The following is a 71,591-nucleotide window of genomic DNA, read 5'->3' on the forward strand; positions in this document are numbered from 1 at the left end:
TAAAAATTTCAGTTATGGTACTAAGCTGTATTTTTTATTTCCTAAAATAGAGTAGAAATTTGAGAATTGGGAGATGGTACCTCCCCACGAGGCCAGATACTGACAAGGTGGTCAGGTGACATGAGGTCTTTCATTATGTCATGAGTTTGCACAGATCACAGTGTTCAGATTGCATGGCTCCCCGTTCGTGTGCATTTCCTCTGGCATCTGTTGAAGCTTTCTGCCTATAGACTAGATGACCTCTTGAGACAATCTCCTCGCGTCTGTCATGCAGTCCTGCCGCACTGATGCTCTTTAAAGTTATGATCTGTTCTGCTTTTTGTGCACCCTTAAAAGGGACAGACACTTCCCAGAAAACTGTGAAGTGGAATAGCCTTCCACCACTAGGAACACAAACGAAATCCTAAAGCTCCGAAATACCTGCAAAAGGTGTGCTCAGAGATTAGAGAAGTGTTGAAAGTTTTTTCACTGGTTCAAACACTTCAAATTAGTTGTGAACAACCCTCGGCTAAAGAAAAGAAAAAAAAACACTACCCAAGAGTTGAGCATGTTTGGGCAGTTAGTATGTATCAAAATAAATTCTAGCAAACTAGGACACTCCTTGTTTGTGCTTGTTCTGTTGACTCGCAAGTGTTTTTCCTACAAGAATTAATGTAAAACAAAAGAGCGGGAGGTGGGTGGGTAGGGACGTGAGATACATAGACGGTTTGAACCCTCAGGCACAGTATATATGACCTAGAGGGTGGAGAGCGGCACTATCAACTGGAGACGTCTTTCAGGAAGCAATTTTTTTCTGCAGCTGGCTTATGGGGTTTGTGTGTGAAAGTTTTTGCTGCTTTCTTAAATGTTATCATGTTACAAACACAATTTCATTATTACCTTCTTTCTTCGATGGCCACTCCCGTCAATTTAATCAAGAGGAATGAAGAAGTGGGGTAATAACCCTAGAGCAGCACGGAGGGGGGGGGGGGGGGAGGGGGCGAGTGGGGGGAGGCATTGTTAATAAAAAACTCCAAAGATTGCTATTTATCTGGAAAATTAATGTAGTGTTTCATTACTATGGTAAAGCACATCAATTCAACCTCTTAAAAAAAAACCCAAAACAACAGAGTAAGGTGTAAAAGTGAATGCGAATATCGTCGACTCGTGAAATGCATCTTCTCCAGCATTCTCTCTGCTGGATTTGTCTGCTACTGCAATGTGGCGGCTCTGTGGTCGTGTGTTCTATTCCCAACTAGTCTTCTTTCCCAGGAAGCATCATCAATTTAGCGAAAGAACGAGCCTTTTACTTCCTGCTCTTCTCTTCATTGCGTTATGAGCAACCTTGTACCGTGCAGGCTTGGTCTTGTGTGCAGAACTGTGTATAGCTTCCTCCCCATCGAACAGCCTTGCATCCACCCCTGTGAGGGGTGATGAACACGACTCTTGAGCTTTCCTTGCTTTCCTGCAGTTTCCACTACAACGGCTCTGCCTTTGTAGCCCCCAGCAACGCTGCAGGTTTTGGGGTTGGCTTTTTTTCCCCCCAAAACTTACAGGACAGTGATGTAATTACATCACATAACCCTCGCTAACATGCTGTTTCTGCGGTCGTCAGTGCACGCAGAGGCTGCACCGCCCCGAGGTGCTTTACTTTTGGGCGCAAGGTTAAGAGCTGCAACCGCCCGAAGGAAAACTTTCGCTTGGATTACCACAAAATCCCTAATTTTAGCAACGATCGCTGCAAGCGAAACTTTGCTCGAGTAACGGCCGGACAAAACGCGATGAGGAAGCACCGGCAGCAGGATGTTGTGGCAACGAAACCGCACGGCCCTGCCCCGCCGGGCCCCGCTCCGCGCCGGCAGCGCGGCCGCGCCCGCGGGCACCGCTCGGCACCGCGGGGCGGGCGGGGAGTCGGAAGAAGGCGCGAAAATCCCGCGCATGCTCCATGCCCGGCTCCCTCCGCGCCTTGGAGCGGCGGGCGGGCGGGTTGGCTTGGCCGCTCCGCGTGTGCCCGTGCGAGGCGCGCCGCGCCCGTGACGTCAGCGCGCAGCGTCAGGGGGACGCACAAAAGTGTAAGTTTCAATTTTTTTTTTAATTTTATTTTAAAAAAAGAAAAAAAGAAGAGATGGGGGAAGAGTGGCGGGGTCGCGCGCGCAGGGTCCGTGGGAGGGTGCGGGGGAGGATCGCTGCGCTCGCTCGTCCCCGCTCGTTTACCCGCATCGCCCCCATTCCCGCGGGCAGCCCCTCGGCGGCAGCGGCGCTGGGCAGGTGTGCGGGGCCACGGCGTGCGGGGGCGGCCGGCCGGGAGCCCGGCGGGCTGGCTGCCGGCGGGGGCAGAGGCGCGCTGGGAAGTGACAGCCCGCCGAGGGAGACCCTCTTGCCCCGCCGCCTCTTCTCCCTGCACCCCCTCCCCAGGAGCGCGGGGGGGAAGGCGGTCCCTGCCGGTGCCCTCTCCTCCCTCCTTGCTTCCCTCCCCTGTTCCCGGGCTGCCGATGTCGATGTCCCGCCGCCTCCCCCCGCCCCTGCCCCCTCCCGCCAGGCCCGCGCAGCCGCCGCACATGTGCAGTCGGGCGCCTCCGCAGCGGCAGCAGCAGAAGCGGCGGCAGCAGCGCGGCGGGCGGGGGGTGCTCCCGCTCCGCGCTCCGGGTCCCTGTCTCGGGGCGGCGGCGGGGGATGGAGCCGGCTCTCTCTGCCTTCGGCCGCTCAGGTGCGGGCAGCCCGCGCCCGAGGATGGGAGCACCAGGGGTTGCGTGGGACGGCGGCGGGGGGCGCCGCCGGCGGCGGCGGGTCGGGCACGATGGGGATGGGGACGGCGCGGAGCCACAGTCCGCCCGCCGCCCCTTCCCCCCGCGGCCGCCGGCGGTGCCGCCGGGCGCGTCCCCCCTTGCCCGCGCCCCCGCCGCCGAGGCGATTAGCGCGGCCCCTCGCTGCCGGGGGGAGGCGGCGCGGGGCTCAGGGCTCTGCCCGGGCGGTGAGGCCCCGGGCGGGGGGCGCGGGCGGGCGCGGGGTGCCCGAGGCGCAGGGGCGGCCGCCGGTCCGTGCCGCCCGGTGCGGCCGCGGCCCGTCTGCCTGCGAGGAGGAGGAGAAAAGCGGGGCTGGAAGGCCCCGGGGGGAGCTGCCCCTGGGGCCTACTTGTGCCTGCTGCTGGAAATGGGGGTGGGGAGGAAGAGGCCGTGATCGCTGCCCGCGCCCAGCGCTCGGTGTTGGAAGGGGCGCAGCTGGACAGGGACCGGCCTCGCGTGGGATCGGGCACGGGCTGGGGGAAGGGCTCGCTCACCCCCGCCGTCGGGAAAGGAGTGCCCCCCACACGTGAGCGTGGGGCTCAGGGGACGAAAAGGTGATGATGGGAAACTTTTCCCTTTTTAAAAACGTGTTTTTTTTTTTTTCAAAAAAGAAGCCTAAATTGTATTTGGTAGTAGTCAATAATTTCAATTGTAAAAACTTTCCCTCCTTTCATTTTTTATAGCTGGTGCTGTCTTTGCTTTCTGCTTTCCAGAAAATAGCATTGTCCCTGTCTCCTGCAGCCATCAAGATTTTAAGACGACTGGTTTTTAGTCTTTGGTAACATGGCAAAAGATGTAAGTATATTTGTAGCACATAAAATGTGGAAGCATAGAATGTTTCTGTTAACAAAAGCAAATGGGGTCAGGCTTTATAATCGCTGGCATTAATGAATATGTGGAACTTTATCTATTCTGTGCATCAAGCCTAGGCTGTTTTCCTGTAGACAGTGTAAACCAGCTTCAGATCTGCTGCAATTTTTTCAGAGTGAATAATCTTGAGACTTCCCTATGCTAATAACAGCACTTGGGCCGTTGTCATTATGTGCATTCATACTGAACACTAAAACAGCTTGGGTTTGGATTGGATTGAAAAAAGCCCAGCACATGTTGTTCACATGGCAGGGCTGTCGTTGACTACTGTTGTCAACTAACGTTGCCTTTCTTGAGTTCAAGAAGGCATCGGGCATTTGAGGGAAGATGGTTCATTCTCCATATGTGTTCACTGTTTATCTTTGTCCACCAAAAGATGCTTGTTGGTGTCTGTAAAAAACAGGCTTTGGGAACTTTCACCATAGATTTCCATTACTGCTGTCGTTAAGGTTTGCAGCTTCGATTCTGTGGCCTGCCTCATGGAACACATTTGTTCTTCACCCCTTCCGGTACTTACTAAAAAAAAAATTCAGTTTATTCTGCTTTTAAGATGTCAGTCATTGTTCATACCTAATATAATAGGGCTTTCATGTTTTCTTATTGAAAATAAGAAAACAGACTAGTCTGTGTTCAAATTAGAACATATCTCCCCTTCAAAATAACCCAAAACCCCTAAAAAACAACAGCATGCAAGCTAAAGGCAAGTGATACAACTCACTGGTTAAACAGCAGGTTGCAGCCTAATGTGGAATATTGCAGCTTTCAAATAGCGGGGATTTCCTTGAAAGAGTGATTGGCTTAAAAAATAATCTTGTAGGGAATTTCAGTAGTTTAGCTGAAAAACATCTTAATGTGTGGAGAAGCAACCAGACATACGTAGTCACTCAAAGCTTGCCTGGAAGAGATAAGGGTGGCCAAGTACATTACAGATAGCAGAGTTCAGGGAATGATAGGCCATATAAGCGGGAAGAAAACGAAAGTGGAGTGTTAGACTAGGAGATGAAATTGAAACAGTTCAAAGTAATTGAGATACCAAAGTACGTTTGTTTAATATTATCTTTTGGGAGAGAGATCAACTAAGCAAAGAGTTGCTAGCACCTGGAAGTACAGATGAATGTCCTGCTAGATCTAAGTGAGAATGAGACATTTAAGAACAAACCTTGTTTTTGAAAGATCTAGTTTATTCTTGGAAAGAGAGTAGTTAAGGAAGAAAGGAAGGAATAACCTACCTCAGAGTATACTTAAGAAATGGGAGAAAGTGCTACAGCTACAAAAAAAAAGGCTTTCAGTATCTTTATTAAAGAAGTAATAAACTGAATTTGGAAAAATTAAAATCTAGGTCAGGTTTTAGGTAAAATTTTAAGTGTACATGAGCATTGAGCAGGGTAGCTAGAAAGGGTGTGAAATCTATACTGAATATTGTCTAACCTGTTCTTAAAAACATCTACATATACTTCAAACCTGCCTCAGGGAAGAAATATGAACTGCTTACCTTTTTGCAGACTGTACCCACCATTACATGACACCTAAAATGTGTAGTGAGTGTTGGGAAATTTAAAATTTCTAGGTCTGGCTGTGGGCCCTATGAATTGTGATTTAATGCTATAACATAGAGGTGTTAATTGGTATAACACTTATTTTAATTTTCAGAAGGGAAGAGATTTATTTCCATATTTTTGTTCAAAGTCCAAGTTCTTTTTCAAGCAGAAGAATGAAATTAAGCATGATACAGACAGTATCACTAAATTTCTGGGCACTGAGTCTCTGAAAACCTGTGTTGCTGTAAATTTAAACAATCTTATGTGAAAATATTGTTGTGATTAATGGCTTGTGGTTCTACCATGTCACCCATCAAGTGCTCTAACTGTCTGTGAGACGTAGTGGTGAAGAAGATGGCATAGTTGATGATTGCTCTTCCCTCTTCCTTCCCTTTTTCTCAGCAGAGCTGAGGTGGCTAAACTGTGGGAAGGGCTGTGCTGCTAAATCCTAAGTCTGGGCTTCAGGTGGCATTTCCATGGGCAGGCATGCTCAGAGTGCTCCAGCCTGGGAGTGCAGGCAAGGTGTGCATCCTGCTGGTGTCCTGCGCTGCCGGGGCCAGTGTGCCGTGATGACAGTGGAGCAGGGAGCCCTGCAGAAGGGGAAGGTGTGGAGACAGTGCACCATGACAGAACACGCTCCTGCTTTATGCTTCTTCCTGCCTGCTGCAGGAGAGCACTTTTCCTTTTATTGTTCCTGTCCAGTTCTTCTGATGCTTCTTTTTAAAAACCATAATTTGATAAAACCTGCTAGGAAAGTCAAATAGTTGTAAGAGTTTGCAGACTGAGACTTTACTTCATAATTGAACAAATGGGGGAATGTGATGGAGAGTACTGGCAAACCCACTGAAATGTTTTTATAAAGAATCAAAGAATTGCAAAAGTAGTGATCAGGTAAGCTAGCAAAATAATGTGTATGAACTATGTGGTCCAGGTCTAAATTCTGTGAATTATTACTTTAAAGTGTATCTCTCTAATGCTTTTCAGAGCATACAATCAAGAGAAAATAAGCAGCAAACATTGATTTGAATTTTTTTTTTCATTTATATTTTGGGGTTTTATGCAAAAATCTTTGATTTCCTCAGCAGTAGTCAGGAAGCTATGAGGTGGGGGGAAAAGGATTCATTCATACATAGCACCTTAATTAAGAGCCTGCAGGTGGAGTTTAAGTGCATAATCACAATCTTATAGCTGGATAACTTGAAAAATGGTAATGTAAAAAGAAACACTAGCTTGTGAAGGTTAAAGTATCCATGAGTATATTACTTTATGTTTTGGGTAGGGGATCTGAAGTGTAGTAAAGATAAAGGGCAAAAAGAAGCAGCATTTTCCAGTGTGATCTGGTAATGGCAATAAGCGCAGCCATTTTTGGGTTTATGAGCACTGATGGAGCTGAGAAGCAATTTAACAGAATCAGGCAGATGTGGTATATCACATTTGATTCAGGACATCTTAGTTCCTAGGTGTTAAGACTTTACTGTTTGTGCAATTTAAAGAAACAATGAAAAAATACATGTGGACAGGAGAAGAGCAATTGGCATGTCTCAAGGACTTGCATACCTTGAGAGTGGGATCGTTGCATTGCTTCTCAGAGTCTGGATGACAAATTGAGGTCAGTAGTTTTTGGTACAGTTTACACCTGCATTTGCACTGTGTGGGAAATTTCTTGGTCCTTGCATATGGACAGTCTCCAGAAACTTCATCTTAGCCAGAACTCCTCTTTCTGATTTAATCGGTGTTGGTCTGAGTTTTCCTCATCTCCTGTGAACTCTTCCGCTACTTACAAATTGGCACCTTCAAGGTAGGAGCTGAAGGAGCCAAATGTCCAGCCAAGGTCCTCAGTCTACTTGTTCTCCTTACTGGATTTGTGGGAGTAATAGTGTGGGGGGAAAGCAGTTCCCTGTGCAATGGTCACCTGTCCACCCTTGGCATGCCTACAACTAGCCAGGGTGCTGCATTGAATGAAGTTGAAGGAATTACTGTAGCAAGAAAGCAAATTTGATACATTAATTTTTTTTCCAGCTCCAGTGTAAGACTGAGCACTTCTTGCTGGCCACTTTTATGTTCAGTTATACATTGAGAATTATTTGTAAATTAAGATGATAAATACTTTTTGTTTTTTAATAGCATTGGTTAATGTACCTTGCACCATTAAATTACCAGCTTCTGTAGCATGGCTGAAGATCCAACTTGTGGTGACCATGTTTCTCCCCTCAGTTACTTCTGTCACTGTTGAACTGTTGAGGCCTCTCAAGGAGCATAAGGAAAGAGAAGCTTGTGGATCTTTTCTTCAAGACTCAGTGTTACATAGGAGAGAAGAAGCAGGAACAGTGGAGTTTATTTTCTGCTGAATTTCTGTACTGTTAATATAAGCACTTGCAGGAACTGGATCTGTTACTGAGGATAGTCCAATGTATGGTGTTATAGTGAATAACAAGAGAAAGGGGCTGTTCAAAAGGAATGAGTGGTTCCTTCTGATCTCCAAAATTACGCTTATCAGAATGGATGAATGATGTAAATGAAAAATCCTTATCTAGTTCTGTTGTTGTGATTGTTTCTGTCGTTCACCATTAGTGGATGGCCGCTTCAAGCCATTTAAAAAATAAATTGTGTACAGATATCTTGAAGTTGAAAAAAAAATTCAAAAACTTTTTAAATCGTCACATCACTGTAAGCCTTCAGAATTTCTCATAGACTAAAATACCTTTCTTGAGAGTTCTTGAGTTACTGTTTCATAGGTAACTAACAGTGGTGTTGGCTTTGGAACTGCTTGTTCTAAAATCAGATTTTTAAATTTATTCTTAAAAAATATGTTCTACTGTCATCTTCTGCTTGAATTATTTTATGAGGGATTTTTCTCTTGATCCCTAGTTTGCATATAAATTACTGTGTCTCTTTAGTTTTTTATGGTACTTTCATGAATCTTATTGAGCAGTAGATATGGCACATATATCCAGTTTTGCAAAGGAAGCCCCGTGAACATGTGGAAATATGAGGACACACCATAAAATGTGCCAAAAGTTCATCACTGATCTAACATTACTGTTTAAGAGATGTACAGACGTGGGAATTAACACTGGTGGTTTATTTTAGTTGAGTATTCAGAGTACATTCAGGTATGTAGTTTAATCTAGTGGATTTATTTCACAGTGTTACTAAATATTTTGCTCAAAGAATATTTTAAAAAACCCACAGCAAACTGGCTTCTTCACACAATTTTACTGGATAGGTTAGTAGGGCTGCTGTTTTTGTGTAAAGTCAAAATCTGTGGTTTTATATTAATTTTTTTGCCAGAACACCATAGAAGTTTTACTTCCATGTTCTTCCATGTGATGTTTCTTCATCAGTCTCGAGCAAGTCTAAAAAAGTTACGTTTGGGATGGATTAAAACAAGAACCCAATGGAAGTAGGAAGACCACTTTATTTTGGACCTTTTTTACATGATGCACTTTCAATCCCTAGAAGGTATTGAGAAGTCTTCAAAACATTCTTCAGACTTTTCTTAAAATACCAGCATACATCTCTCCTTTTATGTTTATTTTTGGGTTATATACTGGAAAATTCGTTGAGGCGGACTAGAGGAGTTAAGTCTTTGAGGAATCTCAAGTGGTCATGCATGTTCTTTGATATCATTTTAGTTCAGTTACTTGATCTACTTCTGTTTGCCTTTAGTGAGTTCTAATATGTCCAGAAGTTTGCAAATTAGTGATCAAATAATATTATGAAATTAGGTCATTTAAAAAAGGTATCTCTGTTTGGGATTTTGAACATTGCTAATTTTTTTTAATTTGCCTTTTCAAAGAAGGCAAAAGAAAAGTGATCTTTAAACTCTCTTTTATACATTCCAGGCATGCAGTCAGAGCTGGTTTTTTCCTCTCTTGGTTTGTATTATAAAATCAGGAAATAGCAGCTCAGAAGTTGCCTGTCACTTTGCCAGTTTATTTGTCTAAATGAAGCATTTTCTTGTAGCCTGTAAGTGTTAAACTTTATTAATTGTATGTGCCAGTTAATGGTAGTGGCTTTATATAGGTATGTTGCAGTATTTTACTGAATAACTACACTGTGATGGCAACAGGCTCAACAAAAATGCAAATTTTAGAAGTTACACTGAGGATTAATTGTTTTGATGTTTGCATTTGATTGCGTGATTATCTATTAATGGAGATTTATTATGGCTAATTAGGAGTGGGAAGAAGAATGGATCAATCTTTGCTAAATGTTGTCTATATTGAAACAGTTCTCAGGTAGCAGACAACTTGATTTTAAAGATGAACAGTGGTCCATATTCCCCAAAAATGCTTCTGGCTACTTGTCTTATGTTACATTTGCTAAGGGTTCCAGAAATGCATTATTGGTTATGCAGATTTGTAACAGAGAAAGTTACTCTGTGGGCCACTGGAGCCTTGTAATACACTGATAAGGGGGTTGATGAGGCAAATGGTTCTGGAAGGGTCTTGTGTAATGTTATGCGTTGATTTCAGCTGTGGTTCAGGTGCCAATGAAAAAGCTGCTATGAAGTCTTGGTTTGGCTGGGAAAACAGCAGTCTCTTATGGTCACACCTAGAATGGTTGCAGGACGTAGTTGTGGAAGTGGCTGCTGCTGGTACCTCCACATGTGGTTATTTAGTCCAGGAGGATACTAATGATGATTTTATTATCTGATTAATTTATGTGGTAAAAGTGGAAAACCAGTGCTTTGTTGTCATGTTCACCACTAGCAGTCTAGTATTCAATTCTGTTTCATTCTTACAGCTTCACGGTTAGTTTCGGGGCCATCAGCTTTCAATTTTGCAAGGGTTGTATCACTTGAGTAATTGAATTAACTGTAAAAAGCAACACCATGGAGTGACTTTTGAGGTGTTTTTGATCTGTTGACTGCTTAGATAAGACCACCATTTGACTTGTCTTCAAAGTGAGTTAATTTAATTTTTGCTGCATTCTGGATGTGTTGCTCTTGTCAGAAAGAAAAGCCAATAAGCTAATGGTCTTGACATATTCTGCAGTAAAGGAGACCTTGGGTGTAATTTTGTGTATTGCTCGGTGTCCAACTTACCTGCAGTATCAGCAGAGCCTGTATTGACAGTGCTTGACTGCACTTCTCATCTGTATTCAGCTTTTTGCCTTCATAATTCTGTGGTATCCAGACCTTTATTTTGGTGCTTTGACTATGCCTTGTTAGTTAAGGTGCTAAAAATTCAAATGTACTCTTTGGAAAGCTCATTTTTATGGTGTAGCTCATTGCTGAGTGGTTGGCAGAAACATTAATCTTGAAGATACTGCCATGAACTGAGGATGTGATATGATTTATCTCTGTTCCAGAAAAAGGCTACTGAAACACAGTAAAACAACACATCTGAGAATTTTGAAGAATCAGACTGCAGCAGCCCAACTTCAAAAGTTTTATGTTATTTATACAGTAAAGAATAGTTCTCACTGGCTTAATTTTCAAAATGAAATCCAAATGTTTAAAATTTAAGAACTTTTTGCCCTTTTCTACAGTATTCCTCTACTTAATATCTTGATTGCCCTTTATTTTTTGCAAAAATGAAATGGATGTATCATAAAAATAATCTTTTGCAGTTGCTTAATAATTCATTCCCAGAGCATGTTTGCTCTGGTCCCTGCATGAGATGAGAAACCAATGGGTAAGTAGTTCATTATCATCTTGTTATAAATGGCATTTGCATATGGATAGGGATGAAAGAAGAATAAAGGTTGTTTAAGCAGTCTTAAAATAAAGTTGTTTATTTCTGATTATAAGCTTTATTCCAGTTCCACTTTGTAACTTTGCTTACTTTCTGTTGCTTCCTGATGTTGAAATAAGGCAAACAAAAAAAGGAACCCTGCATTGTCAATGAAGTGACCCATAGTAAAATTGCATGGCACGGAGCCTTTGGACATGTTGCCTTTGAAATGACTGGGGATCATCATGGATGGAGTTAGTTGCAGTTTTGCACAAGATGGGTGGTTGTTTGCTAGTTGGCTTTGCAAATGCCTGTAGACAGCAGAGATATCGTCCTGGTCATGTAACTGTGGAATTGTTATGGTTGAAAAAGACCTCCAAGATCAAGAAGTCCAGCCATAAACCCAACAGCACCAAATGCCCTGACAAGCTCTGGGTGGAGATGCTTTTCTTTCCCAATTCCTCCATTTTCTGATTCTGTCATCGCTACTTCTTTCCTAATTTATTTTCAACTTCTCTGAGTTCCAGCTTATTTCCCCTTTCAGTTGTAGTTTAGATTGTGTTCGTTTTCCCACTTCCCATGTTCTTCCCTCCTTCTCACAGGATTTGATCTTGTTAAAGCTCTCTTAGGTTCTTGTCAATTGTATTGCCTGTACTTTTTCAGTGACTCACAGTTTCTCTACCTCAACTCCTAATTATTCTATCTTCCATCTGATTTTCTGGCTCATTTTTTGTGTCTTTCCCAGCCAGTCCCAAAATTCTCTTTTTCAGACTGTGTCATTCTGACTCCCATTCTTTAACCGTTCTTGTATCTGTGGCACCTGTATCTCTTTGTCAAACCCAGCCCTGTGCCTCCAGTCTCTATGGGCTTCATCTGCTGTTAACAACTGAAAAGTTCTTTTCTGAGAACCAACCTTGTAGCAGGTACCTCTGTTTCCATGTACCTCTACCATTTTTGCTCTTCTTTCGGCACTTTTTCAGGTAGTGTTCTTAAAATAGGCTCATTACTTAGAAGCAGGGTAGAAGAGGTATTTCCGTGGCACAAAAGCACCCTTCTCTTCCCCATACTTATTTGAAGAAGTGTGGGGCAACGTGCCTCTCGGGTTAAATCTCATATACATAGCACATGTACTCGTTCAGTCTTGTTTTTGTCAGATAAACTTACTGCTTTTATAGGTTCTTTGTCCTTTTGTCCAAATTCACCTTGCATGTTTTCCTGTTCAGTTTAAAGGTTCAGTGAATAATTTGATGCTAGTTTTTATTAACAAATTGAATTGCGAGGCTGGAAAGCTGTGGAAGAAATTATATTTTTGTTGTTAGGATATTGATTTTCTAGTGCATAACTTCAGAGACTGCAAATAGTAACTTGTTTGTAAGATACTAAATTATTCTCTTGTAATCTTTAGGGATTCTTTAATAACTGAAATTCTCTGCATCTTCAGAAAATTTTGTTTCAGTTTAACTTCAGTCCCAACAAAAAGATGCTTCCCAGTTTACTGATTTTCAGGCTGAGGGCACTTGTAGTGCCTTTTAGTTTTCACTTGTAAACAAAACAGAAATAGACTTCCCAGTCCTTAGGACTGCTGATGATCTCATAGCAGGCTAAAGCTAACTTTAGTTGATTTTTTTTTTATATGTTTAGTCCTTCAATTAATTTCTTAGGAGCTCTGAATAATGAGTGGAGACCAAACTTCAGTGATGGTTGGGATCTTCACCACAGCTTCAGCAGTTCAAATTGCCTGATCTACTGATTTGTCCAGTGGGCTTTACCCTCCTTTCTGGTGATCTGTGGGAAGATACTAAGTTATTACAGCTTAGATGCTGTGTTGGATGTCAAAAGCTATTTTTTAAAATCATTGTTGGCTTTGTTGTAGTGTGTGAAGGATGAAGGCTGTATCTGTATCTGTTGCCTGTTCAGGATTTCAGGGGTTTCTTTTTGTAGCCGTAGATATAGCTAATATGTGTCTTCAAAGAGCAAAACTTTGCTGAATTGTGAAGTTGAACACACTTAATAAGCTTTCAAAATCAGATGTAAAGAGCATTATTATTTCAAGCAGCCCCAGGATCACCATCAAAGGATGTAATGCATCTTGAGATTGAGAATCAGGAGAAGATGAGAAGAAACTGTGGAATACAAAAAGAATACAAAGGAAAATAGTAAAAATCCAAATACCTTGTTACAAGTAGCTTTATAAGACCTAAAAACTAAGTGTATTTTCTCATCAGAAAATAGAATTTCCTTCATGTCTGAACCCTTCCTGACAGAAAGTTTCCATTGGGGAAAATCCAATACTTTTCCTGGCTGCTTTTTTTTGGGGGGGGGGGGGGGAGAGGGGTGTTGGTTTTGGTGATGTTTTGGGGTTTTCTTTTTTTTTTTTTTGGTTCATTGTGAATCTGCAACTATAATATACTGAATGGAAGCTATAGTCACATTTTCCTCTATTTTCTTTCTTTTGGGCACTATGCTACATAGGTCCCAGAGGAGTAATCCTGGTGCTTCCTTCAAAATAAACTGGCTTGAAAAATAGGGAGAATGGCCTCAAAATATACACTGAGAGATGTTTTGTCTAGTGTTTCCATTTCAGAATAAAGACAGCAGAATTCTCTATGGGATGGAAGTTTTGCTTTTCAGTTTTCTTTGACCAAAACTTGTCCCTTCAACCAGGGATAAGTTTTGCTCACCTTAGAATTAAAAGTGTATCCAGAAGTGTGAAGAGCATACTGGGGCTGGAATAACAGAATTTTCATTATAAATAATAGCAGCTGGGGGTACTGTTTTGCTGGGGGATTCATGGTACTCTTTCCAAATAGCTTTCTTGAAGTCTTTCTGGGCATATGCTTACAAGTGAGTTGAATATTTACATGCCATTTTAATGGCTAGAGGTGAACCTTTAGTAAGACATTGGTAGAAAGGTGGTGAAACTCCTATATTGGTCATTAGTCCCTAAGGAGACCCCAATAACAATCACTGATTGTTATTCAGTGATTGCTATTTTCTGAATTGTCACAATTTGTTTTCTTCTATTGATTAAGTGTGGTGTTTTTTCCCAAATATTCTCTAGTTTTTCAGTGACTTTTGTACTTTCAGTCACACAAAAGCATGGTATAGGGCATATATCATTAACCTGAACCTTTGTAATGCTAGATTAAATTATGATTTTTGGAGTTGCATATTGTTTTGGGTAATGCTTTCAATGTTTTAATTATGCAGAAGAAGACTTGAAGCTTATGAAATTATTTGATACTTTGATGATGATTCATTTACTTAAAATGAATCGCAAAGATTCTACTGGAGACATTCAAATTTTTAAAAAATAGAAAATGGAAGGGACCAATAAGTAGTTGACTTCTGAATTACCTAATTTTCCAATTACTGAAATAGTGATTTGAAATAATACTTGAATTTGCTGAATATCACAGCTTAAATATTTGATTTTGGAATATCACTGTAACTGACATGCGCTTGGTGCAGGCTTCCTTTTGCATATTAAACCAATGAATGGATTTAATAATTCAAAATTATTAATGTGCTTAAATACATTACAGGTTAAAATAGCCATTTTCTCGGTGGTTTTCTGATCAAAACCACAATATATTAAATGCTTTCCCATTCTCATTTATAATCATTCTTTATTCTTATGGTAAAAAGAATTTGCAGGTGTCCTGAGTACAAGCCTCTTTCTGCTGTGGAATACAAACTTAAGTACTGCATTGAAAGAAATTATGACGATGAGACTGCACTTCCTGCATGGTTTAACACTTCTGTTTTGAAATTTAGATAAAATGGGAGTATAAGGTAACAGCCAAAATTTTTCCTTCATGTTGTTCCAGTGTTCTGGAATGTCATGCTGCCATATTGTAGCCCTAATAACATCTTTGTACACTATACTGGTCTCATATTGACGAGTATATCTTTTATTTTGGAGGTGTCAGATGTAGTCTGTTTCCTTTCTGAATTATGTGGTTAAACGTGATGAAGAGTGAGGCTTGTAAAGAGTTCTTGTGCTTGGGAACAGGGTGGTAAAACTTTGTCGTTTGTTCAAGTGGGTCTTAGAAATCTCTGCTGTGGGCAAGAAGGAGGACAGGCAGTGTTCTGAAACAACTGAAAAGTTGTTGCAGCCTTCTAAAACTATACTATTGTGTTACTTTTTAGGAGGGGGGAATGGAGGACAGAACTGCCACAGGCTTTTCATTCTATCCATCACTTCTACTGTCTGCCCACTTACGGTTTCTCTGTGCATCCAGGTCCTATTTACTGCCGTGCCATTACAGGCCACTGCTCTTTATACCTTTATTCCAGCTTGTCTCCTATGCTCCATCATCTTCTCTCCCCATTCACTGAGGAGAGAAAGTTTCCTGCTTAAAGTTTCGTGTCTTTGGTAAGAAATCCTTGGTCTGATATACCTGGATAATAATGACTCCACAGCATCACCTAGTGGCTTCCTTGTTTTCCCGAAGTTGTGGCAGATCTCAAGTAGGGCTTTTCAGGTGGACTTGCAATGGAGAAGCTTTGCTGCTGACTGACAGCAAAGCACTTGATTCTTGCTCAGAGTTGTCAGTAAGCCTGTGTGTACCCGCAGTGTGCAAAATGCAGCTCAGGACTTTTCAGCCTCTGGAACACCATATGCTACACTGTGGTTAAGTACAGGTATTGACTTTCTTGCTGTTGTTTCTAAATGGAAACAGTGTGTCCTGTGTTCATTAAATATTTTTCAGAACTGTTTTGTCTACAGCTACAAAGAAAATACTGCATCGTGTTCTCTATTCAATTAATAGTATTTTGAAAAGTAATCCCTTTGTGAGGTTTCTCAATGGATGGTGATGACTTTGTAAACCTTATGTCACCCTATAGCTTTTTTCATTTTAGAGGTTTTTATTCTGATCTTTAAAAAATAATAACTGAAAGGCTCAATATATTTCTTATTAATGATATTTTTCCTGATTAAAATGGACCAGGCACTCTCCACTGCCTGTGCTGTTTTTGCTGTAATGTTTTTACCTTGTGTATTAGGTGAGTAGTATCTACAGAGAGAAAGGTGTAGTTGCAGTTGTCTATTAAAACAGTGCATACAAACTGTAAGAGCTTAGGACACAAATAGCAAAGTAGGTGTAAACTGATTTTCTGCTTGCTCTTAAAGAATATGGCGTTTATAAAATCAAGTCCTTAAATTTGACAAGTACTATACCCCAAACAGTTCATAGTGGCAGGTTTGTGACAAAATGAGAGTGGTAGCAGTAGAGGCTACTGGTAAGATACCTTTCATCTTTACCAAAAGGCTATCTGTGTTTGTAAAATTATTAAAAGTTGCTTTCTTTAACAGGCTGGACTAATTGAAGCCAATGGAGAGCTTAAGGTGTTTATAGACCAAAACCTAAGTCCTGGAAAAGGTAAGAACACAATTCTTGGTAAGATTCTCCATTTCTTGTTTTTTAGTTGTTATGCATTTTACTGACTTTAAACTGCTTTCTTAGCATAGTTTTTGTAAAGTTTTTCTTAAGTTATATGATCAATAAGCAAACTGTAGATTTGCTGTGGTTTATAATTGTCTTAAAACTACAGGTGCAGTTCAGTGGTGGTTTGTTGTACATGTGATCTCCTTAGTGTAGCTTGTGTTGAAGTATAAAGACCAGGATGTTCTGAAGCATCTTTGAGGCTCTGTGTTTTAGCAAATGGAAAAAAATGCAGGAGGGAAGAAGTTTAAAATGGGTTATGACAGTTTTTACGATAGCGCATCCACTCTCCTGCAAGTTTATCTCAAAATATATTGTGAACAGAACTGTTTCGGTCTTGCAGATAATGCCTGTGCATGTATGATAATGTAATGTCATTAAGCAATTTTATAAAACACAAGATAAAAATTAGAACTAGAATTTGATACGTGAGCTAAAAGACTGAGAGTGCCTAAGCATTTGGGGAGTTAGGAGCTGCACTTTCCCAGTTGGCGTAGTTGGGGGAAAAAACCAGAAGTGGCACTGAGTTCCAGCCACCTGCAGTTCTGGACAGCTATGGCATGTATGTAACCTCTTCTGTAAACTCATTATGCTACATTTGAAGACTACATTTCATATATTCTTACAAGAGGGCTGTTTCCAAAGTGAGACTGTAGAACTCTTCTCTAATTCCAGTAAAGTATATTCTTGTCAGTTTATGCATTCTGCTGGTGACAGTTGTTTATCAGGTCAATAATTTTCTTCAGCATGTTTACTGACTCTTGTAAATAACAACTGAGTATGTTAACAGTCTTTAGTAGTTTGGCAGCCAATTAGTCACTGTTTCCTAGATTGCTCATCAGATGTGCTCTTTGTCCTCTGTGTTTTCCTTATTGTATCTTTTGAGCCTTTTTGATTGCTTTCATCAACTTTCTTGAATACAAGTGACTAAAACAGTATGTGGGACTCTCAAGTGAAGTGTCAGTCATTTTTGTATGGAGAGATCAGTAATTTTTCTGTGTAATGTTATGTTTGGTTCATAGGCACCTCATAATATGTTTTGGTGAAATGACCATTTTCCTTTGTTGTTGCTTTCAAATAATGACAGTCTGCTTTATTCTTGTGTATGACAGATGGTGTCCTTTGATAGGCTGTATGAAGTAAGGTGAAATTTATATTAACACAGTCATCTGCTTACTGTCTGTAAACCTTACTGTTGACTAATATACTGGCTTTAAGCATTGTTGGAATACTCCAATACTCCCAGATTAATTTGTAGTCCAGTTCAAGTGAACTCCTTTAGTATTACTGCTCTAGTATTTTATATACCATTTCAGGAAACCCATTTAACTTCTGTAACCATCAGTAGGTACAGCAAGTATTTTATTGGCATCTCACTAGGCTCTGTCTTGGACATTTCCTAGTCTAAAATACACACTGCTTTACAGAAGGGGGGTATCCCACTAATCTGTCCTGTTCTGCATTTGGTGGAGAGGGCACTAAGGGTTGAGTGAAGACACGTATTAACTGGCAAAGGTGTATTTCTATAAACACAGTCACACCCCCCTGAGCTAGAGAAGTGTGCAGGTAGGTACCTGATCCTTAACAGCTGTACCCTATATCCTAACCCTGTGCACAAAAAAAGTGGGGTTTTTTTCAGGGCAGATACTTTAGGAGGGTACATTTTACACCCACATAAGTGTCTAGACCCTGTTACAGTCAGTGGAGATCTAGTCAAAACAGTGCAGTCTAGACAGCAAGAACTGGAAATATGACTCTTCCATTATTTCATAGCTCTAAGTAGAACTGATCAAATTGGAGGGCATTTTATTGCTTATAGAATTTTGTAAATAAATTCAAGTTCTTAAGTAGTTTATTATAGCCCTGCACTTTGTCCAGTTTGAGAGTAGAGCTCTCTACTCTCAATGTATGACACAGCAAACTGAACTATCCTCAGCCCATTTCTGCATCTTACTGCTTTTAGGGGAGTTCTGTGAAGTTAATAGAAAGTAACTAATTCTTAATATAGAGAACAACTATTTCTCTTAGCTTCATCAATTTGTGGATATTGTGTGTGTTTTATGTGCAGGCTCTGTGGTCTTGATCAGAGACTTGCAAATATTTGTCACTAAAGTACTCAGGTATCAGAATTTATTCACTGAAGTAGTACTTTTTTCCTTTGCCACTTTTTATAATTTTTAGGGGGTTTTGTGCAGTCTTTAAATGTTGACTGACAACTACATGCAAAGTACTACGCTCTCTCTGAAAGTAGCTGTCTGCATTGCATGCCATTATATCAACAAGGTGCTGTCCTCTTGCTATTTTTTTAAATCTGTGCAAAATTTCTCTTAATTCCACAATGGAGAGGATTCAGTCCAGAACAGTCATGGAGTAAGCTTTCCATAGGGTAGCAGAAGTGTATCTGGTATACTTCTTAGGGTGAGTTGAAGGTGGTTAGGGAAAAAATCTTTATGTTCTTATCTGGTGGTCACCATTTAAAGGTCTTTCTTTATGTGTCTGTTTGTTTGGGTTTTTGGTTTTGTTTTGGTTTTTCTTCATCTTCCCCTTTGGATTTGTATTTCTTTTAAGGAAAGAAACTTTGTATTTTTCTTTGTATTTCTTTTCTAGAAGTTGCAAGTCAATCACAAGGAGAGATTGAGAGTACATTACATGATTGATATTGGTTGTGGGGTCAAATCTTCCTACTGTGTCAGATGAGTGGTTTGTTTAGCCCAATCTCCTGCCCTTGACAACAGTAATGGGGCAGGCTCTTGAGGGAGAATGCAGGAGCCTGGCTGCTTTTTGAAGTTCATTCTTCTTATGCACATACAGCACTCAAAGTCACTGGATTAGTAATGCCAGAGGGTGCATTCCATCACAGTATTGGAAAAGTCCAACTTTGAAACTCAGTGGATTGAGAAGAAAATCCACCAAGAAATCTATTACTTCAGTTTCTACTTGTTGCTAGCCAAATGTGAAAGGAGGAGGAGTTCAGCTGTCAGAGGAATAAAGGTTTTAAGGGGAATGGTAGAGGACAAAAAAATGACTTGTGTGCTGGGTCATAGGGACATGCTTGGAAAAACCGGGTTAAAGAGAAAGAGCAGAATATTGTTACTGAAACGGTTCTATAACATCATTGTCAGCAGTCTGTAAGGTATGTGACTAAGTGGTAGGTATATGGCTCAAGTATGAAAGATAAGCAAAGATTGACTTTTCTGGCCAAAACAGGTTCATGATGCAAAAGTTCTCACAGCCTGAACAGCTTTGTTGCAATTTGCTTTCAAAATTGACTGTGAATGAGCTTGTGTAAATTTTTAATCTTCACTGGCAGAAGTATGGTAACTGGATAAGTTCTTTTCAGACTTGAGTTTTGGTGGTAGGGTTATGTTGCTGTTGTTTCTTAGATGAATAATAAAGAGGGGACATCACCATCTTGCTCAAAAAAATCCTAAAGATTTGGAATCAGATAGAGAGGGTATGTTAGAGAATAATCCCTGTATGCAAGTCTTATCCATACACTCATTCCCTGACTGTTCATTAATGTCTGCTGACAGAAACAGGTTACTAGTGTAGACAACCTTTTTACTTCAGCAAACAGGGATGTGCTTCCACTTATCTCATGGAGAGACTGATCTCAGAGACTGGTCTCAGCCATGACCTCCAGATTAGGATTTGTGTTTTAAAACAGAGACAGACTTTATTTATTTTAAGAGGATAAAACAGTATGGAAAAAACCCCAAACAAAAACACAACAAGCCTCAAAAACCCAATCAACAATCCCACAAAGGTTTGTTTATAATGAGTAATGCATGCAATTTTGAATAAATTAGTCATGCACATAAAATAGCTTTCTAGAAAATGCTCTAAAAATGTATTGCTTCAAAAAAGTCTCTACTGTGAAGTAGGAGGTATCAAGCTATTTGTGGTAGAAATGAGATGGTAGCTTGTGTTTCCTCCAGTGTTTGTGCAAACTCCAGAAGTTGCCTGTAAATTTGCCCATGTTTTCTGATACCCCTGTGTATTTCCATTAGTGGAGTGTAACACTCCATATAGCCCTGAAAAGAAGTATGACTGTGAAAGGTTTGTTTTACTTGGTAACCAGAAAGGTGGTTTCCAACTGCCTAATTAATTTTGAGAGTTAGCAAATACATATGGTTTGGAAGGATAGAAAGAATTTTTAATAGGGGCTGAACTAGCAAAATTTCCTTACGAGTTTGTGTTTTCTATTGGTTACTTGGCAATGAATTTTAGAAACTGAGAAATTTTGCTGTTTCTGGAGAATACATTTTGAAGAAAACTTACGTTCTGGTCCATGTCATATTCAGATGAATGTTGATATTGAAGTATTAAATAGAACACCATTCAATTCTAGTTCTGCCCCTCACTTGTGGAGAAATTTGGATGAAAGAAATTATTTGCTTCAGATGGATGAGAGGGAAAAGGTAACCAGTGGTATTAATATTGTATTGAAATTAAAGCTTTTCGTTTAAAAATTACTCAGAAAGAAAAGTTGGATCTTCTCTTAAGCCAGTAGGTGGCATTATTGGTATGTAACCAGAAAATGCTTTTAAGGTATGTCTCTAGCTGCTTTCACTGCTTACGCTTTAAAAAAAGGTTTCACATTTTATAGGCTAATTATATTTACATTTCAGATTTGAATAAATCAAAGACAAACATGTAACATTTTAAGGTGTGCTTAGACTCGTGTTTCAACACTGCCTAGCTATAAGGTTGTTTTGTTCTTTTAATTTATGTGATAAGAAACTTGCAGTGTAATGTTATTGTTACTTTCATTTGAAAATTCATACTCCCTGATTTTTAACTGACTGGAATTGTTCCTCTGGAATAGAACAAGAGATCAATTTCAGAACCCATGAATTATGCTTCAGCAAACAGATACATGCTTGAAATTGGTTATAAAATGCATATGTATTACTGCAGCTGAGGAAAATCCAATTAATGTTGTCTAAAGTGAAGCTAAGGAAATAAAACTCTTTCTGGAAATAGAAACAGAATTTTGGAAAGTCTAGAAATGCACCCCAGTTTATTTCAACACAGACTTGGAAAAACTGGTTTGTAATAGCTGAACTATTACTAGTCATATATAAAGATGGTAGGAATCACATAGAAGTCTGAGTTGATGTAATCAGTTAGTGAGTACTGCACACTGGGAGACATGGATTTCTGCACAAAAGTTCAGAATTGCTGTATAAGCATGTTTGTTGTCTTAACAGGATGGTGTGGCTTCTTCAGTAAGTAGAGGTGGTTTTACTTGGCTTGGCACACAACTGGAGACAATCATCTGTGTGTTGTCACACAGAGACCCTGAAAAAGAATTCTGTGTCTTCTGAAAATTAGCATATAGCTAACTAATAAAATAACAGGAAATATCTATGATGTTCCTGACAGAGATGTTAACAACTGCAACATCACAGGAGTGATGTGAGGAATCAGCTCCCAGGATATAATTGTCACCTCTATTTTATGACAGAATTTAGTTTGTTAGAGACTGCATTACAAGGGAACTGAGTTGTTTTTTGTTGACTGCTCTCTTTTTCTCAAGTAAAGAAAACATAAAGGCAAGTTACTTCAGAAAATGGTAGAGTATCTGGAGTGAATGGGATTTTCTGCCCCTGAGGCAAGGAGTACCTCAGCCTATCCTCTCTATCCTGAACACAAAATTCAAAGTCACTACTGTTTCAAGAACTGGAGCAGTCAGCTTTTCAGGAGATCTACCTCACTGTCTGCAGAGGGCACTCATTTCTTTCATACTGTGTCTTTTTTTCTATGTCATCTTAAGATTTTTAAATGTTCTTAATTAACTGCATCACCTCCCTTTAAACTGTCAAAATTCTGCAAGGGATTCCTTCTTTTTGGTAAAACTCTTTGGTTTGTTTTTATATGCAAGCAAAGGTCCAGTTGACCAGTAGCCAAAGAGAGCACTTACTTGTTTGTAGACAGATAAATAGTAGGTTTTGTTAGAGTGCTGCTTCTTTTGATCTGCAAATTTTTTATGCCATTACTCCTTGATTCCGCCTGCATCATTATCTTGTATTTGGAGGTATTCTGGACATCATACTGCTGAAGTTCTACTCCCCTTTAGGTTTAATGATTGCTTTTAAGTTACAAAAAGTAGTTTTCCAAACATTTGTGACACTGAGAATGTAAGTAGTAGTAGTAGTTATATCCTTCTCTATACTTTGTTTTTTCTGCTCTACATGGCATTTCCCTGTGGTTCTCAAAGTCTTTAAGGGGGAAAAAAAGATGTGTCAGTATTAGCAGTATTAATAATTTGTTTTGAAAAGAAGACTTGATGCCAGTAAAACTGTTTGCAAACTTATGGTTTTAATTTTTACATGCTGTTATGTACACTGTATGTTGTCTACAAAATACAGGATTGTTGGGATTGCAGTGATTGCTGAGTAACAGTAATTAAGAAATTAGTAATAAGATTTGTTTGAGAAACTGAGCTGTCAGTCACTTGCAAATCTAAGTTGATAAAATTACTTCTGCTTGTATTTAACAAACAAAAACCCTCCCACATATTATGAGCCTTTGAAAATGCAGATGAATATGAGTAAAATGTTTGCATGTGAGGCAAATGAGAAAATCGAATGCATTTGGACAGAGACATTGAAACTATCCTCTTAAAAGTTTTCTGTATAATTGAGCAGTTATACTCATTACAGCTTTTATAAGTTGACTTTGACTTTGCTTTGAATGGTGATGCTTGTGTTACTGTTCTTTCACTTACACTTATGTTTCCTTGCCAGTCAGTTTGTGCTGTACAGAAAGATGAACCTTGCAGTTTCCGTTTAGAGCCATGTTGGTTCAGTTGCAGGAATTAACTTTGGCACAGCACTACAGGAAATGTTAGCGTAATTAAAAAAATTAAAGAAACATAGTGTGTGCTCTTTCCTTCACATGGATGTTTTAGTTGCAAGATAGTTATTTCTGTTCAGAAAATAAAATTATTAATAACAGGAGGCTAGAGGCCGTCTAATAAACCTTACCTTCAAAGCAGGATCAGCTTTGATGCACAGAGCCTTCAGTTCTTGAATTTTGCTGTGTATCTCCAAGGAATCTCCTATGCAGCCTGTTGCTGTGCACTGCCTTTGGAAATTTCCCTGGTTGGAATTTGCCATGCTACAACTTGTGACTATTCCCTTTTTTCCTCTTGTTGTGTCCTCTGTCATCTCTATACTTCCCTTTAATAGTTGAAGGCAGTGATTTCTGCATATAACACCCCTTGCTCCACCTTAACCTTCTCTTCCAGAGGCTGAATGTGCCATTCTCCCTGAGCTTCTCCTTGTGCAGGAGTACCCAAGGCACACTGGTGTCTTCCTGCTGCACTCTCTCCTGTTTGCTAGTGCCTCTCTGGGCCCCAAAACTGAACAGAGTCATCCTGGGACAGTGTAAGGACTGCTGAAAGAAAAGGAATAATCACTTATTGTTGTATGCTTCCAAATGCAGCCCAGGATGTGTTTAAGTCTTTGTTAGCATAAGGGAGCCCCTCTGGGTCACACACAGCTTATTGTCTGCCCAGGCCCCCAGTACTATTGATATAGTACCAGAAGGAAAGAGAGCAGCATAGCCTGCACCAGTTTGTGAAGGGCTCAGATAATGGCAGATGAGTAAGTCAGACTTCAGTGGCAGCTCGGTTGAGCACGTAACAGAGAAGGCAATACATGTGTGGACAGATGTGATAGTGGCCTTCAACAGGGCTTTTCTAGAGGGAGGCGAAAAGCCAGGGTCTGCAGTTACTTCTTTTCAAAGTCATGCTTTGAAAGAGTAAACAACCATTTGGATAAGGATTATCTAATCAGAGCAATGTCCTTGGATTTCTTAGAAATAATTTAAAAAAAATTGATTATCAAGGCCCTTAATCAGCCTGTTAAGCTAAGGTGTGATAGAATGGGATGGTCCTCCCATGGGTTAATAATTGGTTAAAACTGAACTTGGTACAATGAGTATCCCGAGTGAGCTATTAGCACTGAAGAAAGATCTTGAAGTCATAGGTTATTTTAATGAAAATGTGGTATCAGTGTTTGGCGGGGAATTTTGAGAATTGCTTAAAAAGGAACAGGGAATAAAATAGTAAACGAGCTATAAATAACATACTGCATTCCTTGGTCACAAATACTGTATGGATGCCTGTCACCTGCAAAAGAAAGGGCAGGAGAACTAGAAAGAAACAATGACCATCAGAGGTAAGGGAAAGTTGGTTAAAGCATGGTGCTCATAATGCCAAGGTTGGGGGTTTGATTCCTGTATAGGCCATTCACTCAAGAGTTGGAATTGATGATCCTTGTGAGTCCCTTCCAACTCAGAATATTCTGTGATTCCGAGAAGATGATCAAATAGATGAGGTGTCTTAACCTTGGAAAGCAATTACAACTCCTCTTTTATACTGGAAATACAGTCTTCGGATTGCACTGAATTTTTTAAAGCAGTGAGGAGAAGTTTAAAAAAAAGACCCCCAGGAAGCTGAGAAGAAGCTGCACAAGCACTGCTAGCCGGGGTAGTTTATATTGATTTATCGTATTCCACAGAGAGGAAGAACAAACATAATTCTGGTCATGATAGTGATGAGTGTACTTGGAGGGACAGGAAGGTATAACAGACTTACATTACAAACTGGATAGCTTCTGACTTTCTGAAAGAGCACTGGGAAGCTGGTTAGTAATGGAAGAAGGACATGCTGCTGCATCCTGTTTGGGAAAAATTGATCACTGAGAGTAAATTCTTAAGTGAAGCTATCACTTTGACATGGTGTAGTAATAGCAGCTGGGAAGTATAAGCCTTCTGGAAAGCAAGGGCTTAAAGAAGATTTGAATTGTCCTCAAACTTCCCATAGACTTCCTGAATGTGTAAGAAGGAATGATAGGCATTAAGGACCAGTTACGGCCCTCCTGATACAGCCCTTGTAAAAATACATATTTATTACTTCTGCATTGGAGAGTGGGAAAAAGACAGAGGAATATGAGTTGTACCAAGTCCTTCTGACCCCATTGTCCTCTTTGAAAGTCATCTCAGAGAAACAACTGCTAAACCTGACAACCACTTGACAATTGATCTGGCAAAAAAATGTCTCCAGTATTTTAAGACTGGTTTGTTCATCATTTTCTTACTGTAGTTAGTCTTCGTTGCTTCTTTTTTCTTTGCTCTGTTTTGTTGTTGGCTGGGGAGTTTTTTGTTTGTTTTTAATAGGTGGGTTTGGGGTTCTTTCTTCTAAACTATATCATGGAACAGCAAAATGCTAGTGGATACCTGTGTTGTTATTTTTGTAGTTGATTTATCTTTTACATGGCTTAAGACTTGCTTTACCTACCAGTGCCGATTATGTATCGGTTATGAACAGGGAGAGAGAGAACAACCTTTCCTGCAGGGTTGGTGTGCTGAGTTGCGTGTATTTTTCTGAAATAATGGATTCTTGGGGTGGTTTGTTCTTTAATTCCCTGCCTTCAGCTGGGAGGGGCCATTTAGAGGAAAGTTGGGAATATTCCCTTGGAAAGGCCTGTTCCAGCCAAATTTTATCTCCTGTAGATCAGCATGTCTCAGAAGGCTATGCCATATGCTATGGCATTGGGCATGTTTGTCAGGTGGTTCTGAAAATTATTTCAATAGCCATTAAGAGTAAGGCTAGAAGAAGAGAGGACTATGCTTTTTGTCAAATGCTGGTTGCCTCTGTTGCCCTGCTTTAAGAGAGAAGTTGTAATACAAGGAATTAAACCATACTAATATTAAAGCATTGACCTGTAAGGTTACATAGAAGAAAGTTTGAGAGAACATACTGTGAATCTTAATTTCTTTTTCTGCTTCAAATGTGTAAATGCTGCATTTATATTGAGACTACATGTTTCAGGGCTAGTTTCCATTAATAGGCATTGGTAGTATAGATGAGACTATTTGCTAAAATAATACAATGTGCTGACATGAAGCTCTCTATTTATATTTGTTTTAGGGGTTGTTTCTCTATTGGCTGTTCATCCTTCTACAGTAAATACAATTGGAAAACAGCTCCTGCCAAAAACATTTGGACAGTCTAATGTCAACATTGCACAACAAGTGGTAAGGAGACTTTGTGGGGTTTTTTTGTTTGTTTTGGGGTTTTTGTGTATTTTCTCTGGTTATTTATTTATTTATTTATTTATTTATTTTTATTGCTTGTCCTATTGTTTACACATACTGCAAATCTGACGTAGCCTGGTAGTCTGTATCACTCACCATGGGCAGATAATCTAAGTTTGTTTCTAATTTTAATAGACTTAGGTTAAATAAAAGATGTATTGCATAAAGAAGTTCAAAGGTGACTCTCAAATCAACATGAAGGTACCTCACTGTTCAGGTGGCTTTTGTTAGTCTTGCCATTTAAAATCAGTGTCTGTTTCAGATTCTGCTCTGAAATCTGGCTAGGGAAATGTAAATGAAGTCCATAAACATGTTTTAATGGAGATTTGTGCTAAGGGGAATGAAATTGAAAACATAACTATATTTCAGTGCTTAATTTAAATATTCTTTTGCTGAAATACTTACTTTGACCTGTGTGTGAGATGTATGAAATTAGATGTACCAAAGAATCTTATAATGCAATAGATAATACATAGGCTATAATAATTCTTTCAGTAATCAAAATTAGAATTCAGTGATCTGAGTAGAATTGGTCTCAGCCTTTTGGAAAGCAACTCTAACATGTAAACATCTGAACTAGAGTGTCTTATATTTTGGGTTCTTCTTGATATGAAAGCAGTAGAGTAGATTTTGAATGTAGAGTAGGTGTTAATCAGACTTCTCTGTCCCACTCTAGAAATGAACCTGTGAATTTGTGCACACTTCATTTCTTCCTTTGTAGAGTTGAGTATTTCGAGACTCTCCTGAGTGCAGTAGAGGTTCAGGGTTTGCTGCTGCCAGTTTGTTTTTTCTTCAGCTGTAATTCTTCTCCTCCTTACCCCCACCCCTGTTCTGGTTTGGCTTTCATCTTATTGCAGGGTGATACAAATTCTAGCAGTACAGTGGTGGGGCTGCTCATGGAATTAGTAAGGCAGGAGAGCAGAACTCTCTGCAAGCAAGGTGTTAAATCATCTCTTGCAGTCTTCTGCCAATTCTTCCTAGGGAATAGAAACCAACTAACAGCTTTCTTCAGTTCTCCATCTAATCTATTTACTTGAATAGCACATGGGTGGTTTTCACACTCTTTGGAGACGTTTGGTGAGCCAGACCAGTTGGTATCAGAACTGACAGTATTTTTTTTCATGGGGATAAAGTGAGCAGGTTCACGTGTGTCCTGTGCCAGCATTCCCCACCCTCATGCCATTTCCTACAATCGTAAGGTTTGTTTATCAAAAGCAGTAGAGAAGATTATTTGGCTTTTCATAAGAGACAGAAACATTTCAAGTATGGTACAATGCTCCTGGAAAGGAGTACCTAAGATACTCTAGCTGACAGAAGTGGATATAACAAATTTATATGTTAACTGCTCAGAGAGATGGCATAATATAAAGAGAATATTTGGGAAAAAATACAGCTGTTTGTCTTTCCAGACAACTGAAATCATGGACATCCTACAGTCACTAGAATACCTTTGGTACCATCTATGTAACTTTCACGCATGAAATGTTTCATTTTCAGTTTTTGTATTTTACTCTTGTTGAGACTTAACTGTTGGAGATGGCCCGAGGAAGAAAAATTAAGTTTTGCTGCTCAGACAGAATGTAACTGCAGGAAAATATGGCAAGCTTGTGGGTGGTTATGGGTTTAGGTTTGGTTTATGTTTTTTTTCATTTACCTGATGTCAGGGATGCAACCAGCTGTTTCCACTGGGAGGTAAATGTACCCCAAAAAAGTAGGCATATCTTTCTACGAAAGAGTAATCTATATGGTATCATTTTTTCCCCATAATCCATATTTTCTAGACAGTTACATTTTAAACATTTCAGAGATAAAAACCATGACCTGCAAAAGTGGGTGTTTTGTTTAGCTCGTTTCAGAGGTAGGAAGGCACAGTTCTGTGTGCTGATGTATGTATTATTACTTATGGTCAAATTACCACATCATCAGGACAGTTCACATGGAGGCTGGAAGACTGTGCTTAGCCATGTGCTCTTAATGTGTTTGCAATGGAATGGGTTTGCCTAATTGGATGTCACTCACTCCAGTGATGAGGAAAGTTCGCCCTTATTCTTTCTCATCTCTAACATAGTAGTTAGAGGCTGACTCCAGGAGAGAGGGTTCTTGCAAAAGCTCTACATTATCTCTCTGGTTTTACTGATTTTCAGATTTTCTTATATTCATATTTTAACTGTAATTTACTGCAGCATCCTTATACATAATTTGGTATGGTAGGGTTTTTTTTCCCTCCTTTTTTTCCCCCCATTTTTCTTGGAGGGAGAGAGTGTGTGTGTATTTTTATCTTGCCTAAGTAGTGCTGAGCAGTGTTAAGAAATCCACCAAGCATGAAAACTTGATTTAAGGAGGTTAAAATATAAATGCTCATATCTTAGGGTGTGTGCTCTAACAATATTAACTGTAGTCAGAAGTTTTTTGTGTGAGCGTGTATAAATTAGATGCATCTAAGAGAAGTATGTAAAGTACTAGTGTTTGGATAATGCATAATTTCAATTGTGTCACTAACAAATGTCTTGGAATTCTTACCATTTTCCAAATTATTTTATCTTTGCTGTAGGTTATCGGTACACCTCAGAGACCTTCAGCGCAAAATACTATCCTGGTAGGAAGTCCACATACACCTAACACACATTTTGCATCACAGAACCAGACTGGAGATTCTTCACCTTGGTCTGCTGGGTGAGCAAAATGAAAGTTAGAAAGGATTAATAAAGTGTTGGAATGTTTGCTTTAGGTGTTGTGATAGTGTACATACTCCTCAGACTAGCTGTGTGCAAAAGTCTTTTCCTTTTCATCAAGAGCACTTCACCACTGAAGTCTGTTGCTCTAAAATAGGGAGTAGTCACACAGTAATGAGTACCTCTTCATTTCTTGTAAAAGAATGCAGAATATTTTCTGTAAGCTCTGGTAGATATTCTGACATTACTAACATTTAGAGAATCTAGCTCCTAAAAGGACACAGGAATTTGTCTGCCTTGATTCTATGATTTCTCTTATGCTGGTGTACTTTCAGAAAAATACTGTGTATTTCTGATTGAACAAGGGTATCCCAGAGTGTCATTTGAAATAAGAATGTAGTCCTTTTTGAGAAAAAGTATTAAATAAAAGGAATGCATTCTTTTGGTGTGTTTTTTTCATGCAAGTGTGTTTTTAAGGGCATCTTGTTAAATGTAGTTGCTAAATTTATTATCAGTAGCCTGTTACACATAAATAGATTTCTACTTTGGAATTATACAGTGAAATGAGATGTAAGAATTGAGACTTCCCCTTGCTGAAACTAATTTTGTTGATACTTGTATTTTTCCTCTAGTTACAAGGAAATTTTTATATAAAAACTTTGCAAAGCAGAGAACTTCGTTATACTGCTTGTATCTTGTAACTTTGAAGTTCTAATATCAATTTCATATACTGTATAACTTCAAATTGTGTTTTAGTAGTAGTATAATGTTTAGTGAGTTCAACCAATACCAGACTTTGTTCAGTCAGTATTAGTATCACATTGCATAGAAAATGCTCAATCCATGTGCTACTTAAAAATAAAATTTTTTTAAAAGGACAAAAAAGTTCTCTCCTCTGATTCAGTTTTCATGTTTTAGTATTTATCCCCTTATCTCTTCTTATCTTGAAGTTGTGAAGGTTCTCTTTATTGACTTCTTCAAGTAATATCCCTGTTGTTAATTTTTTTGTCTGCTACTGTAAAAAATTCAGGCCAGGTTGGATAGAGCTTTGGGCAACCTCACTGAGTTGAAGATACCCTCGCTCAGTGCAGGGGGGTTAGACTAGATGACCTTTAAAGATTGTTTCCAACCCAAACTATTCAATGATTTTGTGATTCTACTGAAGGTAGAAAAGTTGGCAAAAGTATACATTTATATTGTGTTTCAGCATCATGATACTAGAATTGTTTATAAATATTGTAAAATGTAGAAGGAAAAATGTAGGAGAGAAGGTTGGTAAGGGATAAGAAGCAGAAGAAAAGGGAAGGCTTGGGTTTTTTACAGCAATGTGCCTGTATTTGAAAAAGAGACATCAAATATTCCAAAGTTTAAATCTTCTTAAAATCTATATTATACGTATATTTAGGAAGCGGAACAAAAAAGGCGAGAAGAATGGCAAGGGTTTACGTCATTTCTCTATGAAGGTTTGTGAGAAGGTACAAAGAAAAGGAACCACCTCATACAATGAGGTGGCAGACGAGTTGGTTGCAGAATTCACTACCACTGATAATCACATTTCACCAAATGAATCAGTAAGTATATGGGAAGTCAATTACATGTGAACTGAATGGGGGAAGAGAAATTTCTCTTGAGATTCTTCTGTTTTTCCTACTGCTAAATGAAACAGTTCAGATACTAACTGAGTTTACCCATTTGCTGTAATATGTTTATTTTCAAATATTTTTGATACAGGTATATTTTTGATTAATGCACTATGTCTACAGCAGGCTTATGACCAGAAGAATATTAGACGACGTGTCTATGATGCCTTAAATGTCCTTATGGCCATGAACATTATCTCTAAGGAGAAAAAGGAAATCAAATGGATTGGTCTACCTACTAACTCGGCTCAGGAATGTCAGAATTTGGAGGTATATCCATTTGGAATTTCACAGTGGCTTTGTGTTTGAGCAAATGTTTACAGCTTTAATATGTTCTGATACAATATGTGCCTATAATCTTCTGAGATAGCAACATAGTCCTCTTTGGACTCTTTTTATTTTATTTTTTACATACTGAACACACACTCTTCAACTTCCAGATTGTTCAAATGTGTCTTAAACTCTTCTGTGTCAAAAATACAGCTGTTATAAGTACGTGTGAAGTAGTTCTGAGTGGAAGGTAGTAAAACATTAATGTGTATTTCCAACATTGCAGCAGTGGTGCTCAGGAGTTGGGAAGATTTGTTTCCTCCAGATGCCAAACAGACAGTAGTTCTGTGATGATAGATGTTGCATGTGGGTCAGTACATATAGGCATCTCCTTTGCTGCAGGTCTTACCTTTTTGTGACAATTCTCTTAAGTGAGTATGTCAGACTTTCTTACTGCATGTCTTGAGGGGGAAGTGAAATGCTTTATACTGAAAGAGATTCTTAAGTTCTGACAGGATTTTTTTACTTTCCTGAGATTTGCAGAATAATAAAGTAACTGAGGTTTACTGAAGTAAATTCACTTCATCAGAATGGAATGAGGCGTTGTATTTATTCTTAATAAGTCTAAATTTCCTTCAGCAGGACAAAAGCAATAACTGAAAAGGTGCCAAAGTTAAGGGAAAAGTGGAACAAAAATGTTTGGGAGCCTTATCTACAAAGGGATAATTCTAATTTTTTAAATTTAATTTAATTTTTATTAGTTTTATTTTTTAAATTAAATTTTATTTTTTTAAATTAATTTTGTGGCAGTGAGTTTCAGGTGCATGAGAAGCGTCTTATGAAATACCTTTTGTTTGGTTTTGAACATACTGATATGTTGATACCTGCTGAATATTTTTTTTAATTGGAAGTGATGATGACCTAGTCATTCCTTATTCACTTTCTCCATCCTGTTCATTGTTTTATAGGGATCTCTCATGTTCTCCCCCATCATTTGTTCTCCTTTCAGTACAGTCCTAATTTATTCATTATTCTCTTGCATAAAGTCTCTTCTGTATCACTGATGATCCTGATTGCTCTTTTGTATGCTTGTCTTGAAATAGAACCATCAGACCTACAGAATTCAAGATGTAAACATTCTGCTTCATAGAGGAATGTAGTGATAATTCCTGTTTGGTACTCTGTTTCTTGCCTAATAATTAGAATTTTTGGCTGTCACAGTATAGTGAGCTGATGGATTTTGCAGATTCTGCAGTTTTACATCTCTGCTAAATGTCGTTTTTTTTCTAAAGTATGCATGGATTAGATTGTTTTCTCACACATACCACACTGTACTCACCAGAAATAATTTAGGTGATGTAATCTCAAAGTGCTGTAAGACACTTTGAGTTTGCTTTCTGGCAAACTCTCTTTTTACTATGCCAGGTAACCCAGCATTACCAGCAGATTCTGTCACCTTGTCACCTTAGTCTGATTGTCTGTCGTTAGAGTAAAACTGGCAGTCTGTCAGTTTAATCCCTGTGGGAATCTGCTGGGGAGCTTCTTCCACTAAGAAATCTGTGTATTTCCTAGCTTTTAGTCTCTTACCTTTTTTGTTATTATTTAGTACATATTAAGTACTGTGAGGCCTTAACCTTGGGCTCCGTAGCAGCTTCATATCTTTAACCATCTTTGATGGATCTTCTCCAATACCTCCAATATCAATAAACTCTACATCATCTTGTCTATCTTTGCCTCTTTGAGAAAATTCCAATAACCCTTTGAGGCATAACTTCTGTTTGCAAAGATGTTTTTATCTTCTTCACAGGTTGTTGTGTTTTATTCCCCAGGGTTCTAATTCTGCTTTTTGTTAGTTTCCATAGGTAGTACTGATGTGTCTTGATAGTTCAGTCTCTAAATTATATGTAGAATCTTAATGATTGATTGCTATATTTCCTACCTCCAGTGCTCTGGTATTGAAATGATTTTAAAGGGAGAAAATGTTGGCATGAAATGCTACTTAAAACCAACAAACTGACCAGTCCTTTTTATCTGTCTTAAGGTGGAGAAACAGAGAAGAATTGAAAGAATAAAGCAAAAACAGTCTCAGCTACAAGAACTCATTCTACAGGTACAGTCAAGGTACTCTTGTCTATAGGGCAAGGTAACTTACATCTGTATTCCTCTTGTTGTATCCCAGTCTGAGGGATGGGAAGCTTCTAAGAATTCATTCTAGAGATTAATTTCAGGAGAAGATGTATGCAGCTTTATTTAACAGTGTAGTTTAGCTGGGACCATGCTGTTGGTCATTGCTGTTGGGGATGCCATCAATCTTCCATCAGTTATGATGAAATTGTTTGGAGTTTCAAGTATGTTTAAACAGGCTTTATGTTGATAGGAGAAATATTCCATACCATACCCTCTGAATTTTCCAATTCAGTTCAGGAACTAAACTAGATACAGGTATCTAGAATTTTCTGCTGTGTTAGCATCTGTAGATAAAATTATGTGATTGTAGAAGTTGTCTGTCGTTGTGCTCTGCATTGTGCCTCTCTGGAGACTCACTGCCACTGGTGTGTAAGTGGCTGGACCACTGTGAAACAGTGGCTGAACTCCTTCCCACATTTCCCTTACTACACTTGGGGAAGCAATAGTCTATTTCCAAGTCACTGAGCTGCTGGTCCACAGAAATGCATTCCAGGGTAGCTGGAAATGCTGTGGGACAGCTGCCTGATTTTTATCAGTCTCTGTGTTGGCTTTGGATTTTGGTCTTAATTCTTGTTTATTTAATTTGATTTTGTGACCAGAAAAATATTTTTCTTTGTTCAGTAGCTTACTGTATGATTTATAGCTTGAGTTTCTATGGTTTTTAATTATTCAAATTGCTAGTTTTTAAAATAGGAACACACCATTGTAAAAAGCAATTTTGGTAAGATGTTAAAGTCACTAATCTTAAATGGGTAATTCAGAAACTTAATGCCAGATATTCAAATCCCAAACATTCACTATTTTAGCATATAATTCATTGCAGTATTAACATTCAGGTGTATTTTTTGGAGTGCAGCAACTAGTAGGGAAGAGTAAATGGAGAGGAGATAGGATGCTATGGGAAAATTTATTTTTCCAAACATTGTTCTCTCTCTATTCCACCAGGCATCTGTCCAGGTAGCTGTGCTGATGTAGTTAGTATAATATGCTTTGGGTTTTTTCTCAGTAAAGATTTACTGTGTTGCCTTTTTTAATACTATGATCTGTGACTCTTCCTGCATCTTAACATGCAGAAATATGGTAAACACTCTGTCCTTTCCTGCATTTACTTCCTGCAACCATTGCTGGAATCCTTAGGAATTTTGTTAACATGATCCCAAAAGCTTCATTCACGCTTTGATATCGCTGTTGCTTTTTCTAGCAAATTGCCTTTAAGAACCTCGTCCAGCGAAACCGTCAAGCAGAACAGCAGGCAAACCGACCTCCCCCTTCCAATTCTGTCATCCATTTGCCTTTTATCATTGTGAACACCAGCAAGAAGACAGTGATCGACTGCAGTATTTCAAATGACAAGTAAGCTAAGAAAGTTTTCCATTCGCATTTTAGTAGAGGTCTGAGTTCATATAAATGTTCATGTAGATTTGTTAAAGATTAAATGCAAATTTAATTGACTTGTGCCTTTTGTATATTAAGAACATGCACTTCAGACAGCTGTTTTATATACACTTTTAATAAATAGATTAATTGATTCACATTTGATAACTTATTTAAAACTTGCTATCTAGAGATACTAGGCACCGCTCTCTTGACATTTTATGTCATACTTAACCAAGCAGAGTTTTCCTTTAACACTGTGAAATGCAGCCAGTGGAATTGAAAATGGATTTCACTTTCAGGACTGCTGTTCTCCACTTTTGGTTCAAAAAGCTGTATTTTTCATCAGCTAAATAAAAACTGAATGTTAACAGTCACAAGCAAATACATAAATCTTGAAAAATTCAATTACTTAATGTGATGTGTCACTAACACAACACTGTGTGTAAAGCTTTTGAAATGCTGCAATTCCTGAAATTTGAAAGGTAGTTAAAGTTATTGAAGTTAATTGAGACATTTTTTCCTCTCCAGGTTTGAATATCTATTTAATTTTGACAATACTTTTGAAATTCATGATGATATAGAAGTACTAAAACGAATGGGAATGGCTTGTGGGCTAGAATCTGGAAGCTGTTCAGCAGAGGACCTAAAAATTGCAAGGAGTTTGGTTCCTAAAGCTCTGGAACCATATGTGACAGGTTAGTTACTCCAAAAGAGTTGATGTTTTTCCTCCTTAATATAGGACTCTAAGAAAAAACATGAAAATACCTTAGATCAGTTAATTTCCACTGGTTTGTGGTAAAGATTTCTGTCAAGTTCTCAAATTTGTCTGCTTTTTAGTGTATCTTAGGGAGCAAATAATGATTGATAGAGAGTGGACTGTTGCTCTTTGCAAAGCATTTTGCATCAAGCCACACACTGCAGTGTGTAATTCTTTTAAGAGAACAGTATTTATGCTTGATTCACTTGCAAAGGCAAAAGGTAGTAAGTGCAAGCATATGATGAATACTGAAATCATCTGCCTGGCTCACTTCAAAACAAATGGGTTTTTTAAATGTATTTTGAAATTTTATTGCTGTTTGCACTAGCCTTTTTTAAAATTATGCTATTTTGGATGTAGTACATAAATATATTTTGTTGTTTGGGCTGCTAGACTCCTTTTCTGAACTTTAAAGGATTAAGCATTTCCACTGAATTAGATGGGTGTATTTGGAAGGATTCCTGAAATGCATGCTGTTTGTTTTACAGAAATGGCTCAGGGATCAATCAGCAGTGTATATGTCACATCTTCATCAGGTTCTGCGTCAAACGGCACAAGATTTTCAGCCAGGTGAAATGAAATTTTCAATTAGTTTTTAAAATCTGTGGTCATCAAAGAAATTTGGATATTAAATGCTTCATGAAACAAGTTCTGTTTTGATGAAATGTGCTATGGATAGGTGTTTTAAGTTTATTGTCAGACATCACGTCTGTGATGGTTCTTAGCAGTGTCATTAAGGAAATCCTTTCCTGTATAGTGGAAAGGAGTTAGAGTGGTGTTATTCTTAAATGTCTTGTTTGGGGTTTTTTTGGGTTTTTTTTTGTTTGTTTTTTTTTTTTTTCTAGTTTAGAGCTTGTGACAAGAAAACAGATACTTTTCTAAAGATAGAGTATTGGAAGGATTACTCCTTGATCATTAGTGTCTAACTTTAAAAAATATTTTGATCTTTGGGTTTTAAACAGCAATCACAGAAGCTGGTAGTGTTATAAACCATAACTAGTATTCAACTTTGTTACTCATTAGTTTCTTATTACTGTATTAATTAAAAATATGTCCTTCTATCAGCTCCACAAGGTTGTAAAATGAGTCAAATATTCAGCAGTTGGATTCTGTGATCTCTCAGGTCTTTTCTAACCTAATTGATTCTATGATCATTGAAATGCTTGACATTCGTAACAGATGCTTGAATTAAGTTCTGCATGTTTTGTGCAAGGGAACTGAAGCTTGAGTGAGAATTCTGCCAAAATATCTTTAGAGATGCTGAACAGTACCTAAAATCTCTGTTTTCAGTAAGTTTCCTTCTGTGGTAATGAGCATAGGGTAGTGAAAAAGAGCACCATGTGTTTTTTAAGACTTTGAAATTTGAATAGGCCACTGTTAGCCAGGGACCAGTAGAAAATGGGAGGCTGACTAGGGTTCATTATCTTGGTGAGAGTACAAGAACTTCCACCATTTCCATTTCTTAGGAGTTTGGAAAAGGGCAGTGACAAATTATATTTAATTGTAGGAGATATATGAATATTCATGGCAATAGCAATGAACACTCATGGCAATACAAATTATGCTGCCAAGGCAAATAAAGGCTGTGCATTTATTTAACAAGATCTCTAAAGAAAGTTTGCAAAAGTCTGAAGATGCTGCTACCAATACCTTCATCCCAGTTTCTTTGCCTTACTTACTAGGATACTCGGGTTATGAAATCCATTTTTTTTTTATCAAAACGAGAGGAGAACGGATTTTGGGTTTGTACTTCCAAAGTTCACAAAAGCACAAGAATAATCTCTTTGTTTTGTTTTCTTTGCTTTTGAAACTGCTTTTGCAGATAATTATGGCAGACCTGTTGTAGGTCTTCTGACTACAGCTAGACAGATATCTTACTATCTTGGTGCTGAGTAAGTGTGCAGAACACTAGAAATGCTTGACAGTGTCTTACTGGATATGTTTTTTCTGTGAGCTTATAGGGTGTACCCTGGCACTTTCATTCTGTGTGATGATAGACCATTAAATTGGCTCCATACAGCAACAAGAGTGTGATTGAATATGTGCATTAGCTGGATCAGCATTTAAAAAATTACTAGCAAACATATTTTTGAAAGCAATTTTTAAATGAAGAATGTCTTTCAAGGGAGATACTTTTGTACTTTTGGTACTTAAAAGGGAGATATTTTTTGTGATTAAAAAAAAATTGTCATGAATTTGTGGGCAAGTTTAACAGTTTACCAAACTATTTAGAAAGTCAGCAATTAAATAGATTGGCAAAGTAGCAATTAATTGGCAGGAATTTTCTGGCTCTATTAAAACCAAATACTGCACAATGAGAAGAAAACAGTTTCAAATTAAAAATACAACACATGACAGTTTGTTATGTAATATCAAGGAGTTAAGGAAAAGCTATTAATTCCTCAATTTTCCAGGTCTTTGAATCAACATTAGTGACTCTGAAAGACATGATTCACTTGCAACTGTTCAGTGCTACACAAAAATACTAAAGAGCTCAGCTTTGTAGCGTTAACACTACATGTACTTTAGAAGAAACATGAAAAGCATATTTATAAAGTGCCTGTGAAAAAGTTTAATCTTTATATTAAAAACTAAAGGAAGAAACCTAATGAGAACCACTTCAAAATGACTTGAGACTGTTTCAGCTTTTTGGAGACAGCTTGGACATACACTAAAGATAGTTTTTAAAGTGAAGTGGCAGTGGCAGATTCATTAAATGAATGGACTAGATATGGGGGAAATCATGAAGCAATGCCAATTTTTTTTTTTTTTTTTGCAGTGACTTTTCCAATGGTGGAGATGGGATGTTGGCTACAAGTTCCAATGGATCTCAGTATAGTGGCTCCAGAGTTGAAACACCAGTTTCTTATGTTGGGGATGACGATGATGATGACGATGATTTTAATGAAAATGATGATGACGACTGATGCCCTCTGCTTGTAGACTATTTTTTGTTAAAATTCAGCAGGCTTCAGGAATAAATTGTTATAGGGAGAAGTGTCTCAAATTACTTTGCCCCATCCCCCAAGGAGAATATTGGTAAGCAGTTCTGAGTTTAGAAATTGCACCTCTGATAAGCAAACAAGGATTGTTTTATGTAGGATATTTTTAAATGTGGTGTGGATGTGTGTTTTTGATACCAGTGTGTTAATGCAGAGCCTTTATTTACTCTTGTTTTAGGGGTTTTTGGTTTGTTGGTTGTTTTTTGGGATTTCTTTTTTACTTGAAGGAAAAAGAATTTTGCCCCAAATGTTCTTTCAAAGTTTGCTAAAGAAAATGTAGACACATCATTGAGAAATAAAATACTATCCTTCTGTGGAAAATGAATACACTGAATGGCAATTTATTTGGAGTGTATTTTGATTATGCCACTTTTTGAGGGATAGTGAGCTAATGTAGTAGTGTTTTTTGTTAATCATGCAGTGTCCAAAGAACCAAACAAGAAAGATACGTTCTACTTTTTTACATGTTAAATTCCAGGAATGTTGTTGTGAACTTATTTTCCCTTAAATTATATCTTAACATTATGATTCCATCAAGTTTATATACTTTTCACTGTATGTTGGGACATACGAATTACAAAGTTTTTGGCAAATGTTTACTGCCAGTTGGTGCAGCTATATAAAATGTCTTGAAGGTTTGGAATGATTTATTGCTTATGGTAAAATTTGCCTGATTTCTTACAGGCAGTCTTTGGAAACTTTTTATTATATAGTTGTTTACATACTTATAAGTCTATCATATAAAGACATGTACTGAAACAAATGTTTGTATTTGTTTCATAAGCATCTTCCTGTAATCTATTATAAAGTTGAAATTAAATATAGAGAATGTTTTAAGTTTTTTAACTCAAAATTTGTCAATCATTTTTAATAGTTCATTTTTATAAAAGGAATTTCAGGGCAGGTGGTAGTCTTTTTAAATTTATTCACAAACAATTAACTGCACAAATACTGTCAGCTGCCTATTCTAAGACAGTAGTCTTTTTATTGAAACACAAATAAACTTTTCTGTAATATTTTATGAAATATAAAGAGACTATAATTGTTTGACTTGTTTAACCTTGGCACTGTTAGTTTTTATTAATAAAACGCGCATGGGCATTTTTAACAAGCTCTGTGGTTTTTCTAATTCTAGGATTATTTTAGAACATTTCACTTCTCATCACAAGACCTAGAATTAGCTGTTTTGGGATGCTGCATCTGTGCTGCAGAGGGCCCAGAGTTTTTGCTTTGATTTAGTAATTTGCCCTTAGAGCTCTTGATAACTTATGATGCAAAAGGCAATAATTTACCTGGTATATTCTCTTCTTTCACACATCCTTATTTTATCCATGTTGCTCCTCAGCATGACAGGTCAATCTTAGTACTCCAATCTAGCTTCTGTTTAAAATCCCACGCCTAATGTCCTAACTTTTCATTCCATATTCCTCAGTCCTAACTTTCTGTCATATATTCTTATGTCCTCAAAACAGGTTTTAATCTACTTTCCATATACTTCCTTTTTAAACCGTTTTGTCAGATCACATCCTCTGCTCTCGCCTGCAAGAGCGTGCTGCGCTGGCTCAGTCACTGCAGGCAACTATCATAGTCAGGATTGGATACTTCCACAAAGTCCAGGGACTCCCTGCAAAGTATTAACAACTGTGCTGACTGTGGTAGGGGCTCCTGGATGCACTTAAACCCTGTGGTAAATGTGAAGTGTGCTACATCATTTTTTTTTCTTGAAGGGATTATGCATAGACAAATCTATGTGGGGCTATGTGTTATTAACATAGAACAGCTGATACACACTAAAGGTTTTCAAATTGTAACATGAGTGAATAATGAAACAAATTACTTTGGGGGACTGTGGAAAAATCTGGGGGAGAGGAGGCTACTTGAATGTTTTGCTTCTCAGTGAAGAGGCCATTCTCTGCAGTGCTAATGCTAAACACAAGGTTCTTGTGGATGAGACAGTTGATTCAAATTGTCTTTGATGTTGAATGGCAGTTCAGTTTGCAGAGGAACTTTGATTATTTCAGTTTTTCCTTGCGTTCTCTAGTGTGTGATCCAAGATTTACCTGCAAAGGGTGAGTAGAGGGATGTTAGGGAAAGAATCTGACAGTTTTCTTTTGGTTCTTACTGGTGGAATAGTCCTCAGATAAGATAAGGTCATGCTGGGAGTGAAAATGTGACAAAACATATTTTTAAGATGTTACTTTTCTCTTTTCTTTCTTTTGCTTGGTGATGAATATGAAATGGAATTTGATAATTTAAACCTTGGAGTAATTTTGGGGAAATTATTTTTTATTATATTTCTGGTTGAACTTGATTATCTTAAAGATTTTCTTCTAAACAATTCTATGATTCTGTATAGACTTTGTTTTGGGAGAGCTTTCTAACAAAGGCAGCAATCGTAACGAGAGAAAGTCTATAGACTTTTTAAATAGGTGCTTGATTTGGAGCTGTTACTTGGTTACAGTGTTCAGGTGAAAGAGGAGAAAAAAAAGATGAAAGAGAGCAATGGTGAGGGGCCCAGTTGAGATGAGGAAAGGAAATGTGAAGAAGTAGGTGGAGGGAAGAGTAAAGAAAGAACAGATTATAGTAGGGGCTTTGCAGAGGAATATAATAAGAGAAGAAGGTGTAAGTTGGAGAAAATAAGAGAAGACTAGTCAAAGACTACAAAAAGGAGTAGTAGTAGAAACTTATTTTAGAAAAAGAAAGGTAGAGGGTGGTATAAGTATTTAATAATGTCAGGCATAGCATGAAAGGAACTGGAAAGTGAAAGATAACTTTAAACTGTATGGTTCTCATCTCTGAAAGAAGTAGTTGCACATGTACAGATGGCAAATGAAGATTAAGACCAGGAACAGAACGTAACAGGAAATTTTGACAGGAAATGTTCAGGAGAAAATACTGTAAGGAGATAAAAACTGGAATTTTGTTTAAGAAAGATAAAATGATGGTAAAGGGAATGAGAATTGTTGTAAGGGCTCAGTTTGGGGTAAAACGTGGCAGGAAAGGAATGTACTTTTAATTCCTTTACTTAGCCAGCACTTTTTTGTGATGTGAAGAAGAGGAAAAGAGGAAGAGTTGCGAAGTGTGTATTTATGCCTCTGAAATGGTCCTGCAGCTAATTCCTGGGAGCAGTTTGCATCTTTTGCGCTTTCTAAAGTGTTCCTGAGCTGTGAAAGACTGTCTATTTTGGCATGTGTAACAAGTTAAGGATTTCTTGAACTGTTTGACAAATAATCTGTTTTGCTTTTCCCATAGGAATTTGTCTTAACCAAAGAGAAGCAGTTACGACTTCAGAAACTTACGGGTTTTGGTTTTTCATTTGAACTTTACTTCAATGAAGAGTGGCAACTGTTGCAGAGAAAAAAAAAAGTAAATGTAGCTGATAGGGTACTGACCCTTGACAGATGCCCATTTATTTATTTGAATGAAAGGATGTACTGTCACAAATCTCCTCATTCCTTAATCAGTGAATACATAGGTTCTAAAATCTTCATCTGAATGAGAAATCTGAAAATTGGATGCTACTTTAATATAGAAAGAGCAAAAGTTTAAAAAAAACCAAAAAACCAAAACCAGCCAAACATGATGTAACACTACTGGAATGATCACCAGTACAAAGGACAGCATATATGGTTTTTCCCAGATAGAGAATTGCTTACTGTAGGGATTTCCTTTCTCTTGTCTGCTTGTGAGAAGTGTAGTAGGCAATTTGTCTTTATGACTACATTGAGTTAACAACTTGTCACCACTTCTCAGCCCTGTCTACTTCCAGAAAGATGAGGCTACTATGACACACACTTTTATTGTTGAAGCCTTAATTGTCATTCATATACCAGGAAAAGCAAAGATGAGCCAGCACATTGAGAGCAGCCTTTTCATGTTGTTACTTTCTAAATTTAGGATTTAAGTTTTTTCTAAGGTTTTTACTGTCCTTTGGTTTGTCCTTGAGCTTCCATGGATTCTGGTGGGTTACCAAAATGTTCAGTGGGCTGGAGCAGCAACTGCTGTATGAAGAGAGACTGAGGGAGGGCAACTTGTTCAGCCTGGAGAAGAGGCAGCCTTGGGAGACCTAATGGCAGCCTTGCAGTGCTGCAGGAAGGTTATTGCAAAGGTGGAGCCAGTGCACAGGGGTGTGTGAGGACAGGATGGAGAGACAGCACACACAAGCTGAAATGGGAGAGTTTCCAGCTGAACATGAGGAACAACTTGGCATGGTCAAGCTGTGGAACAGGCTGCCCAGAGGTTGTGCTGACTCAATCCTTAGGGTTTTCAAGACCAGACAGAAGAAAAGCCCTAAGCAATGTAGGGTCTGACCTCACGGCTGAGCATGCTTTGAGCAGAGATTGGATGGGAGACAGCGTGAGATACCTTCCAGCTCGAGTTACCTTGTGGATCTCGTAACAGAGAGACACAGAAAAGAAAAAAACATGTTAGAAAATGTCAGTGTTGGGAACAGACTAACAAGTGGGTCATCTGGCTTGCCAGACTCATCAGAAAATGATTGGAAGCTCAGCTCATCTTCAGAAGCTGTCAAAAGGTTCAAACTGATGGAAAAGGTGATTAAATGAGCAGGTAGAAGTGAAGACTGTCTTCAAGATGAGGTTTCTAAGACTGATGCTGAGAGCAGAATGAGGAAGGGCAACAAGCAGCAATGCATGGGTGTTTCCGACTTCAAGCATTTGGATACGCTGGAAATTCCTGTCTGGCTGATGATGGTTCTCACTAGCACCATCTGCCTCTCACTCAGTTGGGACCTGCTCACCTCACATTCAGTGAATGTCAGCACTTTGTGAAACAACAATTGGAGAAAATCATGATGATTATTGATGCACAGCTTAGCTGTGGTAAAGGCAGAATGTTCTAATGTGGAAAAGAATAAAGAAGAGAGGCTGGTGTTAATTGAAAGTTACCTGTCTAATACCATTACAAGTGCTTTTCTTTGTTCTGCCGTGACCTTTTGTTAAATTTTTGGATGCTTTCAACATGTTGAAATCCAAACTTAGGCTGAAAATTTTGATTTTCTTTTATCAGGTTGCTGTGTACACATCATGGTACATTGCTATAAATAGTGCAGTTTCATCAGCCCTACCTGGTCAGAACATTTACATTGTAGCATGTTAAAAAGACAGCAAGGTTGCAGACTCCAGGCAGATTCCTGTTCTTTATTCCTGTAAACTTGAGAGAATTTATTAAAAATAAAGCAGAACAGTAAGCACATACTCTTAAAATGGGCAGCTCCAGTAATTAAGGTTGGGCAACTTCTGATGCTGATTTTTGATGAAGCTTAGAATAATTCTTACAGACTAAAATAATGCTAGAGTGCCAGTTTTTGAAGTGTGAAAAAGTAAAAAGTGTCAAAGATGTGAGGAAGTCCTGTCCAAATGTGTGTGGTCTAGACAGCTTGAGATCAGCCCTGAATCTTGTATTAGAAAAACTGTTGAAAGAAACAGCTATAAGAAAATTAGAAGCCTAGAAGATGAATTGTTAATGACAAAGTACAGAATAGGTCTTATCAAATGAATATGGGAGGAGACTGCAAATGTTTAACTGATTAAGGAAACAATGGCTATGCTTCAGCATATTTAAACGTTTTTAATTTCATTGCATTCTGATTTTAAATATGTTTTACAATATCTCCAGATTGTATGTTAAGGGGTTATGAGCTATTTACTGCTGAATCATTTTTGTGGCATTATCACTGAACAGCTGCAGCAAGTAAGATTGTACTCCTGCTTAACAATTTCTTCAATAACCCAGAAGAAAATTTAAAAATACTCTGAAGTAGCAGTGGTTAGAAAAGAAGTAAACAATGAAGAGGAGAGAATAGTGTGAATTGTTTGGCAAGCAGGTCATGTCGAAAAATGTTGTGGTTAAACTCCACATCTTGTGAAGAAAGAATTAAAGGTACACGTACAGGAGGAAAAACTTCGCTGGAAATGTAGGATCCTAAAGATGATCCAGGGTGTCAAGGTAGATTGTAACTCCATGTGTCCTACACTGTTTTGTAAGGAACTAGCTAATCTGAATTTGGATGTGTAGGTAAAACTAATAATGGATTGGAAAATGCTGTTATTACATTCGGTGAGACCAGCAGTGAGCAGCTGCATGCTTGTTAGCATCATTTCAAAGGATGTTGGAAAAACCAGGAAAGACTCAGATAAAAAGCCCTTCCCCCACTTATTTTATTCCTAAGGTCAAGACTTAAGGAAGTCTTATTTTGGCTTGTTCAATAAAAAGGAGGGAAATGCAGAAATTAATGGATTTGTGTCAGGTCACACAAAAGATACCCATTTCAACAGGCTCATCAATATCTGGGGGAAAAGCGACAAAAGATTTAAGAACTGGAACTTGAAAACAGTAATTAAAATGAGCTGTCTAGTTGATGATAGTAATAAACTGCTGGAACATATTTTTATTGGAATGATCACATTCCCACACTGGTAACAGTAGGACTGCGTGTAAATATACACATTAATGAATGGTGTTATGCCAAGTGTTTCTCCAGAATTCAGTTCTTTCTGAGAGGTATAGCAGGATCCTAAAAAGGGTATTTTCAGCCCAATTTCTGTTCTTAAAATAATGAGAAGTTTGGTGCATCCATTGTTATCGCTCTGGTAAAAAAAAATGGAAGAAAATGAAAAGTCTCCATCCCCATTGAGAAGAGTCTTTCCAATCAAATTGAAGTAAAGGGCACCTTTTCCTTCATGCACATATGTATTTTACTTTAAACAAAATAATCTTTGAGCTTGAGCTTTTGTGCCTGAAAGAAATGAAGCTTGTGAAGGGAGCTTAGGTGCACAGTAGAAAATATTTTCTGCAAGCATTATTGATGTAGCTGTTACTTTACATCCAATTACTGAAAGTAGCACATGGTTAGACAGCTTTATTTGTTGCAGAATCAATTTCTGCTTGACTTTTAGTACAGGTAAGAGATTAAGAACAGCTCAGTGAAATGGTGGGAGGAATTCCCAAGTGCAATAGCAATGACATCATATGAGACCATTAAGCAAAGACTCAATTATTAATATCTAGTACTTGGCAATTCTGAAAGGTAGAGGAAGCTTTGAACTTGCCATAGTCTCATAGCCATAGCACAAAGCCCTTTAATCATCAAGCTGCTTGTATTCAGTGTTTTTCTCCACTGTGTTGTTTTAATAACAGACATTAGGACTTTGCACTTCAATAATTTACCACTGCCATGAATATTGATAAGAAGGAGGTGTGGAAAGTGCATCTCAAAGCAACTGCTGTGTTTATGTTCTCTTCACACTAATCTTTGAGAGTTTTATTTAACAACTTTAGCAGATAAGTCTGGAAACTAAAATTTATTGGATATAAAAATTCATGGTATTAGTGTGTTAGTTTCATGGCCTATTTTGCCTTCTCCATGCCTTTTCTCCTGGGTAACCCTGGTGTTGCACAGCTGGTAGGAAAAAAAAGCAGAGTCTGGCACTGAGAGCCACTGTGTGGTCTCCGATATTGCCTTCCTGGCCCCTCCACTGCTCCAGAGGCATGGACTAACCATCCATCCCCATCCTAGTTCATCTGCATCTGACTAAACTCAGGAATTTGTATTTGCTTGCAATTCATTCTTAAATCTGCTGCTTCAGTTTCCCCGTTTTTTTCCCTGTTTATATTGTTTGGTCTAATCAAATACTGCTACTATTGCAGCTGAAGTTTTGTATAATCTGTGTATATGATGATATCTACGTATACCTAGATATACATATGTATATATGTTTTTGAATGCATGTGTATCTCTCAGGGAATTGGACTCTTGCAGTGAAAGTGCTCAAATGACTGATAAATGTGTCTGGTTTCAAATTTGAAAACAAAGCTTTTAAATTAATTCCTTAATACACTTTGTGTTAATGTTAGCTCCTGCATAGCAATAATTATTGCTGTGTATACAACTGTTAGTCTGTAACACTTATCAGTCTCTAACACTAAATTAGCTGTGACTGCACAGTAACTTGCAGCTGCTGCTGTTCACCTGGCACTGGTGGCCGAGGTCCTCTCAGTCTCTGGGTGAAGGTGATGAGGCTGGAGGGCTCTTAGAGAGAGGAAATGTCTCTCTTAATTTCTTCCCTCTAATTGCTGGAGTTTCCTGCTTCTTGGCCTCCCTCCCATGGATTCAGCTGCTTTTTAGTTTGTTTAGCTTTTGCCAATCATGCTTCTTGTGCCTTGGGCAGGATGCCCTGCCTGTTTTCCTTCCCATGTGCTTATTTTGGTCTGTATCTTGTAACTTCTGTCATTAGTATGCCTCCAAAGTGCAGCTGTGCTCACTAGATGACATGCTTGTATGTAGTGTTGGGCTGTGCCTGCAGTAATTAGTATTGCAAAGTATTTGCACGGTGGGCATTCTGCTATTTAAGTGTGCTTGCATTTGGGGTTTGGGCAGGCTAATACCAACTACACTTTTCTACTTCAGCTACACTAGCCACAAACCTTGCTCTTTGTTGCTTTATTTTCGATTTCAATAAAGAAAGGGAGTAATCTCAGATGGCTAGAAGTTCAAGAAATATTTAACTTCAGGATGGCAATCTTTGTACTTAGAGAACCAGATTTGGTGGATCTTTTTTTGATATCAGAACACATCATCATTTGGTCAACACAGGGACACTTCCCCTTCTCTATTTATCCCATCACAGGACTTCCTGTGAAGCTGGTGTAGGCTGTTCTGAAGCTGTAGCTCTGCAGGCACACAATCCATAGGGAATTAGTTCAGCATATTCCTGTGCTGTGGTTGTAGGGCTGACTGCAATGTGAGCTTGTGCCACTGCATTGCCCAGCTCAGTGCAAGCTGTAGATACTGTAGAAGCTGTAGTCAAGCAGAGAGTCTGCTCTTGTTGGAGCATCAAGGGAAGAGTTCTTGATTTTCTTGGAAATATTTAAATGTTCTGTTTGTAGACAACATTTAACCAATCTTGAACGTGAGTTACTATTTGGTTATGAAAAGTATTTTATTGTTTTCTGTGTTATTTTAGAAAGATGCAGAGAGGGAGACCTATGTTCCAAAGAGGATATAAAATTGATTTTCATTGTCTTTTAGAAGAAAGGCAAAGCCACACTGTAAAAATTGAAACAGGAAAGGCCAGGGGAAAAAAAGGGTTTGTGTGAGGAAGCATTTTCTTCCTGTTTTTGAAATGCAGAATTTTTCTAAGAAAGGCTCAAATATCATTTGTGGCTTTGAAGATGAAATATTCCCCTCCAAATGGATTCTATCTACAAACTGGCTGGCTGAATGGTTCTGTAGTATACAGGAGGTGATCTGTTACATCTTCTTGCTTTCTGAAATGTCCAGGCAGTGAAGGTGTAAAATGATTTCTGCTCCTGAAGGTTTTGGGGGGGGGGGGTTTGGGTGTGCAGTGTTTATTTTCTGGCTGGCGCATCCTGGACTTCAGGTAACATAAACCTACTATGTTACAGACACAACAATCCTGTCTCCTTGTGTCGTAGGTGATACAGTTGGACTTCTCGAAGTTTAGATTCACTTAAAGATTTAGTGTGATTTCAGCATCTTCCAGATTACTCTTACGTAATCCAAAATTTTTCATTACAATATGGGGCTATTCTACTGGATAAAACAAATAAAACCATCACAAAACCAACAAACACTAAACAACAACAAAGCACCAAACAAACAAAACCCCCACAAATTACAGCCTCTAGTTAAATGAACAGTTTCCTGGCTGTAACTGGATGTTACAGTCTTACCAGGCATTTTGATTAGGTTATATACATAGAGGTAAGTGGTACAGGGAAATCTGTGAGCTAGAGGACAGATTTCAAGTTCACTTCTTTTGCAGTCATTGATTTGTCAACTAAAAAAATCTGGCTCAGCTGACTAGTGAAAAAAGGCAATGCATAGGGATACAGATAATTTTAATACATTTTTATACATCCTATACAAGAGAGATTGAAAATTTAATTACTTGGTAGTATTTCTGAGTATTGATTTCCTTTTCAAACTATCTAATTTTGCAATAACCAAGATTTAGTATCATACATCAATTATTTATTATGGTTTGAAAAGTGATTGAAAATGATTGAGTCTATACTTAGGTTCTTTGAAGGCACAGCTGCACCCTTTGGGGGAAACTTACTTTGTACAATTATTTGCATGAAGGCAGCAGCATCCTGTACCCATGAAATATTAAGCTATGTACATTGAGATAATCTTCATCTTTACACACTGAGAGTAGGATCTTGATTTTTAGCTCTATAGGCCATCGTTGAGTATAAAATGTCTCTTTGCACTGTAATTTATATGGGAACCATAGTGAGAAAATAAATATGGATGAGTGTGACAATAGTTAAGTTTACTGTTCATACATTTTTCAGAAGTGTCTCTGTTGCTGCTCAGTCTTCTATTTTCAGTTTAAATTCCACTTTGCCTTCATATGGATCATGAACATTGAAGGTAATTCCAGCTCCAATGACTTTGCACACTATTTTAACTTCTACATTCCTTGTAATGTTGAGAAATTTCACAGCTACCAAGGGATTGCTGTAGCTGGGCTAGGAGGAGAAATAAAAAAAAAAAAAGAAAATACTTAATTTTGACACTGCCAGTTTGAAAATAGCCTCTCCAGTTCTCGTAGGATTGCAGAGATGCTCCATATGTTTCACCTGACATAAAGAGAAAGAAAAGCTAAGTACAGAAGCACTCACCTGAGCCTTTTTCCCGTAGTAGGGGAAGTAGTGCAGGTTGAAGGTGCCATTCACAGGGTAGTAGTCCACCTCCAGCGGGCGAGACTCCTCACCCTGTGCATAAACCAGAGAGGAAGAAGCTCTGTCGGTGAGGAAATCATCGGCCAGCCCCAGGCAAGTGTTTCAGGGCTGCTCAGTGTGTGTTAAAGCTCAAATTCAGCAGGCTGTTTAGCACCAGTCTTATTTTTCAAATAAAAGTGGGAATCTCTCGCTGTTACTATTGCCAAGAAAAGCAGGCAAGTGTCCTTTGATAGCAGCTGGGAATTTGGTGAGTTGGAGCTGCTGAGAGCCTGGGGGAGCTGCGCTGAGGTGTGAATGTCACTACAGGAGCTGAAAGCAAACAGCAAATGTTCTCTTGCAGCCCCAAAATGCAAATTTTCAGGTGATTTAAAATAAAGCAGACTTGGAGGTTTTTTTTTTTTTTCTTAGCATGTCAGCTGGTGCAAGTACTAGCACAGAACTGAGAATATTGCAGGTATTTGGGATCTGATTTTCAGAGCTGCAAGGGTTTTTTTCTGGTCACCACTGCACTTGTTTGCTCTCAAAGCTGCAGTACTTGAAATGTGTGAGACCCAGCCCTCATACCCTTACCACATATGTGCAGTTCACCCTTGGTGCAGTGCCATTGCCAGGGTAAAACTTGATAATCTGAAAAAGAAAACACATTTGGTCATCTTGGAAATTGTTTTGAGATAAAACTGAGCAATCAATTATTTGAGAGCTGAGCTTCAAAGGATGTTTAATAAGTTCCTGTGCAAGACTCTCTCAAACAAATCATCTCATTTATGTAGGTGAAAAACTGTTGTGGCTGGAAATTTAGGAAGCAGGATTCAGCATTACCTGGGATGAGCACTGCTGATAGGCTCTGGCCTGGCCAGAGCAAGTAGCATGGCACCTCCTCGGAGTCCAGCTCATTTACCCACCCATACCACGTGCCCTTGCTGATGCCCAGGCAGACAGGGATCTCTTAAAGCAGTTAATTGTGTGTCAGTTAAGGAAAAGCTGAATATCCATGCTTTTGACCTTATCTGTCTTAGAAAACCTTGGTTTTGGCAGAAAAACCCTTGGGTTGGTTTGATGCTACAAAACAAGTGGGGTTGCATCCTGTAGAGGCAAAAGTGAAAGGAAGTGAAGCCCCTGGTCACTATCCACATCTTTTCCCTGCTGGGGGTGGCACCCAGTCTAGCTAAAGAAGGCATTTCTGGAAAATGCTTGTTTCACCAGTCAGAGTCAGGGGCACAGCTCCCCTCTCAGTTAGGGCTTGCACAGATTTTGGAAATGCCTGAGGTGCAAGCCAAGCAAAAAATACAGTGGTTTTGTCTATCAGAAACTGGAGGGGAACTTGAACTCTTCCATTTCTACTGAAACTGAATTAGAAGGCTCAGAATTTTACCCAAAAAGAAATATAAAGTGCTTATGCCTTTGTCTACATTCTGAAAAAAATTAAAGCATTGAAAATTTCCTTTATTCCTCTCTAAAAACTGTGTTGGTGGTTTTCCCTGAGAAAAATATCCACCAGGTTTGAATTTTGGTTTTATAGGTTCTTCTAAAGATTTTCTTTGCCACCTGGAGAAATAAGATATCCCTTCTCTGAAACAGCATCAGTTACTGTCACATCCTGGTGCCTCAGCTGAGGGCACAGGGCAGTGGTATTGCAGGAGGAAGCTCTTCTGGTGCTAGTCTGTGGGATGAGAGACCTACAGAGGCATGAACTAAACTAAACTAAAACTAAACTAAACTAAATTAAACTATACTAAACTAAACTGTAGAGAGGCAGTTCAGGGATCACTGCCCTATGTTACTTTTGTAGGAATGGTGAAAAAGTCTCAGGATTTCCCTGGTAACTCTAGTGGTCTGCCAGGGAGCAGCACGTGATTTTTGGTTCTCAGTAGAAAGCAGAGTTTAGAACCCATGGCAGCAAAGACACAGCAACTCCCCAGTGTAGACTCAAGCTACTCTTAATTTTTTCTGCTCAGCACCTTGAACTTGTACTTACCCTGTTCATTTTTATAATAAAACAGGGTTTTCCTTCTGGATATCCAAAAGTTGGATCTGTGATGCCGGAGCAGTTTTGAAGCATGTCTGAGGTGAATTTGCAGGATAGTTTTGTTTTATTTGGGCCATCAAAGGTGTCCTGGATGAAGTAAGTGTTATTGGTGCAGTTGATGTTCAGATGCTGAGCAGCTGGTGTATATGCTAGATGTATGAAGGAAGAAAGAAAAAAATCCCCTCTGAAGCTTTTCATATGCAAATTATACATCCCAACATCAGGCTGGAGAGTCTATCATGGGAGATTGTACTTCAAGTGAAGTTGGGATTAGATGGAACCAGGAAAGTTTAAACTTGTTAGGGGTTTGGTTCAGTTTTGTTGTGTATTTTTTTCCGAATAGCCAAGCAAAGCAAAATAAAAGAGATCAAATTGAGTTGACTGGCAGCCTGTGTTGATAGCTCCATATAAAGTCAATTTCAAATATGTTTTTTCTCAATATGTGTGTGAGAAACATGAAGAATTACAATACTAAGGCTCAATAGGAATATAAACATGCTAAGACATGAACAGGCAAATGGAGCACAGAACCTACTTTGACTGTATTCCCTGAAGACACCATGCTTTATGAGACATATTATGGCACTTTGATGTTTGTAGTCATAGACAAATTAATTAGATTAATTTAGACGAGATTAATTTTGAAGTCCTTTTGTCCTCCCTCTTCCTTCAGACTTCCTATTGGTCTGTTTTGTTAAGTCTGTTTAGGATTAAACAAAATAAAAGCCCTGAAGCAGAGCCTGGATTTTAATAGATGTGTACATACATTTGATTTATAGATTCATGAGGTGATGTGCTCATCCCTTTCAGAAGATGCATTTTCCACTCAAAATCTGTGATTTGAGAAGGAAAAATGTAAAATGGAAGCACTGACTTAAGATCCTCAGACCTAGTATTGGAAATAAGGCAACACCTTTCTTCAATATTATGCAAGAAACTTCATTTTTACCTGTCAGAAAAGTGTGAAGAGTTGTCACTAAACCTTCCCAGGTTTTGTTGTCTGATACGTTGTAATAAATTTGTAGTCCTCTATCCCCATAAACATCAGGCCTTAAGGTCACACCTTCATGAGGAGGAAACAGGAAGACAAAGCAGAGAGATGCCAGGCACAGATTTGTTTATTTAAATTGACAGTAATAATTATGCTGCATCAAGACTCATTCTAAATGTAAAAGATCCTCCAGCCTTTTTGGGGAGGATTTAACCATGTTCAGAAACCACTTCAGCTGTGAGTTGTTCACCCAAAACCCTAAAGCCTGTGCTGCTACTGATTTTCTTTTCACATATATCCATGCTATTACAAGAACAGCTTGTAAAATCATTCCAGCAATTGCACTGGATTTCCCCAGGACTTGTTAGCAATAACAGTAATGTCGTGTTAAAGAAACAGATCATACAGCAGCATGAGAAACAGCTTTTGAAAAAGCCACACATAATATGTCACAGGAATTATTTTCCCAGCAAACACCAAACTTGCTAAATACTGGGAGTGGAAACTTCAAAATAGAAAAGCATCTGACAGAATAATTTTTAGGACTATTCTTTTTTCCTCCCATTGTGGAAACAAGCCATTGGGGTGTGAAGTTTTAGCAGTGTGCACTGATGATCTCTGATCATCTCCCCTATCTCTTTTCATGTCCCACAAATCTGAATTCCTAATCCCACATTTTTGTCTTATTTTTACTTCCTTGACTACTGGCACAGCACATCCTGCTGGTAAGGTATTCCTGCTCTCCCAGGGACTTCCCGTAGTGCTGGCAAGTGTGGAAATATCCACCCCAGGCTGCTCATCCCCTTGCCTCTACATCTTGCTGGGCACCCCAAAGCCCTCTGTGGTGCTTGGGGGTTTGGAGTAGAACCTCCCTAGGGACTGACCCCTGCTCATGGGGAGAGAAGGTCCCAATAGCAAGATGAAATAAATGAATATATATATATATATATATATATATATATATAAAAATTTTTTTTCATATTATGTATTCATAACGATATGGATATATAAGTATATCCATGTATCAATACATAAGTAAATGTGCCAGATTTTTTTTAAAGCCTGAAAGTATTTTCAGGCAGAAGTTAAACTTTTCAGGGATTGTCTGGGCAGAATTGACTGATGTATTCCACGTTTGTCTCCCCTCAGCCCTGGGCTCTGCCAGTGCCTCTCAGCCCAACCCAGCCCTACGCAGCTGCTACGGAACCCTGGCAGTACCTGGGGATTTCAGCTGGTCTTGGTAATCCGGCTCGTAGGGATTAATGGTCCTCATTAAAGTATAAATGGAGAGTGCAAACAGCCCTGACATCACCACGTAGAAAGCCAGGTAGTAGAGGCTGATCCACACTATGGAAAGAATAAGTGCAGAATTTCAAATTTTGAGCAAGAGAGATTATAAATTTCAAATTTTAGAGCAGAGAGCACTGCACTGTGCAGTGCTCTCTCTGTGGCCAGGATGATCCGGGCAGCAGCAGCTATCTCCTTTCCACCCTTGTCCCCAGGGAAGTTGTCCCTATAGAGGGACAGGTGCTTTGGAGCATTTTCTCTACACTCAAAAAATATTCTTATAGAAAAAAATTGTATCGTTCTAGAAGGACTTTTGAAGGAGTTGGTGCTGAGCTCAGATTATTTAAACCTTAAAGGTTATTTGGCATCTTGAAGTAATTTCACATATTAAGACCATTTATCTACTTATTGCACATGGACTAAGCAACACAGATGATGAGGTGTTTCTGTGACAAACCCAAGTTTCTCCTTGTGTTATCTGGATGACAGATGACAGTATACAGCTGAAATCACCAATAGCAAAATGTGCCATCTTGCTAGTTTATTCTGCTGTGAGATAAGATTGATGCTGTGTTTCTGTCTGTATGTGCATAACATGTCCTACCTATGGCTGGTGCTGTACAAGCAGCCAGTGGTTGTTTCAGAGGGGTGCTATTAGAAACCTCTACTTGTAATCATAGGTGCCTTGTAGCACCTTCTTCTCTACCAACTGGAAAGGCTCACATTCCAGTTGCATCATCTGGAAAATTCTGGTTTTAGGAGTAGCTAATAAACTACATGCACGGGCAGGAAAAAATCACCTGTAAACTTGCAGCTACTCCTACAGTCTGTGGGAAGAGTATGGATCTTTCTTACAAAGGTCCTGGCTGCCCTTCCCAGAAAGTAGATCATAATACAGATCAGCATGGTAGACACAAGTTTGGCTATGGGAAGGGAGGCTCAGCTGAAACACTTGCTGCTATAAAATACATGCTGGTATGAAATACCTGCTAGTATGAAATACATGTTGCTATGAAATACGTGCTAGCACGCAGTCATAAGAAATACGATCTACTGAGCAGACAATAATTCAGAAAGGAATTTCAGAAAAACAAAACTTGTTTCCAAAGAATCGGACAAACTCAGCGATTGAGCAAATTTCTCCGTGTACCTGAACCCTCTTTTAATTAGCAATGTCAAAACCACACTGTAGCCATCACCCCTGGCTATTAATAAGTCTCCTGTTAATGTGTTAATTTTTCTCCTTTAGAAGTATTTTGTTCAAAACCACTTTGAAATAATACATTTTCAGGAACTACATGGGTCAATGTTTTGATCTACTTGATCCAGCTCATAGAGCTGCCCAAAAAGTGGCTTAGAAGCACATATGAGAACTGCTGGCTTCAACACATCTATATTTTGTCCCCCTGCCACAGTTTTTAAGTATACCAGAAGGAAGAGAAGAATCTTGCACATGAAAACCTACCCCAGTTAATTAAGGACCTTCCCATGAAGAGCTTTGTTTCTGGATTCCAGACAAAACGACGGAAATCTGCCATACGTTCGCTGCAGGTCTTCTTTTCGTTTAAAGTTGCCATTTTCTCAGAAAAGTTCCCAAAAATGTGTCCTCCGTGGAAACTAAGAAATTCAACTGGTGCCCGGACAGTCGACCAAGAAAAAGACTTTGGGTTTTATACCTTCTTTTCCACTGAAGGTCACTGAGATTGCTTCCTGTGCCAATGAAAGCCCATGCTCACCACTATCAACCTTTATAAAGGGTGTTGATAACGCTGGCAAGGGAAAGTTTGTTCCTATCAAATGCCTTTCTCCTTTCCCTTCACTGCCTTAGCAGGTCAGCAGAGTTACGCATTTTGCCAAGTGCGCGTTGGGTTTGCGATAGACTCTGTGTGATAGCTGTTATCAGAGCAGATAAAGCAATGGAGAACTTGTTTCTCTCTGGGTTTTCTTTTTTTCTTTTTTTCTGAGTAACCTGCAAGTAGCAGATACAGTTCTCCCACTACAATGTGTAGCCATTTGTTGGGAAATAGGGTATTGCAGGGTAGATGGTTAGAAAATAAGTAATTACTCATTAAATATGCACCTACTTTTGGGAGCTCTTTGGAAGCAGATGGAAGACAAGAAGGTGGTTGGGATTTACTAAGGGTGCACCACAGTCTGTGAGACAAGTAGACCGGTCGGCAAACATGGAGGCTTTCCAATTCCACATCACCCAGTTGGACATCAGCAGAGCTGGTGACCCAGCAGCCAGGTGGGGAGCTGTGCTTTGGCTTGGGAAGGGCCAGGGGGTAGATGGCAACTAGAGGACAGCTGGGACCACAGTGCAGCACTCAGCACGTGGACATCCAGCTGCAACCAGTATGGAGTAGCATCCCTGAGGGGCCAGTACTGGCACTGGGACACAGCCCAACTCAGTCAAGCCAGAGTCACAGAGTCACTACCTAGTTCCATCCCCCCTGCCATGGACAGGGACACTTTCCACTCGACCAGCTTGCTCAGAGATCCATCCAACCTGGCCTTGAACACTTCCAGGGATGGGGCACCCACAGCTTCTCTGGGCAATCAGTTTCATTGTCTCACCACCTTCACAGCAAATAATTTCTTCCTAGCATCTGATCTGCACCTGCTCTCCTTCAGCTTAAGGCCATTACCCCTTGTCCCTGAGCATGCAATAGGTCTCCCCTGTTTCATATCACAAAAACCCCTGATGGGCTGTCCTCCTCTCTTCCAAGACACAGACCTGGGAATGCATGCAAAAATATTAATTATGTCTTCGGTGAGATCCAAGTGGCAGCATGAGGGGCTCAGAGGGGACACTGGGCTGTGTGCTGCACGCTGTGTATGTGGACAGCCTGCTCCCAAGCCATGTCTCCTTCATGGACTTGTCCCCTGTCCCCCCTCTGTTTTGCAGCAACAGAGACCATGAAGAGAAAAGGGCCATCAAGAGCAGAACCTTCTGAAGTACAAGAGTTCTGAATGTATAACTTTCCCATTGGGAACCTAGGGATTTTCCACCACCTTACAAACAAGCTGACTTGGAACTTGGTGAACTGCCAGATGCTTGGCATGGCTGAGCCATAGGCAGCACCCATGTACAGCTGTGACAAGTCTGGGATTCTCCTGGAGAGTTTGTGCATGAGTGAAAATGAACGCTGCCTGCCTGAAATGGTTTATCAAGGTAGGATGGAGCAATTGCTATTCCATGGGCTCTGTTGAAGATCTCCTGAACACTGCAGTAATTTGTCAGGACACTTGTTACTGACCAGTGGGCAACTCTTCATGGCCCCACAGGAGGGCTGGTCTAAGCTCATTCTTGCTTTATAGTCCATTGGGATTCATCCAGTGCCCCCTTTCCTCACCTGCCCCTGCAGGGCTGTCCATCAGCGTCTTTCCCTGCCACAACACCCTGGCATTGTGGCCATTGCAGCCAGCCCTGGTCCCATTGCAGTGCCAATCCCTTGACCCAGAGCCTTTTGTTGTGTTTAATGTACCCCGAACTGCTCAAAGAGGGACTAATGTTTGCTTTCTTTGGCTGGCTTTTAATGCCTGCCCCACTGACCTTGGGCTGGCCACCAAAGGGAAGGACAGCAGAGATGGAAGGTCACACAGGAGAGAGAGAAGGTTGCTCAGGAGCCTGGAGTGGCCCAAGGCTGGAGGTGAGACTTGGCCTGGCTTCCCCTCCTGCACAGCCCAGGCATGTTGGTGGGCAGGGCTAGGCAGGATCCATTGCACTTTTTTTCTTGCTTGCTGACCAAGGCACCAGGAAGACAAAGCCTGAGCTCAGGGAGATCAAGAGGCTCCAAAAGAAACCAATGGAGAATGTGTCTGCAAGGGTCACACTGCTGTGACCAGACAGCTGAATTATATGTACAAACAGGGAGGTGAAACCCCTTCCTCTTTCTGTGGTTTACACAATTAGCAACTTCAGTAATAAGCTTGAAGGCCACTTTTTCATCACTGTGCCTAAAAGGTTAGATCCAGGCTGAGATGTTATCCCTTGGAGGTGCTGTCCTGAGCAGACCTGTGTGCCAGCACTCCTTGGCACTCCAGGCCTGGCTTTATCCCAGGCTCCTTACATGCCACACCAGCTTGAACTGCTCTAAGTTCACCCAGCGCTGACTGGGAACTCGGTGTCAATGTTAATAAAACATTAACTTTGTTTACTCATGATAAGGCAATTATAGATTCCTCCCTCTTGTGGAGGCTGTGCAGGAGATGGTGGTGGTGGGGAATACCAGGAGAGACAGGTTACTGCCTGAAGCCTCACTGCCAGCACTGTGATGGGGCTCAGTCTGTGGGGTGGTTCCATGGCACTGCCTCTCCAAGCACCATGATTTCAGCCTGTCTTCTGTTCATCCCATGATGCCTTGGTGACTCCCCAGTGTGCAGCACAGACTGCATCAGCTGGGAGAAGAATCCATCCTGGTATAGCAAGATGTGGGGGAGGATCCCATGGGCTCCCTCCCTCATGCACCTGGGGGTTGTACGCTAGGCTGGCATTGGAAGTTCATCTTCCTTCCATGGTAGAAATGAGGTGTATGCCTTTGCCTTTGGCCCAGGTCTGTCTTCTGTATTAAAAAGTCAGAAGGTGACTGGACATGTCAGGCCTTCTCTGTCTTTCTCATGGACAGGGCAAAAATTTCTCCTGAAAGTTTTCTGAAATAAAAAAATTAATATGTAAGAGAATCCCAGTCCCTCAGGCAGCGTGGCACAGTGAAGGAACGTTCTTTGCATCTGGCTTTCTATCTAGTTTCAGAGTTTGAGGTGTGATGTTTTGTATGTGTTATGGTTTTTTTTCCTTTGCTGCATTGTATTTCACTAATAATCCCTCTCATTTACCTCTCTCCTGTATTTTGCAGTGTGACAGAAGAAAATACACTGGCATTTTTTCAAGCTAGGGAGCACAGTTATTCTGTGTTTGAAATAAAGACATCTGATCTGCAGCCTGAGCAATTCAGGGAAGCAAAACTGGGAAAACATCTTGGAATTGAACTGATGCTCCTACTGTTTTCAGCCTCAGAGAAAGCAATAACAGCAAGGAGGGGTATTTGCAATAGTGCTGTGCTGGGTTTATGATAGCACAGCATGATCAGGCAGTGGAAAAGGCAAAGCAGCCTCTCTTCAGGGCTTGGCTGGTCTCTGCTTTTCTGTCCTGCTCTTGTTTCTCAAGGGCTGCAGACCCCACCAGGAGGCTAGCCATATCCCTCTACTTGCCCTCTGCCTTCTGGGAATCCAAAGGAAATTACTGCTATGAAAAACTGCTAAACTGACTGCAAAAATAAAACCTTAGCAAAGCCCAGTGGTGTTTCTTTCAGACATGGTTTAGTGCCAAAGCCTGCTGGTTTTGGGCAACTTACTACTGCTTGTGGTGTATTTCAGATGAAGGCAAATAACAGGATCCTTGGGAATGTTAAACATCCCATGAAATATCTCCAGCAGTTCTGCCCTCATCACCTTCCACTGAAGGGGTATCTCTGTCTGCACAGGCTATCACAGGCCATAAAGTTTCAGGTGGTGTCACAAGAAAACAAGCCACATGCCCAGCTGAATGCCCATCTGCAAAGATGCACCCTAACTCTTACTACACTCAAAATCTTGTTTGTGGACAAAAGGAATGCTCATCAAGTAAAGCCAGGAATTTATTGATACAAAAATGAAATTTTAAGAGTCTAATCATTATCACTCCAAATCTAGCTGTTACAGGAGAGAATAATGCAGTAAAAACCACACACACATTTTCAGCCTCTGCGCTTTTTTCTTGATTTTGCATTCCCCCATCCACTGCTTCTTGGGGTCCCAAGGTGGTGGGGTGTTGTGGGTGGCAGGGACAGCCAGAGGCAGGGACATCCAGAGACATCCCTCAACCTGCTCATCCTTCAATCCCAGGATCAACAGCCTTCAACAGCCTGACCTCACCATGGCTGTTGTGGCACTATCACCTTGTGAGATATGGTTCCCCTTTACCTTTTGCTCCTTCCTTTATGCCTCCCTACTTCAAAGACTGTTGAGATGCTGCTTAGCCAAGCTATTAATAATTTAATAACTCTGTTACTGACATTTTCTTCTTAATCCCTCTCAGCTTGTATGTGGCTTGAGGGTAAAAAGGTGTCCAAAATTGAATGGTGTTCAAGATGTAGCCTCACCAACCTCAAATCCTCTAAAATCCATGGCAATGTGCCTGCTGGCTTAAAGTTTACTTTGGGATCTGGCCTAAAGAGAAGAATATTGCTTTGTCAGCTTGGTAGCATCATGTGTCAGCATGAGCCACTCAAAAATATGTAAGGATTTTTTTTTTTTTTTTTTTTTTTTTTGGACACAGCCCTATTAAGCTCTACTTAGAGGATGTAATCTGGTGTCAGCCAAAGTGCACACACCCTGACCATGGTGGAGCCTTGCCAGATCCTGGTGAGAAGATAACTGCTTTTTTGGTCACATATTCAGAGCCTGGTCCCCAGCAGTCACTGAAAGCTCCTGCCCTGCCCAACACCACAGGGAGCCCAGCTGAGGTAAGGAAGCCTGGAGCCCTCAGGGTTTGCCTGCACACAGCAGGCTTGCAAAGCCTTTGGCTGTGTTGGTTTGGACCTTAACTCTGCATCAGACTGTGGAGGGAAAGGTCAGCTCCAACCAGGTGAGAAATCAATACCAGTGGAAAGCATTGTCTCAAGCTGTGAACGTTAAAATGCCACTGGGAAAATCTGCTTTTACAGATGCCCTTCTTCATTGAAAATTTCTCTCAAAAATGCATAGCTGATTGCTCCATTGATATCAGTCTGATTAATACCATATTTGTTAGGAGATAAATCCCCATAGGCCTCATTCCCACTACAGATAACAATCAAGTATATATATATATATACATATAAATATTTAACATATTTTTTTAAAATACATATATATATGCTTTTGTTTTTTCCAGGCTGATGTTAGGAAGCAAGGGCTAGAAAGTGTAGAATTATGTTCCAGTACAATCACAGTGGCTGTTCAGTTGTTAATGAGCTCACTTTAGCATGCACACATCCTTTTACAGTCCTTGTCCCTCTGGAGCTGCTCAGCTGTCCTCCTGGCTTTGTTACAACAAACCAATGCTCTTTTTATTGATGTGGCTCCTGTCACTGCATAAAAAGATGTAAATATATTATAATATATTTATATCTTATATAGATATAATAATAAAGTATTCTGAGCTATCAAAAAGCATATGGAAGGGTGCTATGTTATATACGATCCAAACTCATTTTTTTCCCCCAAAGACTCAACTCTCACCACCTCTCACTACAGCAGGGGTGACAGTGGAGCTGTGTGGTGCTGTCCTGCACCCCAACAAGCAGCAGCAGTGGGGTGCTGGCATGGGCAGCCACCACAGCATCCCTCAGGGGCTGCCCATGAGGATGGAGTGCAGGGAAATCAGCCCTCAGGGCTGTCCGTGGTGACCTGCACATCACTGCACAGCTCCAGAGACCATGGCCAGTCTCACTTTGCTCTTCTCCAGAACAGGTCATGCTAAGGGGCATTTTGAAATGTAGTCTAAATTATTCAGGAAACAGCAAAAATAATGTATTCAGTCTTCATCCAGGGGCAGAAATATTTCTCTGGTTCCAGTAAATGTTGGTAAGTGGGAAAAGATGATGGAGACTTTTTCTGATAGAATAACTGTAAGTGCTAAGATCCTCAAGAGAAAAGGAAGTGAGAGAAATTTGAGGACAAGGGCTGAGAACAAGCCGATTTTAGTATCAATTTATCTCTCTGTTGTACCTACTTGTACAGCCATTAAACCACCAGCATAAGCTACCCTGTCTTCTGAGAAAATCTTATCTACAGCAACCTGGCTTTAAAAAGGTACATAGTTAAAGAGGAAATAGTTCTACTTTTGGCTACTTAGCTACAGGACTTTAAAAAATGGGTCTTCAGAAAGACAAGGTGAACAGTTTGAATGGAGATACAACTAATTCAAATGTTGTCTGAATCAATATTCAAAGGAAGGACAGAAATTAGAAAAATTACATAGAAATTATAGAAAAATTACTATAGAACAGAGTGTTTCACTGAAACAGGTTAGGAGCATTTACAGCACTTTTATGTTTAGCTGTCATCCTGCTGGGATTGGAACATTTCAGAATATAGCTATGCATTAGAATTTCAGTATCAGTACATCTTTATATTGATCTGAATGCCTGGGATCAGCATCCATAATGGCTGATGACACTTATGAACCCAAGGCACCCTTATGAAACACCACTATTTAGCATTTACTACTGCTATAAGCAGAAATTGTGGAGATACTTGTGAATGCCAGGCCTGGGTCTCAAAATATATTCCAGTTGTTATAAAGAACTTGTTCTCTTCCTGAGTTATAATACTGGCTCAAAGATGTACTCGTTACATTTATAAGTTGCTGTGAATGTGTAGCTAGATTTATTCCTTCTGAGAAATAAATATTAAGATTGGTGGATTTGGCAGGGTGCATGCAAAGATCACCGACCACCTCACAAAACAATGAACCTGCTTCTGATCTGACATGTACAACTTGAACCTGAAACCCTCAAATAAAGAGAGAAAACAACTGATTCAGCCTTCAATCTGCCCCAATGGCTTCAAAGACCCTGTTTGAGACTCATGACACAGAGTTCAGTAAAAATCCCCCCACCACTCATCCTCTGCTCCTGCTGGGTAGGACTCTTCTTGACAAGGGTATTCAGCGAAGTGAGAGACATCTGTATAATGACAGCTGTCAGAAAGAGAGATCATGGAATTGTTCATTGGTGTCTTTTAAACAAAGGAGCCTAATTTATCTTTTTAAGTAGTTTATACATACTGCAATCAAGCAGAGGCACACAGAGACGTGGCAGGTTTACGGACACAGACACAGCGGGCATTCGTATGACTCATCAAAAACTTGGTTTTGACGTGGTCATATTTGATAATTCTTGGAAGACTTTTTCCAGCCCTAAAACACATATGTCCAGAAACAGATTTTATCTAGTATTTTTATTTTCCTCCCTGGACAGATTTTCATGAAGTTCTAAAATTCAATTCCAATCTCCCTTCTTCAGCTGTGACAACAATAGTATCATTCAGTGCACCAGGCCAACAGAGCTGAGCAGGCTATTCCTTCCCATGGCCCCAGGACAGCAGCACCCTCCTAAGTGGGGGGGGGGGGGGACAGGGCTGAAGGTCTCGCTGATGACCTTTGATTTCTGTGCCCCTATAAGCAGCTGCTTTCTCTTTACTCAGTAAAGTCACTGTAAATGCCAATATTGCAAAATGCAGTTATCAGTATATGAATCATTAGCAGGTGGCTCTGAGGATGGGTAAGATGATTTGGAGACTTTCTGTGAGAGGTCACAGGACCTGAGCTGAGGCCACGGTACTCTTGGGGACACATAGCACTGTGGTTGCCTGCTGGGCTCCAAAGCTGTGCATGGGATGCAGCTGGGTGGGTGCAAAGGTTGTCAGCTCCTCCTACAAAGGATGGCCGGGGTCTGAAGCTCCACAATATTTTGCTTCTCCCCTCCAGTCTCCCAGAACTACTGCACCTGAGACTGTTTCCAAACCCTTTTTTGTCCCAGTGACCCTGTTTACCTCAATGCACATAGTTGCCACTTTTTTCTAATGTTGGATTATTTCCCTAGAGGTGTTTCTGCTGCTGGACTGGGGGAGGCAGTATCTGGCCATTGCTGAGTAGATGGAGAGAATGTTCCACTGACCTTTGGGGCAGCAACCTAGCCTGCAGCCCTGCCTGGAGCTGTAGGGGCAGTGCTGGGCACTGCAGCAGTTTCTCTCATGCCTGTTCTTCAGGCAGTGCAGAGCCACAGGGACACTTCCCCAGGGCCCCTCACAGCAAGAGGCACCCTGATTACAATGATCACATTACACCTATGTGGCCAAAAAAAATTGGGGAAATGTGGGTTATGTCTGATTTTACACATATTCTCAGGGACCCAGAGCTCTGGCACAGAGACCTGGATGAAGCTGATGAGTTTTGAAAGAGGAAGGAAAGCTTTCAATGCACCTTGAGGGTAGCAAAGAATGCAGTTTTGCTGCCTGATGAAGTTTCTCTTCACTTCTCTTTCTGTTGCTCTGTTTCTCTCCTGCATTTCATCTTCTACTTCCTTGCCTCTTCCTGCTGCTTTTACAGCTGCTTAGAGATCCTGCTGCTCATCCAGTGCTCTCTCCCACGACATGTCCCACTGATCTTTGCCTGCCTCCAGCTGTGTCTTGTGCTGCTGCCAGTGGGGTGCTTCTGACAGGGGCAACTGGCCTTGTTCCTGGACACAGCAACCATCTTCACATCACACGTTGTTGTTGGTTGCTGGTTTTGGGGACTTCCATCTCAGTCATATTAACTGTTCCAGGGGCAGTCAGAGCCCAGACCACAGGGCAAAGTGCATCACCTGTGCTCAGTGGGCAGTGCTCCCCATTAGCTGCCACCCAAAAGCCCTGCACAGAGGATGTGCTTGTGTTCAGCAAGTGAGAAAATGCTTGCTACGCGTATGATGGAAAGTGTTTCTTGTTTCTTCTCCAAGTGCCTGAAAAATGTGGGCTCACTGAAGCTTTGTCTTATTTAGAGCGTAATCTAAAATAATTTTGGAAGTATCCAGAATGTTCCTAGTTGAATATCTATTTATATCCCCAACAGTGCACTGCAGGACTCACTTACAGATACCAACACTCATCCAGAGCTGCTGCACCCCGCAGACATACTGGACAGAAGCAGGGTAGCTGTGTGCATACCTACACACCCATTGCTGATTCCTGTGTGGTGTCATTCCATTGAAATGCCAAAAGTCTAGCTGTTTGGATTCTATATCGCTGGAGGCATGGGAGGGGGATTATGGATTTAGGCTGACATCACTTCTCTATTTACGTCCACAAGGAATGCATGCACATGTGTCTAGACTTTCCTAAACATTTCTGCAAATACATTTATAAATCAATGTCATTTCAGCCAGCCAGCCAGGACAATCAATATTCACTATCACTCAGTCTCCTGAACAGCATTGATCCCCCTCATACCTGCACAGAGACTAAAAGCTAAACGTGTGGCAGCTGTTAGCAGCTGTCTTTCAAGCTGTGTGTTTTAAGGATGCACATGTGCAATTGCACTGATCTGAAGGATTAAGGGGTCACTTGGTGAATATGTACCTTCCTCCTAGACAGTGAGAATGGATGAGATAGGAGGTTGTAACCCACTGTCACATCTGTTACCTGGTATTGTACTTCTAGACCAACAGCATTAGTGAGAAGGTTCAGGGTGAAGAACAGCAGATGGAGAAACCTGTCAGGTAATTTTTTTCAACATGGGAGTAATAGCTGCTGTGGGAGGACCCACCAGCAAAATCAGACCTGCTTCTGGACATAAGGGCCTGCCTGTACAAGTGACCTCAGCACAGAGCAGGGAGAAGAAAACCAGCTTTTTGGTACTGGTGTGTTAGACCCTTAATTATTGGTCACCTCGTAGAAAGGACATGATTAATAGAAAAAAAATCCATATACTTATTAAAAAATGTACAGTCCTTTTTACAGTGAAGTTGCTTTTACTGCTACTTAGGGGACTTTACTGTCTTAAAGCTAGGGACATTAAATTTCTCTGGAGCTAGGTGTGAATACTGAGTATCAACATTTTATGTGCTTATGCCCTCCTTGGGAACTTTATCCACAGTTTTTCCATTCAGTTGTAGATAGCTTCTGAAACTGTAAGCTATGAGCTCACTATCAAAGACTGGGTAGAGTTTCTTGGCATGTGTTGTATAGCAAGGAATAGGGGCAGCTGGGGTGGCTTTCTCTAGGCTCCAACAGCAGCATGAAGCCATATGGAAAGGGTAAGGAAGAGCTTTTCAGGGACACTACTGAGAGCACAGCCTCACAGCATCCCTCCCTTTTGGCTCTCAGGGTTGATCTTGAACAAACTTTCCTGTTGCCAAACCAAACCAATACAATCAGTAAATAATGTCAATCTGACTATTTGAGGAGCAGCCTGAGCAGGGCACGTAAGGTGTCACCAGAGCACGTATAGAGTGCCAAATGAGCTGAACATGATCATATGTCCTTTGGGCACCAGGAGCGGGGCTTGGAGGCTGGGATGAAGGGACAGTCTCCCCAGTACACATACTTTGCATACAAATTACCTTTAGGGGTTTCTGTACCAGTGGTTTGCAGGAAATCTCATAACAGCAATGTGGATTTTTCCCCAGCTCAAGCAGTTAAGCCTTGTGGGGATTCTTGATCTAACACCCCCCCAGACAGGGAACTGCTCTGCATCCTGAGACCACTCTTCCAGCAAGAAACAAGAGGGGACCCCTCTGGCCTCATCAAGGCCCACTATGTGCCATGGGGTTGGAAGCCCTGGAGCTGGTTGCTCAATCCCGATGCTCAAGCAGCCACCACAGGCTGGGCTGGGGGTGAGAGGCAGCAAGTCTGGGCATAAGATGTGAACCCAAATGACTCCAAGGGATAAGCAGCCAGATGGACACTTTCATCATCTGAAGCAGTGGTGATGACCCTTTTTTCAACCAGTCTGTGTCTTTCTGAGCCCAGGTGACCTTGGAGCCTACAAACAAAAGGTCTCTGCAAAGGCAGCCCACAAATTATCTGCATGTTGTGTGTATAGGTATTTTTCTATCCTTTGAAGCGTCTGCTTGACAGGATCACTTGCTGCCCTGTGCTGCTTGGATTAGAAGAGACAGCTGGCAACTGTTTCCTGCTGGCTTTCTTACTGCCATTTGTGCTCTTATTGATCTCCCTCAAGCCACCCCCTCTCATCATCTCTTCAAACAGAAGAGCTCTCCTGGATTTACTTGTTTCCAGTTCAGAGGCCTTTCAATACCTTTGTTTATCTTCACTGATGATGCACTGGTGCATCAGGAGCATCTTCACATCTTTTCCAGTTCTGCTCCAGCTTTCTGGATGTAGGGAGAAGCACAGAGTATCCAGCTTTAGAAACATCTGCCCCTAAAATCAATGTGTCTGTTCACTGCAATATTTCTGGTGCCTATTGGCCATGTACAGAGCAGAAAGCAGGATGCATCCAGGAGGGGCAGACAGATATTCAATCCCATTAAATCCCAATAAATAAATGATACATTGCCCAGCAGAGCAATCTGGGCTATCAGATGTCCTTTCATTATGAGGGAGTGTAAAGCCTTCCCTCCTGATGGGAGGAGGTCCCCCTGCAAGCAGCACTAACATGCCTGGGAGGTATCGCCAGCTGCTGTGTGCCACTTTGCTGGGTTCTGATGGGAAACTTCTCCTCTCCCTTCCTACACCTCCATAATTTCTCTACAGGAGTTACAATTTTTTCAGGACACTGATTAAATATTGTGTCACAAATCAGCATATTTGCTTTCTATTCAGGAAACCATCCATTATGCCACCACTTGTCCTCAACATATGCTATATGGACGGCATAGAGAAGAAAAGCCATCGTCTTCTGTAAAGTGGGATAAACTGAGAAACACAATCCATGACAAGAGAGGAAGGAAACTGACTTACTTTTTACTAGATATCTCTTTTCTGGAAGTGCTTGGTTGTAGGATCTCAGCAATTGTTTCTTGTAGGGATCATTGCCAGGGTTGCCTCCTGAACACTGTCTGTTTAAGTTGTTCACAGAAGATCAAAACTGATTTTGTAGATAAAAGAAAACTGAGCAGGACTGAACTACTCCAGGACACCCATCTGTTTGTGAACTGATTGGAAAGCTTGACAGGAAGTTCATCTCTGTGCAGACTTGATGTTGTCTTTGTGAATGGTCCATCTGGGTCTTTGAAGCTAACACTCCTTGGACAAGCTGCTCCACCACGAGCAGAGTCAGCAGTGGCTGTTTCCCATGTTTCTCTCCCTGTGTAACATCTCTCATGCTTCCCAGTGTGATTGACCTCTCCTTGAAACCCTTCTGCAGTGAATGCATTTACTCCCTCTCCCTTCATTGTCCAGTTGCTTTTTCCCCCAGATACGTTATCCTTGAGATTGCCAGCCCTCTGCAAAGTGTGACTACATTTGGCCACTGGGTTCAAGTGTTATTACAGGGGATTGTTAGGCAGCACAACTGCGTAAGTTCCAGCTTCAGGAGAATCAAGGATAAAAATCCCATGGAGAGAACAAAAAGGAGAAAAATAACCTCATTTAAGAAACCTCCATGCATTCATTGGTTAAAATCAGAGACTTCCCAGGCACCTTCCACTTAAAGGAGTGGAAGAACATCCCTGCATTGAAGACAGAGTTATCACACTAGGCTAGACCTTCGGATGTTGTATTAACAGATATTTTATCTGCATACCAGCGAATAACCTGCAAAAGAAAAGGGCCTAACAATTCTTTATAACATAGAGACTTTAAAAATACATGTCTTTGATGCCTCTGATGTCAATTTTGGAGTGCAAAAGAATGGTAGGCATATCACTTAGTGGGACCTCAATTTCAAAGGAGCCAAATCTCTCCCAGGTTTCAAAAGGCAGATGAGCTGCATGGAGGAGTTTCATTTGTAGCTGCACATGCAAATCCCTGTACTTTATTTACCTCACCCAACCCAAGCCCACCAGCCCTTGACTCCTGCATAGCGTGGGTGTGCCTGTGTAGATGCTGATGTACCATACAGTCCCACCCCTGAGGGCTCCTCTCAGGGGGATGTCAGGCCTCTTAGAATTCATGGGTGTGCTTTCTCAGCTCAGTCAATGTGAGTCTGGAACCAGGGTCCAAAAGACCAGAGCATTTCTGCAGGTGAGCTCAACTTCTCGATGACTGGCATTCTACTGGGAGGTAGGTATCTGTTTTCACCCAGGGAAAAGGGCAGAAGATCTCAGGTTTCTTCTGATACAGGATGAAGACTAATTTTTTTCCATGCAGCTGATTCTTGCTTTGAGGCCTTAGAGCCTCTTTCTTCAGTGATGCCCTTCAGAGCATATAATGTATTAAACTAAGGTTTTCTAAAGGAATGAGATATCACCCCAGATAGTCTTAGAGCTCCTAACTGGCAACCTAAGCAAGCCAGCATTATTTATAAATGAAAGCAAAGTAATTGATACCAGCAATACAGACTTGGTATTCAGTTTCTCTGTCTGAAATTTCTGGCATTGCTGTACTCAGCACTGCAACTCAAAGCTGGCTGCCACAGGGTATTTAGTGATCTAATAAGCAATATTAATTTTATTTCCACTGAGTATTTGCTATCTATTTGTGTAACATACTTGCAGTACTTAGGGATTTGAGGTATTTTTGCTCTTCTGGAGAAGTCTTGCTCCAGTCTTTTTTGCTTGTTCCCCAGCTTCCAGACCAGTTTCTTACATGGCAGATGCTTGCCAGTTTTTCCCCTTTCATGATCTGTAATATGAATAGAGGGATTTATTATCTCTTTCATTTATTCCTTTACTCTGCTCCAGACTCCAAGTGATGTCCTAATGATTTTCCTGGCAAGAAGAGCTGTCTGTCTCCTAGGATTTTAAAGGGGAGATGTATTTACTTCAATGACGTTAAGGCGACTCCTGTCTGGCTGTGTGGAGGGTTGATGTGAGGGTTTTTAGAAGACAATAACTGCATGTATGAAGCATTTCTTAAGAGTGCAATTCATAACCTGTGGCATGCAGTGCTTACTCTATGCCAGAGACTCTGGACCATGATTCAAAATCATTGCTTCACATAACGTTTGTGGGCTGGCAGCCACCACTACATTTTTGTATTTGCCCTGTTGAGGACAGGCAGGGCAATAATTCCCATTCTGTAGCTCACAGTAACTCTGCTGTTGGGCCTGCCCAGCTATTTGAAGACTGCCACCACCTGAAGGTTGTGCTGGTTCAGCAAACTCATCCACTATAGCCAGTGCCTGTAGGAACTGCTTCTGCTCTTGGCCAGTGCTGAATTGCAACAAAGTCAGTTTCAGGAAAGAGGTGAGCACCACTATGATGGGTGGAGCCACCAAAATCCCCCAAACAACCTGTTGAAGTCAAAGACAATAGGAAATAATTCGGGGCCTTGAGGCAGGTCAGTTGCAATTATAGAGAAGCAATGCAGAAGATGAAAAACAGATAAGGGAAGAGATGGAGCATGATCAGAAGCAGTAAATAATCAGATAGAAGGTACAATTAAGAGTGACTGTTCCGTGATGCCAAGTGGAGGAAGGGAGATAATCCAATTCCAGTAGCACTGCCAGAGCACCACAACACTCTGCCTTCCCTTTATTTAGACAGCAGGAGAGCACTACCAAATACACATCATCATTATAAAAAGAAGTGCTTATTTCTCCCTCATTCACTGTGCAATTAATTATAAAGTTATCTTTTATTTGCAAAGTCACTGTAAGGGTGGGGTCAATTTATGTCTTGCTGAAAGCACAGTTGCTATTTGAGGAGTTAAAACAGCAGGGCATTTATTACCTGTCTCCCACCTGCCTCTTCTTAAATCATTCCTCTAGCATTCTCCTTCCCTGCCAAGGTCTTGTCTTGGCCTCTTGTCCCATATGACACTTGGTCCCTCATGTCTGTGCCTGCCCTCACACATGTACACCCTAAACATCTCAGAGGGCGTTCAGCCACTTGTGTTATGTGCTCTGAGCTGAAGTCCAGACATCCCTCTTTGGCCAGGGTTCAAAAATTTTTAGTGAAACACCTCCCATAAAGCACTCACAGGCAGCACGACTGCTTCAGCCACATTTCCAGATGAAAAAATCAAAATTGAAACCTCTTGAGTAATCAGTACCAAGTTAAGATGTTCATGTCCCATTTCCTTTCTTTCCATTTGTGTTTCTCCTTGGGTTTAGGCTTTCTAAAGCAGACTCTGGTCCTTTTATCCTCACAAGAGAAATCAGTACTGCATGTACAGCAAATAAGCAGCAGACTAATTCTATGTGAAAAGAAGTTTCCACAAAGAGCTGTCATATATAAATAGAGAAAGGGGAAATATTTAGATTAAAAACCTGGCATCCTTGCTTGGTAGGGGAAATGCAGGATGCTGTGTAGTAGAACATTTTTAATAGAAAAAGAAAATGGTGTCTTATAAATCGCCAAGCAGCTTCTAGTTAAAAACCAAGAGTCTAAGTAAGAAGTAAAAAAATGTAACAAAATATTATAGGAAGGAAATTTTTCATGTTAAATGCTTCATGTTTTTATTTATGTCCACTACAGTTGAAAGGGCAATAAAAAGGAAGACACAGATGTCCAAAGCAGAGCTGAACACCCAAATGCATGCACATGAAGAATTTGCTCATAATTAAAAATCTCTGAAGGCTGGGTTAGATTAAGCTTTGCTGTCAACAGGTAGTCATAATCTTCCAGACTGATAAAGACAGTTTTGTTCAAAGTCCTCTAGGTCTATAAGGATTCTGCAGTAATTAAAAGTATTGAATGTTTATGTTCAGAAAGAACTACATAAATAGATCTGAATGTTTTATATTTTTAACTTCTTCCAAAAGCTGTTTGCATTATAGTGGGAACCTTGGTCTCATCTCTTGTTTTATTCCTATAGTTCATATTGCTTTAATGTAATTTTTCAAATGAATTTTTTTCTCCAGTGAGCTGGAAAGGCCTTGTGTTTATCTTAGATAACAAATACATACATGAGTCAGTCAGGAATCTGATACACACATAAAATTTAAACTCTAGTTCAAACCGTAGTAAACCGGATGTTTCCCCATGACCTGAAGATCCTTCAAATTCTGCCCAAATTTAATTCAGACCTCTGAAAGAGAGGCAGTCCAGGGACTTTTGTGCAGAGTATATGGATTTAGGCCTTCCCCCATGGCATTTCAAATGTTGAGCACGCTGAGGAGGAACCATGTAGAGTGGTTTATATACAACAATGTAGTTTCAGTTCCAGTCCTTAAGCTGATTCTCCTCACCCTAAAAGACTATGGCATTTCATCCTGAGTACTCAAGACCAACATAAAATGGCCAAAGGAATAGAAGGAATTTGTCTTTGCAGGTTGGATTTTGCAGTCACTGTTTCAGATGTAAAATAGAAACATCTCAAATTGGAAGGGACCCATAAGGATCACCAACTGCAGCTCCCTGTTCCTTGCAGAACTACCTAAAACCAAGACATATGACTAAGAACAGATATTGCTTGACCTTTGGCAGGCTTGCTGCTCTAACTACTTGGGAGCTTGTTCCAGGGCCTGACCACCCTCTCAATGAAGAAACTTTTCCTAATCTGAACTTCCCTGACAGCTTCACTCCCACAGTTGAGTAGCAGAAAGAGGAGATCAGCACATCCTCCTCTGCTGATCCCTTGAGGAAGTTTTGGACTGTGACAAAGTCACCT

The 71,591-nt window shown here is 40.1% G+C and overlaps 2 protein-coding genes across 8 annotated transcripts; one reads left to right on the forward strand and one right to left on the reverse strand.

The window, feature by feature from the left end:
• Positions 1-1,967: 1,967 nt before the first annotated feature.
• Positions 1,968-39,427, forward strand: TFDP1 (transcription factor Dp-1). 7 transcript variants are annotated; one of them, XM_053935549.1, is made up of 12 exons: positions 1,968-2,051; positions 3,476-3,557; positions 16,172-16,238; positions 26,245-26,351; positions 28,963-29,084; positions 30,489-30,654; positions 30,847-30,993; positions 33,035-33,103; positions 34,382-34,533; positions 35,086-35,252; positions 35,803-35,884; positions 38,094-39,427. In XM_053935549.1, the coding sequence occupies exons 2-12, from the start codon at positions 3,546-3,548 to the stop codon at positions 38,239-38,241; spliced, it is 1,239 nt and encodes a 412-aa protein (XP_053791524.1). In that variant the 5' UTR covers positions 1,968-2,051; positions 3,476-3,545; the 3' UTR covers positions 38,242-39,427. The 7 variants fall into 7 exon arrangements, with proteins under 7 accessions (XP_053791524.1, XP_053791523.1, XP_053791522.1 ...); XM_053935548.1 differs by having other exon boundaries at positions 2,002-2,051; positions 3,446-3,557; XM_053935547.1 differs by lacking the exon at positions 1,968-2,051 and adding an exon at positions 2,580-2,686.
• Positions 39,428-48,675: 9,248 nt separating this feature from the next.
• Positions 48,676-54,928, reverse strand: ATP4B (ATPase H+/K+ transporting subunit beta). Its single transcript, XM_053935565.1, has 7 exons — positions 54,817-54,928; positions 53,283-53,411; positions 52,023-52,136; positions 51,023-51,222; positions 49,612-49,674; positions 48,988-49,080; positions 48,676-48,834 (listed from the first exon to the last, which is right to left on the reverse strand). The coding sequence occupies exons 1-7, from the start codon at positions 54,926-54,928 to the stop codon at positions 48,676-48,678; spliced, it is 870 nt and encodes a 289-aa protein (XP_053791540.1).
• Between the last annotated feature and the right edge of the window lie 16,663 nt (positions 54,929-71,591).

The sequence above is a fragment of the Vidua chalybeata genome, chromosome 2 (assembly GCF_026979565.1).
Source record: "Vidua chalybeata isolate OUT-0048 chromosome 2, bVidCha1 merged haplotype, whole genome shotgun sequence".
NCBI classification, from domain to species: Eukaryota; Metazoa; Chordata; class Aves; order Passeriformes; family Viduidae; genus Vidua; species Vidua chalybeata.

Excerpts from the sequence above, each read along its gene's own strand:
- TFDP1 (XM_053935549.1), top strand. Across the intron at positions 30,655-30,846 it reads ACATTTCACCAAATGAATCA|CAGGCTTATGACCAGAAGAA; the intron begins GTAAGTATATGG and ends CTATGTCTACAG. Across the intron at positions 34,534-35,085 it reads TGCAGTATTTCAAATGACAA|GTTTGAATATCTATTTAATT; the intron begins GTAAGCTAAGAA and ends TTTCCTCTCCAG.
- ATP4B (XM_053935565.1), bottom strand. The coding sequence starts at position 54,928 with ATGGCAACTTTAAACGAAAAGAAGACCTGCAGCGAACGTATGGCAGAT. Across the intron at positions 49,081-49,611 it reads ACTGCACATATGTGGTAAGG|GGTGAGGAGTCTCGCCCGCT; the intron begins GTATGAGGGCTG and ends GTTTATGCACAG. Across the intron at positions 48,835-48,987 it reads ACTACGGGAAAAAGGCTCAG|CCCAGCTACAGCAATCCCTT; the intron begins GTGAGTGCTTCT and ends TTCTCCTCCTAG.